The 62,703-nt window shown below is 44.0% G+C and overlaps 1 protein-coding gene across 1 annotated transcript; it reads right to left on the bottom strand.

Annotated features, from left to right (window-relative positions):
• Positions 1 to 3,768: 3,768 nt before the first annotated feature.
• Positions 3,769 to 54,324, bottom strand: LOC306750082 (junction plakoglobin-like; the record flags this gene model as incomplete). Its single annotated transcript, XM_079233473.1, has 16 exons — positions 3,769 to 3,905; positions 7,584 to 7,626; positions 9,073 to 9,194; positions 9,659 to 9,809; positions 10,305 to 10,424; positions 11,197 to 11,349; positions 19,015 to 19,233; positions 25,237 to 25,356; positions 28,003 to 28,106; positions 28,821 to 28,965; positions 29,059 to 29,260; positions 33,127 to 33,365; positions 33,441 to 33,694; positions 45,141 to 45,374; positions 52,349 to 52,502; positions 54,262 to 54,324. 16 exons carry the CDS (start codon positions 54,322 to 54,324, stop codon positions 3,769 to 3,771), a joined length of 2,460 nt encoding a protein of 819 aa, XP_079089599.1.
• Between the last annotated feature and the right edge of the window lie 8,379 nt (positions 54,325 to 62,703).

Below are 62,703 nucleotides of genomic sequence, written 5' to 3'. Positions count from 1 at the left end.
ATCAACATATTTATATGTTCCACCCATCCTCGTACACATGGTCATTTTCCATTACTATATGTGTAAGTACTGTTGTAAATTGACTCTGCAGTGTACTCCATGGTATCCACAACGCTGTGCACAAGCTGATTAGAGAGCTATGGTCCATTTCCACTGGAGATGTGTGAGTCCAACCAGGTATGACTGGAAAATCCCGAAATTCGTAATCCGAAAGTGTTTTGTAGTCCATTTCCTGTGGACATTGAACAAATTACGACTTGGTGAAAGTGAGGCTGGGACATGGTGGGATCTGTAGTCCAGTTCCTCGCCTCCAAATGGCCGGTGCAATCCAAATTGACTTGTAAAACCTGGATGTATTTTTTTTCTCAGTATGTAAAGGTGAAGAATATTTCAATGAGTACACAATACTACCATGCAAAAACCACACATGGACACCCTGGGACATGTGTACTATTCAAATACACAGAGGAGACATCTAAAAGACAGCAGCTGAAGGCCGGGTTACACGGGTAGCGTTTGGTAGCAATGGTGATCAGTAATGCCAATGCAAAATCTATTCTGTTCAATGCTGCATGGAAGAAAACATCTTAGAGTCGTTGATTATTTTGGAGTGAACGTTTCTGTGATGTCAGTAAAACCTTTGGTTAAACTGAGTTATAGTGAAGTTAATGTCAAGGAACTTCTTACGCTCAAATATTGATGCTTCCATTGAGGTATCCACAAAGAATCTCTGGATATCAAAACTAAAATTAACAGCCATTGCATCATTGACATCATACTTTACATCAATGTTGTGACATTGTAGTGAATTCCAATGCTCGCTAACTAATAAATCCTTTACAGATGGAATGATAAAACATTTAATAAGGATCATCAGCTGAGTTTGGTTGAGGCCCTCCTGCTTGCCATACGTCCCAAACTGTTAATGTTAAGCATTCTTGCCTATTTTCATTGCTTCAAAAAGTTACCTGTGTAACAATGCCTCAAACCTTCAGACACCGCACCCCCACAGAAAAACATTATAACAAAGTTACATATTTCATTTACAGCAACAATAAACCTCTTTTTAATAAGCAACCTCTTCCGATAGTTCTTGATTGCCAAATGGGATTTTTCTCCCACCCTTTTGGAAAGGCCTGGATCCCTTTGTGATTAAAAACTCCAATCTCTTTCTTCCTGCATCCATTCCTCCAGTCTCTTTTCCTGTGATTTGCTCATTCTCCCGGGCTTTTTGTTCAGCATTTCTGTCTTAGTATCCTGCAACAAAAAAGGCAAAACAATTCAAAGGGATTAGAAGAAATTGATGACATTTTGAAGTTCGGGGTGAAAGGCAACTCGCTTTGCTGTAGATTTCTAGACGACAATTCACCTTTCATGAACCATATATTTCATGCATCTTCAGTTCTGAGAGACAGCTGAGGAGTCACAGCCCTTTAACCTTAAAAGCCCCAAGGCATTTTTTAGGATTTAGCTCGAAATAGCATACCCAAACTAAAAAGGGTGTATCTCTGCAACCACAAGGGCTATTTGAATATTTCTGGTGTTATAATAAAGGCAACCCTTGTGAGCTTTTGGTCAGATGTGTAAATATTAGTATATATGTTGCTGGCTAAGGGTAAATAAAGAATGAAACACAGAACAAATAGAAGTTCCAGGTCCGCCTATAGAAAACAGCACTTTCAGGATGATTATCTCCTTGAAATGATGCTTCATTAAGCCTGAGGCTCTCCCACATCATAGCACAATATGTGAACAGTCTCTCTGCACTGTTTTCACTTGAAAAAGTGAAGCAGAACAAAGTCAGATTGGGTAAAGTACAGAGAGAATTCAGGCGAGGTTTCCAAAATTTGCATTTCGGCACATTTGCGCATATTTTCGCGCATCTGTGACATTTGAATTTTTTCATGTAGCAAACCTTATATTTCACTTTCATATGACTTATGGTGTTAAATAAACTTGTATCAGTGTGGATTTACTGGGGGAAATGCATTTTTTCAACAAAAATAAATAAAGTTTTTAAAATGTGCTGACTCAGCGATTTATGTTGCTGTGTTCTTTGGTTCGTATCTCGGTGATGCTTTGCAGCAGAGGGATTTGGTGAATAGATTTGGAATCTGTGTGGAATTGTCTTGCTTTTTGCTATTTGTATTTTTCTGATAGCAGCAAGCTACGGGCTGCTAGTTCTGGAAACATGCAGAGTGGGCTGACTCGTGACAAAATTATAACTATTTTATTTTAATAATTATTTTAGTTGGTGTTTGAGTTGTGTTGAAATGGCTGACTAATTATTGTAGCCCAGGTTCTCTTGTTTAATTTGATGTGTAGCATCAATATATTTGTTCATGATTATTGTAATGTTTTACACAGTTTAATTAAAATTAAAAAAAAGGACCCATATAGGTCCATTCGGGGCTCCTCTGCAGGGTAGTTCACACAGAGGGTCACGTCCGGCCACATGGCTGCTACGTGTTCTGTTAGTTAAATGCCTGTGACTCCCCAGCAGGCGGTCAGAGCTAGAGAGGCTTTTCTGAGGAGAGGCTCGACGGCTTAAAGAATGCAGCCTGGACAGAGCGACACAAGAGGAAATAAATGCGATTGCTGCACATTTTCAGAGGATGATATACCTATGACAGGTATTTCTCACAGCAGCATACAATTACCTTATTGCTTTGACCAACACCCATTTAACTCTGCCGTTATGTCGCGGGTCAAATTGACCCATTTCGAAGTTTGAAAATCTAGGAAAAATATTTGAAAGTTTCATACAGAAAATATTTCTGTATGAAACTTCTTCTGCTTGCCTTAATTAGTGCAATCAACGTAAAACAATTAACACACTCTCATACACACACACACACACACACACACACACACACACACCTGTTGACAGCCCCATATATAAAGTTGTACACATTTCAATGAACACTTTGAATGAACAGTATCAGAGCACAAGTTCTCGTGGCCGTACCATCCTGAGAAACCACAGCACTGACAAAGGAAAGAGCTCATGCCATGGAGAACACAGGTTCTACCAAATCAGGCTTGTTATTGGCTATGAGCCTGTACTTTATCTTCCGGTACTTCTGGTATGGATGTCTGTCTGTAGCCCTAAAGTCACAAATGTTACAACAACTAAACATTTGTTCAAAGATTGTTGGACAACCACTTCAGGAGCTGTATGCTTCCACGTATGACAACAGCATGCTGAGGTTGGCAAAAAACATCACCTCAAACACTAATCATGTTTTGTATAGTGAATACAGGTTATTGCCCTCAGGAAGGAGATACGAGGTTCCACTTTTCAAGAAGGTTAGTCCTTTGTCCATCAATCGACTTTGATGCTAAACCGGAGATAGGCGGAGTGGTGGACAATGTGCTCTCGACTATCTGTACCCATGTATGTAAATTTGTTGTGTTTCAATGTGTCATGTCAATGTGTGTAATTCATGTTTTCTGTTTAAACATGCAACGGCTGCTGGGTCGCAAGACAAATTTCAGCACCAGCTGACGAATAAAGTTCATATCATATCATACACATGCAGAGACAAGAAACTGCTATGTGTTCAAATCTAAAAATGTTACCACTTGATTTATTATATTATTATGTGTGAGAAGTACAACATAAATACACCTTATTATTGCTGTCGTTATTGTTATCATCTTTATAATTATTAGTATTATAATTATTATCACTGGTATTATTGGAGGAAAACTCCAACACATCGCTGTGTGTGTGTGTGTGTGTGTGTGTGTGTGTGTGTTTACCTGTTAGAGTGGTTCAGGGTATGCCTGTCTTGGGTCGTAGGTCATATCAGGGATGTAGGCTTCATGGAGGTCAGGGTCTAGCTGCAGGCGGTCCAGAGGCAGATCAGAGTATCCATAGGGGGGGTAAGAGCCATCGAGCTCTGCAGCACAGACACAGGAGCACAGACAGATCAGTCAAATGCATGTTACAGACCACTCCCCACAGCATACTGGTGACATGTGTATGTTCCATGTTTTGTGAAGGAGGTAAGATGTGACAGTTGCCGCAACTAAATCATTCACTCCCTAAAAAAACATATATTGTTGTTTTTTTATGCTGCATTTGTGACACTAGAGGTGTTCTCTGCTGAATCCTCCTCATGGTGCACAGGATGAGACGTCTCCATGTCTACACTCAGCTCCGTGGAGGTGTAGCACGAGAACCCAGGGAGGACTTTATATATATATATATATATATATATATATATATATATATATATATATATATACGTAAATGCATGGGGAGTGTAAGCTGCCATTTTCCTCCTCAAAGTAAACTTGTGTGCCGACTAAAACCTTCTGCACATACATGAACAACAAACTCTGGTTCCGCTTAGTCAAGGCCAAGGAGGACAGAACCCTGTAGAACCAGGTTAGGAGAACCATGACAACGGAGATCAGAGGAGCCAATAGCGTCGGTGTGGAGGGGCCAGCTGGGGATTCATTGTGAAAGATACTGAGTATTTTCTCATTTAATTAAGGTTTTCTGATGCATTTGAGTCTGTAAATGCTTGTCATTATCCATTTAGAGAACCCTAACTTGATGGCAGGTTTAAGGCCCTTCAGCCTTGAGTTCACCTTTCAGAACCGGGAGTTCACCGCCTGGTGAATCCTGGTGATTGCCTGCGTTGTGAAGCATTCTTTAACATACAATGTAGAAAGCATCGGCTGAGGATGAACGAGTGGAGCATGAATGCAGGTTTTCATCAGGTGTAACTCAGACACATTACAGTGATGAATAAATCAGTTCATTTGGCTCCGACAACGACTACATCAAATCTGCCTCCCTGCTGCTGTGTGTGTGTGTGTGTGTGTGTGTGTGTGTGTGTGTGTGTGTGTGTGTGTGTGTGTGTGTGTGTGTGTGATGGTGGTTTAAGCGTCTGAAAAAAATAAATGATACCAGCTTTAAATAGGACCAATATGAGTTTATTCAACGCAATCACACACATACATACACACACACACACACACACACACACACACACACACACACACACACACACACACACACACACACACACACACACACACACACACACACACACACACACACACGGGATGAAGCATGAATTATCGCTGTGGAGATGGAGGGCTTTGCACACAGAGGAATCGAGAGGAGAATATGTTGTGGTGTTTGTTCCTTCACCTCCTGGTTCTTCTTCTCTGTTCTTTTCTCCTTTTTCAGTCGCTGCTCCTTCATTGTCTTCTTCCTCCTCTCCTCCATCCCTCTTCTCTCCTTGCCCCTCACTTCTTCCTGTAGTATGTTAACTACTTTTTTCCGAATCAAGGTTTTGGAGTCAGATTGGATAACTACATTTACCTAAGTATTGATTAAATATGTATCCGACACATTCAGATAAAAGCTGTCGCTGTATCTTTCACAGGCTTCTGTTGGTCCTGGTTCAAAATATGAGATTTGTAAAGTTAAATGATTGAGATTATATGAATAGTAGATGATGAAACAGTAATGACAGATTTTGATTTGTTAATATGCTTTATTTGAGCCTATCCATTAAAATCTGCTTCTATTAGCCCTGATGCCCACATTTATGACGCAGATGTCACTTTGATATTTGCTACTTATTTCACATTGTTATTTCTCAAATTTGTGTTAAGTCTCAGCCGTTAACAGCTCGTTCTAGTCATAAACCTGTAGCACATATTGTGTTTTGTTTCAGGCACTTGAGAATTGATGAAAATGATGAAAAGTCTCTCCAATGCAGTGATTTGGTATCAAAAGCTGGAGATCTCTGCAGGAAGTGACCTTTGGGGCGATTAGGTGTAAACTGCTCAGAAAGCTGTTTATAGTCTGAACTGACATCACCACACATGAAACCAGCTAAGTTAACTCTGCAGCTTCTCGTGTTTTGCTGCTGGATGCTTCTGTCTGGCCGTCCCACGTTTCCCAAGGCTGGTCCTGGTCCTGATCCTGGTCCTGATCCTGGTCCTGGTCCTGGTCCTGGTCCTGATCCTGGTCCTGGTCCTGATTCTGATCCTGGTCCTGATTCTGATCCTGATCCTGGTCCTGATCCTGATCCTGGTCCTGATCCTGGTCCTGGTCCTGGTCCTGATCCTGGTCCTGGTCCTGGTCCTGGTCCTGATCCTGATCCTGGCCAAAGGATCGGACACATCCTCCCAGTAGAGTTCACACCTATACTACGGAAGTGACTTGCTGCAGTCTGAATGGACACTGGTGTCACTGACATTATGACAGAGAGAAGAAAGAAGAAAGAAGAGAGAAGAAAGAAGAAAGAAGAAAGAAGAAAGAAGAGAGAAGAAAGAAGAAAGCCGCAAGGGGAGAAATGGCAATATGAAATGAAAATAGATTTTTTTCTGATATTGATCTCTCTCTTCTTTTCAGTCCTACATCTAACCATACATCCCTCCTGCCTACACACGCACACACACACACACACACACACACACACACACACACACACACACACACACACACACACACACACACACACACTATTTCTGTCTGTGAGATGAAGCCACATCTGCAGTAAATACAGTGGCAAGACAAACACACACACACACACACACACACACACACACACACACACACACACACACACACACACACACACACACACACACACACACACACTATTTCTGTCTGTGAGATGAAGCCACATCTGCAGTAAATACAGTGGGAAGACAAACTCACACACACACACACACACACACACACACACACACACACACACACACACACACACACACACACACACACACACACACACACACACAGCTTCATAGTCAAAGTCTATTCTGTCAACAGCAGGCAGCCTCCCTGCATGATGCCTCATGATGTGTGTGTGTGTTCTGCCCTGATGTTGAGGAGGTAGATAACAGGAATACTAATATCATCTCCCTGTACGTGAGCAGGCGGGGGATTGTTGTTGTGTCGACGTCCAGGTCTATGTTAACGTTGTGTTGTTGTGTGTTGTGTGTTGTTGTGTGTTGCGTGTCTGCTGCTGTGTGGGCCCCTGAGCGTCCTGTCTAATGGGCCTACATGGCTTGTTTGAGGCTCTCATAATATAATTGCGGTTGCTAGTAGCGGTAGCTTGGCTCTCTGCACATGGCAGTTTGTGCAGGAAGTCCAGTGAAGAGTCTCTCTGACCAATCAGTGGTCTGCATTGCTTTAGCTCCTCCTTCTAGTATCGGTACCAACATAATCTTTTGAAAACACACCTATTTTTAGGCCTCTGCTCCAAAATTGCATACCCAAACTAAAAAAGGTGCATCTCTGCAACCTCTAGGGCTATTTGAATACTTTTGGTGTTATAATAAAAGAGTATAATGTGAGCTGATGTGTAAATATCAGTCTATATGTTGCTGGTTATGAGTAAATGAAGAAGTGAATTATACAGTTTGTATAGCAATATCTGCCATAGAGCCCATATGGGCTCCACAGTTTAAGTTATAAGTAAGTCGTGCGACTCGGTTCAGATCACCAACATGTGTCCTGCTTCAGTGTGTATGATCCTAAAAAAACACACGTCGTGGTAAACATGTGTATTTGGGAGTATTTCCATGTAACTCAAAGTACTTACCATCAGCTAGGTATGTGTGCTCCAGAGGAGCTGCAGAGTGAGCCTGAGGAGGAAGAGACAACACAATCAATGCTTCTGGACAACGTGTGGAAACACAGCAACACAGAGAGACACGCACACACACACACACACACACACACACACACACACACACACACACACACACACGCACACACACACACACACCAACCTTGCCAACCAACTCTACTGCCCAAATAGAACATTCTTACAGACATCACTGAACTGTAATTGCTCACAGAGGAAAACACGAGTGGATGAAGAAGTGAACTTAGACAGTTTATAACTTTATAAACTCAGACAAATACATGAACTCCTTATTTAGACCAAACATTAAAGAAGGAAAAATAAACACACTCCATATTACCAATGCTAAATTGATAGTAAATCAAACTTAAGTGAATCATTAATTTACTGTTCAAATACATTTAATTATTATTATATTGAATTAACTTTTTTTTTCAAATGATAAGTTAACCTTTAAGAAATCAGAAAACATTATGGACTAGATATCTGAAACCCTTCTGTAAATAATTGTTTGTAAACTGTATATGAATATTATTTCATGGTTATTTTCAAGGTGCAACCAATGATTACAATCATTTGTTAAATGGTTAACACATGTGTTAATCATCTATAAACATTATTTAGATAGATCATCATTTGTCAATCGTTAATCATTGGTTTCTGGTCCATCTATCTATATAAATCACGCTCCACCTGAGCTCCGCCCCTAGCGCTCACGAGCCAATGATAGCCTGGCCTTCCAACAACACGTTTGATTGTGATGGAGAATAAACAAATCAAATGCAATGTGAGAATTAGGAAATGTTTCAGCGTGTCTAGAAAATGAAATGATCTGAATCCTGCTGAAGGAGTTCTGGGTACTTGAAGAGCCGAGAGATGAATGTGCTGTTAATCAGCTTCAGGATGAGAACGAGTAGAGATAACAGCTAAGAACAAGGTTATTTACACAGGAAGTGAAACAACAGTGACCATAAATACGAGTGTTATATACATATATAAAAGAAGCACCTATGTAGATAGATACAGTATATTGACCCCGGGAGTGTAAGCAAGGTTCTGTAGCGACATGAGAGTGAACCAGAAGAGAAAAAGGTCACTTTTATTCACTCAGTCTGTCGTTTAGGTTGCTGATGGAAGTGGCTGGAGAACATGTCGTGTGTGTGTGTGTGTGTGTGTGTGTGTGTGTGTGTGTGTGTGTGTGTGTGTTTGATGCACAGGTGAAGGTCACCAGAGCAGTTCCCTTGCTCTGAAACTTCTCTTGTTTAAGTAGTCTGTCAACTGCACATGGAGCCGATTATCTGGGAATAGCAGGTTGGAAATAGTTTTTGAGTTAATTAAGAATGTTTTAAATATTAGGTGCACTGGTGTATAATTATTAAAACGCATGTGATTGTGATCTAGGGGTCTCCTCTGGCTGTGTGTGTCGTGCAGCGTCTCTCCTCACCATCTCCCAGGCAGCGGGGTCGTGTTTGAAGAGCGAGTGCGTGAGCTCCACTGACACTCTCTTCCTGTAGTCGGAACTCTTGTCCTCCGAAATCCGGAACAGCACCGCTGCAGCGTAGGTGGCTGCAGACAGGCGACAACACGGCCATTTTGTAAACGGATCAGAAGGAAAAGGCCACGCCCTCATTTCCCCCAGCACATGAATCATGAGAATTTGATCATGAGAATTAACAGAATTTCTTATGGTATGGACTCTCCGCACAGGTCAGATCTGTGTGTGTATGTTCTGAAGAGTAAAGGTAGTGGATAGAGTCCCCATCCTAGCTCAATTAGCTGAATCAGGACCAGCCAATCAGACGACTGACATGGCTTCTTCTTTGACATGTGTCAGCTTCAGCGGAGTTGGAGGTCACATGTCTGCTCAGTCGGTTTCCATTGGACAGGTTAGTGTTGGAGAAAAGACTAACGGTAACATTACCGGAGATATAAACATCCAATAGACCGACACACCTTTGCATAGACCAGCACCCATTGGGCGATAGTTGTTGGGGGCGTGGCCATGCAGCAGGAACGAGGGCGGGACTTACCTATCCCCTCGTTGTTGGAGTGCAGCAGCTCCATCAGCGGCGCCGACGCTCCCTCTGCATCGATGAGCTCTGCAGACTGTTTGTCCAGAGCCAGCTCACACAGGACGCCCGCGGACACGCGCTTCACGTTCTCCACGTACGAGTACAGCAGCTGGACACACACACACACACACACACACACACACACACACACACAAACCTGTGATCTCAGACTCGCCGTGTATTTTTAACACAGGTTATTTACTTACTTTTTGTTAGTTTTCTGTCAAAAAATGTGGTCCTCTTCATATTCTTTACTATATTTCTTTACTAAACATTTTAAACATTGCATAATCTTTGCTCAATAAAACCAACTTATATCATCAGATTTAAATGTATATATTTAAATGTACGGCGTAAAGTGTTTAACTACATTAGGATCATTGCTCAGACATGTCAATGCAAACAATCATCATCTTCTTTATCCATTTTGCTTATTGGTTGTCTTCTAATCATCACAAATATCAGGTGTGGAATCTGCTAAATGTTTTCAAGCAATAGATAACTTCCCACCAATGGGAGCCAAGTTTCCTCCAAATGAGGGACTGCAGGGCCCCGGTGGGTCCCACCGGGGCCTTCAGGTTCCTGCAGCCTGACGAGAGCATACCTGTACAAACAGCGGTATGGTCTGCATGCTGGCAATCTCCCCTCTGTTCATGGGGTCCCGGGCCAGAATGTGCAGCGCTCCCGTGCAGCCCTCCACTATTTCCTCCATCCGAACACCGTCCTGGGGAACGGGGACAGAGAAGCGTCAAAGAAGGAGCCCTTCAAGGACCCGCTGAATGCACGACTATCCGACTGACTACAAGCTCGGCCCGATGGTGCGTTTGGCTAACCGAGCTAACGGCTAACATACAGCAGGCTGGTGCAGTCAGACTAGACGGGGGCAATGTGGTTTGTATTAAATCGCCGCAATCAGCTGTTAAACGAAACAGTAGGCGTAGGTACCAAATCCACGGCCCGCCACTGGTTCATACACATTGTGAACAATGGATCCAGGACTTTAAACCAAATTTCCATGAGCAAACATTTAGTGAAATCTGGGTGTAAACAGTAAATAGTGAGTAAATGTAGTATTTAAACTAACAATGAGAACACAAAGCATACAGTAAACCTTAAATGACTCAAATGAATGAGACAATAGTTTGATTAAAAGAATAAACATTTATATAGATGCCTGTATGTATGCCTGCTGATATTTTGAGCGTCTTTCTTTTAAAAGCGTATTAATTATTTCAAACTCACCGTAAATGAACGCCATGAACACATGAATATAACACATTTACATGACTTTTACTACACTTTTGGGATTTAATTTTTTTCAAGGACTTTTCCAGGCCTGGAAATAACCATTTTAAAATTCCATGACTTTTCCAGTTTTTTCATAACAACCCTGATATATATATATATATATATATATATATATATATATATATATATATATATATATATATATATGTATGTATATGTGTGTGTGTGTGTGTGTGTGTGGTCCACACCTGGTACGTCTGCTGTGCGGAGGAGGCGTGTCTCTGCGTGTCCTGGTGAGCCTTCAGCAGCAGGTTGACCAATCGTGGAATAGCGCCCGCCTCCCTCAGCGGCGCCTGATTGGCCGGGCACAGCGCCAGGTTCCGCATCAGCCCAACCGTAGCCTGCGGCAGAGGACGGAGATCAAAGATCCTTCTCGACGGGATCTATTTGGGTCAGCTTGAAAGGCGACGGCACATGTGCTGCCTCCAAATGACGGGCCGGTCCTTCAGCAGGCTGCACTGCGCTCCAGTCACGTGGAGCCTCACATTAGAGCCACATGCAGGAGTGATGAAGACCTCGCCACCTCTTTTACCTCTCAGTGCTGAGGAGGCAGCTGTAGCATACATATCTGAATGTGTCAAAGTCAGGTGAATAGGGTACGTGGACTTGTGGGCAGGCTGCAACCAAAACATGTGCATCTTATTAGGAGACGGATAATCTTCCCCAGTCAGAAAGGATCCTTCATCTGCCGACTGTGGTCATGCCAAACATCTCTTCCTCTGCCACTGCGTTCAGGTGTACTGCTACCACAGTAACGTGGAGTCTTTACAGAAGACAACACGTCAATGTATTGGTCTATTAGAAAAAGTCTAGTCATGATATCATATCATTTTAAACACTCCCTTATTGCCGCCCTCCTTCTCTCTCTGCCTCTCACCAGCCGTCTGTAAAGCTTCCTTATAGAGTCACATTGTCCATTTCTCCATTACACATCATTAAACTCCAATAGCTCAGTTCATTAATATAATCTGCCCGAGTTGGCAGGGCTGTGAGAGAGAGAGAGTGTGTGTGTGTGTGTGTGTGTGTGTGTGTGTGTGTGTGTGTGTGTGTGTGTGTGTGTGTGTGAGCGAGTGAGAGAGAGACAGGAACAAAATGGAAAGAGCTCATTTCACTCTACCAGGTAATAGAGTGACTAAGAGAGATGGAGTGCAGATGTAAAAGTACGAGTGTGAGTACATGGCTTTGTCAGTTTTTTAAATGAACCACACCAACAGTGAATGTGTCCACTAACAAGTCTTGTTGGTGTATCAAGGCTGACACTTCATCAGCACCATTGATGTGCAAAACCAATCCAGAGCACATGAGAGTTCATGGAGATGAAGGAACACATCTGGATTGACCCCGTGCTGAAATGAGTCCCCCAAAGTGCCCTATTGCCTCATGTTTGAGTAACATTTGATGACATTTGAAATGAAACTAAATATTTGGGTTTTCCAAGATGTGTGTCTTGAGAAGGAACCAGTGAGTCTGTGTCAGAGAGATCAGTAAAGTCATATTGAAACGATAACGGCAGATTGTGCTCCACCGGGCTAACATGCTGACATCAGCAGCTACAGTTCACCAGGTGCATCAAGCATACTAATAAAAGCATGAGGCATATTAATATTTGGTCCTGATGATGACGCCGGAGGAAAGGTTGAAGAATTGAATCCAATTCATCCTCTGGTGATCTTGAATTTCACAGCAATCCACCTGATAGTTGGTAACATTTAAAACCAAAGATGTCAACCCCACACACATCAGAGCAGGATGGCAGAGCAGCACATGCGCTACACTGAACATGCATGCAGGTCAAACGGGCTCACGGCTCTGATCTTGCATTTGTTTTCAGTTAGAAGCGTCACTTGTCCTCAAACAGCGTCTGAGCCCATCTCCTCAGCCCGTCTGATTGTGAGGGCCTTGTAAGGATGACCTTCTACTTAAATAAGATATACCAAACTTCTCAACGCATCAGTGCCTGTAAATGATGTGGTATATTCTGCCAGACTGACCCAGCAGGGGGCAGCAGTGCACAGAGCAGATGAAGTGTGAAAGTTGACATTTCAGCTAAAACATTATGCTTAATTTGAACATCGGAATGCCAAATAATGAGTCATGTTAGACTTAAAGTGAAGAGACTTTTAGTCGAGACACACACACACACACACACACACACACACACACACACACACACACACACACACAGTGAAGCGTTCTAATGCAACTGGAATACATTCAGGCTGTAAGAGCAAATCAGGTTGCGTGCAGATCTGTGTGTGTGTGTGTGTGTGTGTGTGTGTGTGTGTGTGTGTGTGTGTGTGTGTGTGTGTGTGTGTGTGTGTGTTTCCAGAGACTGTGTGGAGGAGTCATCTAGCAGAAAATGATGGGCCAGATTTAGCTGCAAGAACAATTTCACTCTGCACTCAGCTGGCACTGGGAAAGATGACATGCGCTATGAGGAGTGTGAAGAGTGTGAGGAGTGTGAGGTGTGTGAGGAGTGTGAGGTGTGTGAGGAGTGTGAGGTGTGTGAGGAGTGTGAGGTGTGTGAGGAGTGTAGTACCTGGGCCGCGAGATACATGCACAACAAAACCAATGACAACCAAACAAAATTAAGAATAGCGCCTTTATGAGTTATGGTTATCTTTACGTCTGCCGTCTTTTAGTTGTTTGCGACAATAATCCCTGATGTGACTGCAGATCTTTTCACCAACGACTGTAGGGTTGTGTGTAAGTCTGCTACGTAATGGGTAGAAACTTCAGTTTCTCCTTTTCTTATAAACCGTAAAACTGCAATCAGGGCTTTTAATTGCTTCAATCACTGAACTCATGATTGTCACCTGACAGGCAGAGTTTCAAACCTCAACCACCATCACCATGCTATACCAGCTGATCCAAACTATGTGGGAGGAAGGAAACATACCAACAGACTGGGGAGACGACTCACTGCTATCATAATCAAGAAAGAAGACCTCTTGGATCGTCATGATTACCGATGAATTACCAAGCAACGTGTTCAACCGCATCGTCTTGGAGTGGAAGCGGGTTGATAGAACATTGAGGGAAACCAGACAAGTTTCAGGCATCGATCAAATTGCCCTAAAGATCATCGTTGAGCAATAAAACGAATGGATTGATCGTCTTTGTCAATTACATTGATTTTGGAAAGGCTTTTCACAGCACAGACCATGAGTTTCTATGGAAATGCATGACACACTATGGTTTCCAACCAAAATACATCAGCATCATCAAGAACACCTATCGGGGGGATGCGGTACCAAGTACCAAACAACCAACAATACTCAGACCGACATCAAGTGGAGCTTAACAGAAGATCCTAAAGACCTTGACTTTGCTGTTGACATCACACTACCCTCCCATACCCATCAACAGATGCAGGACACGTCTCAGCTGTGAGACTTGGGCTCAAAATAAATGGACCAAAAACAAAAAACAAGCAGCTCAACAGCAACAGCAGGAATCCTATAACCATTGAGAATCAGACACTAGAAGAGGTCAATGCACTTAGCTAAGAAGTGTTATCGCTCTGGATGGAGAAGTCAAGGCAACAACTTGAAAGCAAGAACAGCATTTGTGATTTCCATTCAACACAATCTGGATATCCAAAAATATTTCACTCAACTCCAACGTTAAGGCCACACTACTGTATGGATCCAAAACTCAGAAGACGACCATTAAATCATCGACAAGCTGCAGTCGATCACCAATCACCGTGTAAGACGCCTCCTGGGAAACTGCTGGCCAAACACAATCAACATCAACCTGTGGGAATGCACCCAACTAGAAACAATACAAGTAGAGCTGGAGAGGAGGAAGTGGAGAGGGATCGATCATTCCTTAAGGCAAAGCCAAACAGCAATAACCAAGCATCTAGAGAAGGAGCTCAGAGCAAGTGTTTAAGGAGAAAGGACTTGTGTGGCAACGGCTGAGATGAATGGCTCAAGACAGACAAGCATGGAAAGGTTTCATCAATGGCCTTTGTTCCGCAAGGAAGTCAAAGCCTAAGTAAGGAAGTCAAAGCCTAAGTAAGGAAGTCAAAGCCCTAAGTAAGGAAGTCAAAGCCCTTAGTAAGGAAGTCAAAGCCCTTAGTAAGGAAGTCAAAGCCCTAAGTAAGGAAGTCAAAGCCTAAGTAAGGAAGTCAAAGCCCTTAGTAAGGAAGTCAAAGCCCTGAGTAAGGAAGTCAAAGCCCTAAGTAAGGAAGTCAAAGCCCTAAGTAAGGAAGTCAAAGCCCTGAGTAAGGAAGTCAAAGCCCTTAGTAAGGAAGTCAAAGCCTAAGTAAGGAAGTCAAAGCCCTGAGTAAGGAAGTCAAAGCCTAAGTAAGGAAGTCAAAGCCTAAGTAAGGAAGTCAAAGCCCTTAGTAAGGAAGTCAAAGCCCTAAGTAAGGAAGTCAAAGCCCTGAGTAAGGAAGTTAAAGCCTAAGTAAGGAAGTCAAAGCCTAAGTAAGGAAGTCAAAGCCCTGAGTAAGGAAGTCAAAGCCCTAAGTAAGGAAGTCAAAGCCCTGAGTAAGGAAGTCAAAGCCCTGAGTAAGGAAGTCAAAGCCCTAAGTAAGGAAGTCAAAGCCCTAAGTAAGGAAGTCAAAGCCCTGAGTAAGGAAGTCAAAGCCCTTAGTAAGGAAGTCAAAGCCCTAAGTAAGGAAGTCAAAGCCCTAAGTAAGGAAGTCAAAGCCCTAAGTAAGGAAGTCAAAGCCCTAAGTAAGGAAGTCAAAGCCCTTAGTAAGGAAGTCAAAGCCCTAAGTAAGGAAGTCAAAGCCCTAAGTAAGGAAGTCAAAGCCCTTAGTAAGGAAGTCAAAGCCCTAAGTAAGGAAGTCAAAGCCCTAAGTAAGGAAGTCAAAGCCCTTAGTAAGGAAGTCAAAGCCCTAAGTAAGGAAGTCAAAGCCCTAAGTAAGGAAGTCAAAGCCCTAAGTAAGGAAGTCAAAGCCCTTAGTAAGGAAGTCAAAGCCCTAAGTAAGGAAGTCAAAGCCCTTAGTAAGGAAGTCAAAGCCCTAAGTAAGGAAGTCAAAGCCCTAAGTAAGGAAGTCAAAGCCCTACGTAAGGAAGTCAAAGCCCTAAGCAAGGAAGTCAAAGCCTAAGTAAGGAAGTCAAAGCCCTAAGTAAGGAAGTCAAAGCCCTTAGTAAGGAAGTCAAAGCCCTAAGTAAGGAAGTCAAAGCCCTAAGTAAGGAAGTCAAAGCCCTAAGTAAGGAAGTCAAAGCCTAAGTAAGGAAGTCAATAAGATGGACTGACAATAGTGTCAATTTTATGCAATATTACGTAATTTAATTGTGGAATATTTAACCAATCTAAAGATGTGTACCTATTGTCCTTATTGCCAAAAGTTAGCCAGCATCTATTTGAGACCTGAATACAATTCAGCTGCTCGGCTTTAATTCAAATTTGACTCTATATTAGATTTCGATATTAGATTTTTGGCTGCAGCCGCTGTGGACTTAAAAAATCTGAACACCTCTGTGCGATCTGCTCAGGTGAAGTTTATTCTATGTTTAAGAAGTGACATGAATGTGGTGCAAGTTCACTGCATCAGAATCGGGATGGAAATCGTATAGCAACACCTCTAGTGTGTTGACATGGTGTCTCCCAAGACAGTAATTATATTGACATCTGGAGTAATTATCTATGTGTATTGATCCATCTGTATCAATAATATATTTGTGTAATTTATAATTTCCAGGGGAAATATTGAATCTAGTCAAAGTTTGACTTGGTTCTGTGAATACCAGTGAACATTAGTTTTGTAGAAATCATTGACAAGTATCCTAACTTTCCTTTGATTATAATTATATTTTTTGCAGATACGTTTTCCTGTGTTCTCCCCGATCCCAAAGCACTCGTCTGAGTTTCTTTGTTAGAGTGTGACTGTCAGCTGTGAATCCACTTCCATCATAAACAACACTGAGACTGTCACCAGTAGCGGAGCATTAAGGAGTGTGAAGGGGTTTGAGCTGTTTATGGAGAGTGAAAGGAAGAACCCACATTTACATAAATATGCTTTAAAAGCGTAAACTATAAGATGTTTTGGATAACAGCAAGTCACCAGATAATGGCTCAACATGTAAACCCCAGCATGCTTTTGTTTTTCCAACCACAGGACTCCAACCTGCCACAGCAGAAGCACAGAGCGGTTCTGTGTTATTTTATACACACAACGGGAACCACACTGAATGAGAGTTAAACGCAAGTGCCACATTTTAATGTTTCCCTTCTGGAAATAGGACCACAGAATTGTCTCAGTTCAAGAAATCCTTTTTTAGCAGTGTGTGTGTGTGTGTGTGTGTGTGTGTGTGTGTGTGTGTGTGTGTGTGTGTGTGTGTGTGTGTGTGTGTGTGTCTGCACACCACAGCTTCTTAAAAATGTCCAACATGCTGCCACTGCTTTATGTTGGTCTCTGTTGAGGCTGTGAAGTCATTAGTTGGTGCATTACATGTGGCCACAATCATTTCGTTGTTTACCTCATCCACCAGTATGAAATATAGACAATAACAGCAGATATCAAAAAGCTATTTACCTCACAGTGGCCAGTTTTGATTTACAGAGAGAAGCCAGCAAGTCTCTTTGTTGACTGACGGCCACCGCTGCAGCTGGAATCATTCAGTTACAACGTCAGTAATCATGGACTATGACTGGGAATGAATCTCCTCCTGCGGTAGAAGCAGCAACAGTCATACATGCAGTGCAGCAGGGCCTGTCTGAGCGTGATGACGGGGGTTTGAGGGAATTTACAAAATCGGAAGTGAAATCAATAAGTCATGCTCTCAAACTGAAAGACCATGGCTTTGAATATAGATAGGAAACAAGTGAAATAATAATGTTATAGTCGTGTTTTGTGCTTGTCTCACAAAACAAGCACTTTAAAGATGTCGCTGCGGCCTTCAGCGGTTTAGTACTGAGCACATTGTTGTCTAGTCGACGACCAAAAGCTGTTTTATCAAGTTTCCTTTTAGCAAAATGATCTGAATGCATTTGCTCCCAGTCTATATGTATTGGGCTTTTATTGTGAAAGGTAAGAACTAATGGAATGGATCTTGTCTGTGTGATTATCAATGATTAATAATGAAGCACATCTGATGGCTGATTCATCAAGTTATTACAATGTAAACGTAATAATAGAAGTTTTGTCAAATGTATCAGTTTGTTATCTGAACATAATTTAATACAGTGTATAATTAGTATGTGTAATGATTCTGTTGGCACTCATTTCCTCTAACACTTTGTACATGAATGAACCTCTAGGGGCTCGCAGGATTCAGTTTTGTTCATTTTACTTTCAGTCTCTCTCTCTCTCTCTCTCTCTCTCTCTGCCTTGTCCTCTGTCTCTCTGTCTCTCTCTCTCTCTCTCTGCCTTGTCCTCTGTCTCTCTGTCTCTCTGTCTCTCTCTCTCTCTCTGTCTCTCTGTCTCTCTCTCTCTCTCTGCCTTGTCCTCTGTCTCTCTGTCTCTCTGTCTCTCTCTCTCTCTCTCTCTCTCTCTCTCTCTCTCTCTCTCTGCCTTGTCCTCTGTCTCTCTGTCTCTCAAGGGACCCTGCCGCCCAGCGGGTGTTGTCACAGCCGAAGTGCTTGGAAGTGAAGCATGATGGGAGATGCCTGTATGTGGGCGCGGCTCTGGCTGTGTGTTGTGTATAAGCGTGTGTGTCTTGTCTCTTGTCTCAGTGCAGCAGTATGTACGGTCACCTCCCTTTACTCTGTTCCCCTTCCCTTTCCTTTCTTTGTCTTTCCTTCTCTCCCTGCGTAAACGCAGGTGTTGTTGATAAATTACGGCCCCGTTCCATTTAGGTGGGCCAGAGCCCTGGAGCTGTGGCTGCTGGCTCTCTGGCTGTGACTCTAACTTCAACATGACCCAGTCCGCTTGTGGTTATTATAAACCCTCAGCTCGAACCCGCGCTGTGCAGCACTCAAGCACGATGCCAGACCTCCATGCTCAACGCGGTCCTGGTGCCTGGGTTGATCCGGGCTGATGCCCTGACTGACGGGGTTTGTCTAGAAGAACATGTATAAGAATACAAACCACTGCCTCCATTCACCTTCACTACAGGCCAGTAGTGCGGCTGTCCCAGCAGCTTGACCACAGCCGGGATCCCGTAGTGCAGCCGCACGGCATTCTGGGCCAGCTCGGCGTCCTGGTGGCGCGAGGTGAGGTGACGCAGGGCGCAGACGGCCGGCTCGGCCACGTCCTCCTTTTCCCCGGCGCGCAGCACGGCGTGGATCAGAGCCTCCACGCCGCCAAACTGAGTCACCAGAGTCTGCGGGAGGAGACAAGAGACTGGAGTCACTCATCGGCAATGCAGGCGCCCGGAGGCTGCATTTAAAGACGGAGGAGAGAAAACAGCGATGAATTAACGGCACATGCACAGACTGCGTGTGCGCTAGTGGGTCACGGCTTGAACGCAACGAGAAAACTGTAAACATCAATCAAGTAGATTGCTTTTGGAAAAGGATTTTCCTTTCGGAGCACAAGCTGCAGTTTGTCTGAGATGAAGAGAGCAAGTGAACACAAGAATAAGACGTCACATTGTGACCAGTGTCAGGGACGTGTTTAATATGCAACATGCATAAATATGCATCCATAAATTAGTTTCTAATGTATGATCTTTGGGGACAGATCAGGGCCATGGGAGTGAAACTGGGCGGAGGCTACTTTCACCTCAGCGTTTTGGTTCAGACGAAAGGCCTTTACACATCAGGGCCGTTTTATTCACAACTGGAACTGCTGCTTTTGTCCTTTCACACAACAACACAGAACCGAGACTTTATTACTCCTCACAACCCTACAACGTTCTCACCTTACCTTCAGGTATAATATTCACATTTCACAGTTCTGTGTTGTGTATCGGTAGAGTTAAAGTACTTTACTCTCTGGAGAATGTGTCTGTTAGTGCACGTTGCCTGGCTGGTCTAAGAGCTGTCAGTGCAGACTAAAACTGTAATGTTGGTTTGTGCTGTGAAAGCACAAACCAACATATACACGCACACTCCAGACTGCATATACACTGCATACATGCAGTATACATGTGAGTTTAGCATGATTATAACTAGGGTTGGGTTCCAACACGTCCGGTACCTACCGGACCGAAAAAGAACGCAGATTTCGGTGCTTCCTTCCGGTGCCTGAGCCGATTTAAATACTTTTTTTTTACACTACTCTGTAAAGTTGCACGGTATATAGATACTAAAAAGGTAGCGCGGTGCCCGCACGCTAAAAACGATTATTAAAATAGCGGATCAGAGCTCACTGCTGCTCTGCTCTCTGTCTGCCTGCATGCAGAGCGGGGCTCGAGGGGGCGGGGCTCGAGGGGGCGGGGCTTCCAGCGCTCACACACACAGTGCGCGCACACAGAGATCGCTGGAGACACGAGCACGAGCTTTTGAACGTCCGTCCTCGCCTTGATGGAACAAATCTCTCCAGTTGATATGAATGATGACGTGTAGTCCAGTAAAGCAGCAGTTTTAGGATCCAACAGAGTCTGAGTTCTGTTGCACACGGTCCCATCAGGCCATGATGCTTGTCTGTTCTTTTTTTAAAAACATATTTTTATATTTTGAAGTTAAAAGGTTTGAAGCTGTAGTTTGAAGCGTGTTTTGTATGTACTTATTTATTCACATCTATAGTATACTTTAAACAGTTAATAATATTGTTCAATTTGAAGAAAAAAAATTGCCTTGGCAATAAAAAAGTATCGGTTCAGGCACCGTTTAGCACCGGTATCGTTTTAAAAGTATCGGTTTAGCACCGGTATCGGAAAAAACCCAAACAATACCCATCCCTAATCATAACTACTGGAGGATCTGTATGTCTACATTAACCATATGCTGTATTCTGGGTGCAGGGCTTTTATCTGGCATTTAGAAAGTTAAAAAAATAGTTCTGACCCTCGTGTGCTGTATATTTTAGCACTTCAATCTTTCTTGAGACAAAGTTTCTTTGTCCGTCGTTAATTAAATATGACTCAACATACCTGTCCAAATGGACTGGAGCTTTATCAACATATTTATTCCATCCATCCATCCATTTTCAACCGCTTATTCGGGGTCGGGTCGCGGTGGCAGCAGGTTCAGCAGGCCGACCCAGGCTTCCCTCTCACCCGCAACATTTTCCAGCTCATTCTGGGATCCCGAGGCGTTCCAAGGCAAGCCGGGAGATATAATCCCTCCAGCGTGTCCTCGGTCTTCCCCGGGGTCTCCTACCAGTTGGACGTGCCTGGAAAACCTCTAATGGGAGGCGTCCAGGAGGCATCCTGACTAGATGCCCGAACCACCTCAGCTGACTCCTTTCGACACGAAGGAGCAGCGGCTCGACTCCAAGCTCCCCCATGATGTCCGAGCTCCTTACCCTATCTCTAAGGCTGAGCTCGGCCACCCTGCGGAGGAAGCTCATTTCGGCCGCTTGTATCCGAGATCTCGTTCTTTCGGTCACGACCCAGAGTTCGTGGCCATAGGTGAGGGTTGGAACGTAGACCGACCAGTAAATGGAGAGCTTCGCCTTCCGGCTCAGCTCCTCTTCACCAGGACGGACCGGTACAGCGCCTGTTTTATTGCTGCAGCCGCACCGATCCGCCTGTCGATCTCCCGCTCCACCTTACCCTCACTCGTGAACAAGACCCCGAGATACTTGAACTCCTTCGCTTGGGGTAGGCAGTTTGTCCCCACCTGGAGGGAGCAATCCACCGGTTTCCGGCAGAGCACCATGGCCTCAGATTTGGAGGTGCTAACTCTCATCCCTGCCGCTTCACACTCAGCTGCAAAACGCCCCAGTGAATGCTGGAGGTCACGGTCCGAGGAGGCAAACAGGACCACATCATCCACGAGATCGATTCCGAGACTCCCGAACCGGATCCTCTCCGCCCCCTGGCTGCGCCTAGATATCCTGTCCAAGAAAGTCACGAACAGGACCGGTGATAAAGGGCAGCCCTGGCGGAGGCCAACACCCACCGGAAGCGTGTCTGACTTACTACCGAGGATATGAACACAGCTCCTACTGCAGGCGTACAGAGCCCGGATGGCCCGTGCCAACGGGTCCGGCACCCCATACTCCCGCGGCACCTCCCACAAAAACCCCCAAGGGACCCGGTCGAAAGCTTTCTCCAGGTCTACAAAGCACATGTAGACTGGTTGGGCAAACTCCCAGGACCCCTCCAGTAGTCTTGCAAGGGTAAAGAGCTGATCCACTGTTCCACAGCCGGGACGGAATCCGCACTGCTCGTCTTGAATCTGAGGTTCGACAAGCGGTCGGAGCCTCCTCTCAGCACCCTGGCATAAGCTTTTCCCGGGAGGCTGAGCAGTGTGATACCACGATAGTTCGAGCACACTCTCCGGTCCCCTTTCTTGAAGATGGGAACCACCACCCTGGTCTGCCAGTCCATGGGCACTGTTCCCGACCCCCATGCGACACTGCAAAGGCGTGTCAGCCAAGACAGCCCAACAGTGTCCAGCGCTTTCAGCATCTCAGGGCGGATCTCATCCACCCCCGGCGCCTTGCCACCAAGGAGCTTTTTGACTACCTTAGTGACCTCTGCCAGGGATATAGGTGCATCCACCCCAAGGACTTCAGGCACTGCCCCCTCTCCAGGGGACATGTTGGCCGGGTTTAGGAGTTCCTCAAAGTGCTCTTTCCACCGCCCGACGATGTCCCCAGTCCGGGTCAGCAGTTCCCCTCCCCCGCTAAGAACAGCCTGGGGTAGGCCCTGCTTTCCCTTCCTGAGCCGCCGGATGGTTTGCCAGAACCTCCTTGAGGCCAACCGAAAGTCCTTCTCCATGGCCTCCCCGAACTCCTCCCATGCCCGGGTTTTAGCATCCGCGACAACCACAGCTGCAGCCCTTCTGGCCTGCCGGTACTTGTCAGCTGCTTCAGGAGACCCCTGGGCCAACCAGGCCGAAAGGCCTCCTTCTTACAGCGTGTCACATTTTTGACAATTAGAACATGGCCCAATGCAAACCGGCTGACAATTAGCACAAATTTTGGGTATGTTCCCTAGCCCCCCGTGTCCACCACCGGGTTCTCGGGTTGCCGCCACGACAGGCACCGATGACCTTCTGGCCACAGCTCCTAGCGGCCGCGTCCACAATAGAGGCTTTGAACATGGTCCACTCAGATTCCATGTCCCCAGCCTCCCTCGGGATGTGTGAGAAGCTCTTCCGGAGGTGGGAGTTGAAGACCTCCCGGACAGGATCCTCTGCCAGACGTTCCCAGTTCACCCTCACTACACGTTTGGGCTTGCCAGGTCTCTCTAGCCGACTCCCACGCCATCTGATCCAACTCACCACCAGGTGGTGATCCGTTGACAGCTCTGCTCCTCTCTTCACCCGAGTGTCCAAGACATACGGCCGCAGATCAGATAATACGACTACAAAGTCGATCATTGATCTCCGGCCTAAGGTGTTCTGGTACCAGGTACACTTATGAGCCACCTTATGCTCGAACATGGTGTTCGTTATGGACAAACTGTGGCTAGCACAGAAGTCCAACAACAAAACACCGTTCGGGTTCATATCGGGCAAGCCATTCCTCCCAATCACGCCCCGCCAGGTTTCTCTGTCATTGCCCACGTGAGTGTTGAAGTCTCCCAGGAGAACTATGGAGTCGGCAGGCGGCGCCCTTTCCAGGACCCCTCCCACCGACTCCAAGAAGGCCGGATACTCCGAAATGCTGTTCGGTGCATAGGCACAAACAACAGTCAGAGCCTTACTCCCCGCAACCCGTAAGCGCAGGGAGGCGACCCTCTCGTTCTCCGGGGAAAACTCCAACATAGCGGCGCCCATCCGGGGGCTCGTGAGTATCCCCACTCCCGCCTGGCGCCTCTCACCCAGGGCAACTCCAGAAAAGGACAAAGTCCAACCCTTCTCCAGGAGCTTGGTTCCAGAGCCCATGCTGTGCGTGGAGGTGAGCCCAACTATATCTAGCTGGTACCGCTCCACCTCCTGCACCAGCTCCGGCTCTTTCCCCGCTAGCGAGGTGGCGTTCCACGTCCCTAGAGCTAGTCTATGCTGCAGGCGATCGGCTCGCCCAGGTCTCCCGCCTGGCCCGCCGCCCGGTCTGCATAGCACCCGACCCCGATGCTTCCCCCCGCGGGTGGTGAGTCCACAGGGTTGCTGGTCCATGATCTTTTTTCGGGCTGAGCCCGACCGGCCCCATGGGTGAAAGCCCGGCCACCAGACGCTCGCCGTCGAGCTCCCCTCGCGGGGCTGGCTCCGGGAGGGTGCCCCGGTATCCCTTGTCCGGGCGAAGTAGCGTCATTCCGTGGGCCATAATTCATCAGGGTTTTTTGAACCGCTCTTAGTCTGGGCTCTCCCCCGAGACCTGTTTGCCTTGGGAGACCCTACCAGGAGCTGACGCCCCAGACAACATAGCTCCCAGGATCACTGAGCCACTCAAACTCCTCCACCACGTTAAGGTGGCGATTCAGCGGAGGAGCATATCCATCATAAAATAATTAAGGTTGACAGAAACATCATGTAGAGATTGGGAAGATATTGTTTGACAATAACTACTGATTGATAGTATTTATTATTATTATTATTATTATTATTATTATTATTATTATTATTAATAATAATAATGAGTAAAAGGCAACCGTGGATCTTTCCCTCAGGCCAGGTCACATGAAGGACCTGCAGTTGTGGAAGAGACCTAAAACATACTGAGGTCACAAGAGCAGTGGTGGTTGTTCTTCTACTCTATAATTAATTTGAGATGTATGGACTGAAAATACAACATTGTTATGACACGGATAGCTCAGCTCAAGCAATCTGATTGCTTCATAGCCATGATCAGTGGTCTGAATATGAGGCCGAGAGGGGTCCGCGACTTCATTGAGACATGAGACTGAATTTATAGGGGGTCTCTAAAAAATGTTTTTTAATGATTTGTCACTTGCATTTGTCACTACAATGTCTTCTAAAGGCTTAGTCTACTATGTCCAGCAGTTTCCTTTCTTTAAATTGAAAACACAAAAAAGAATATTGAGTTAACAATTCCCGCCTCGAGTAACACATCTAACCAGTATTTGTTAAGTCTGTGAAAGACTTCAGCATAACACTGGAGCACTAGTGTATATATATATATATATATATATATATATATATATATATATATATATGGAGATATAGTATCTCATACTGATGACGGCACTGTAGGGGAACTGAACATAAGATAAGATTGTGAGATCACAGACGAGTGAGAATCACATGATAGTTGATCATGTGATCAGTTGGTCCCATACAGCAGAAGTATTCCATTGCGCAATGGTTACCTTGTTGCGTGAGTTATTACAGGTGAGGTTGGACAGGATGCCGGTGGCGCATGTCAACATGTTGACGTCGTCTGAGCCCAGCTGGGTGACCAATATCTGCAGCAGACCGTCTAACCCATCCTACAGAGAAGAGAGAAGCCATCACAGGATACCAAAATCAACACAAACAGAAAGTTCCTTGTCGTAAATAAGAGAAGAACAGCTTCATGTAACCAAACTTTTGAGGATTGAGGCATTTCTTCTGATTCCAGTATGTCTTCGAAACCAGAATGTTTTGGATCTCCCTTAAAGGTGTCATTTTGGTACGTATACAACGAGGCAATAAAAGTGACCAACATCACTTCTCTCACATTGTTTCAACACTGAAGTCACAACATGAAAGGAAGGGCCAGGTTGGCATCAAGGATCCTTCCCTGCTGAGCAGCTCAGCCGATCTCTGTCTGCTCTATACTGTCAAACCAGCCAGCTGCTGGATTCTCCTCATAAAACTGGGAGAAGCAGGAGCATAATCTGGGGGAGAAAGTGCGAGAGTGCAGAGCAATCATTGCTACAGTTTCTTTTCCCTGGATGCATGACTGGCATTTGGTCAAACCTCTTTGCTACTGAACAAGTGGAAAAAACAGCTCACTTTTTCACATGGCTTAGAAAATACCTCCAGACATTGCCTGTATATGAGACTCACTCCCTTGCAAACACAAGTACTGCATCATGTTGCTGTATTGCAAATTACCCCCCCAGAAATACCAAGATAAGCACACATCAGTTCTTCCAGAAGCACTTTGTAAAACAGTTCCTTACCACCTGCTTTCTCAAATGCATTCAGCTTCTTCTTAAAAAAGACAAGGATTATACATTCAATTTCGATTACACCTATCACACTGTTGAATGTAAATGTTGGCTTGAGTGTTTAGAGCGCCCTCTCCATAAATTATTCTCAAATAATGAAACAGCCTGTGTGGTTTATTCACCCAGTGCTTCTCCATTCCCGGAGGTTGGTATCTCCTTAGACGAGAGAAGGCCTTTGATCCAGTAGCGTGGGTATACTTGTACCAGAACCAGAATATTTGTAGCCTGCTTAAGCTATTATATTATTCACCTAGAGCATGCATACAAACAAGTATTCTCTGTCCAATTACTAGTGAACATATCCCACTCACCAAGGCTTTCCATCTGCTCTGTTTCAAGCGCAATTGAGCCTCCGTCAATTGCGTTTGAATTCAACCTTGAAAACCAACGCATGGAGAGTGGGCATGGAGCACAGCTGGTGGTCCTGCATTTGTTTTATTCTGAGACCAACTTGAGGCTTTTTCTGTTAATAAACTAAACCTCCAAAAGACCAAAGGCTTTCCCATTAATAACTCAGCGCTACAGATCCAGACCGGAATCTTTGCAGTGAAGATGACTAAACTGGTTTCAGTGTTTTTATGGAAGTCAGTTTTATTTCAGTTCACTAATGTATAACCTCCTTCAGGGGGGAAACAAGGTGCCAAGGGTTAAACGCCTATTATCCAAAGAGGTTGTGAGGGAGGTAGCCTTCCTTATCCGTTACTACTATCCAACATCAACAAGGTGCCAGATTGGTGCCTCATTTTCTTTTCCAGCAATACTATATTCCTCTAAGGCAAAGAAACACTCTCAAGTTACATATTATCCTGTCATGCTCTCCACACAAATACAAATACAAAAAATAATGGTAGTAGTAGTAGTAGGGGAGGGGGAAAAAATCGATTCAGCATAGTATCGAGATATTTTGCGTGCCGATATTGTATCGATACACGGAAGCCAAGTATCGATATTTTATACTTTTATTTAATCCATTATAAACTTTTTGGTCCTCGAAAAATAAAATCAATTGCTTTTTCAGTCCACTAGATGGTACTGTGTTGTTTTGTGGTGAGGTCAGCGGAGGTCCCGGATCAGCGTGATCAGTAGGACGTTGGTAAAAACAAACATGGAGACACCGGAGAAAGAAATTAGAAATGCGCCGTTCGTGTTTAAATCATACGTCTTGACTTCCTGTCACTCGTAGCGCCGCTGCTGCACAGCTGTTGCTCGACACACGGGACAACATGAGCAACAAAGACGGTAAAAAAAAGCATAAATCAAACTGGCTGCTGGTCCTCTAGCAGCGCTGGAATCGGCCGCCATTCAGACGCACTTCCTCGCGTGAAATCCACCGAGCTGTGTGGCTACGGATAATAATATAAACCCAGACACGAGGGCGTTTGTTGTTCCGACGTTTTGGGGATTTCCACAACAAGTATGCAGCAGAAAGAGTGGTTATTTCCATGGTGGAAGGGGGAAATGAAAACTGCACGGAGATAAGTCACCCGCCCCCTCTCCGGCGCGTCCAGCCCTAATGAAGTGTCTATGTCGACTGTAATACAAACTGTTCAGTTTGTCAGGTGCAACATCTATGATATGTTGGTCAGTTTGTCTGCTTGACAATCACATTTTGCTGCAATAAAAATGATTGAAGTCAGATGAACAGACTGAAAACGTTATCTTCTTAGATACAATATGTTGACAACGTTTTCCTTTGGGGACAATTTGCGGTGGAAAAAAGGGAATAAATCGCAATACTCAATAAATCGCAGTATCGTGATAGTATCGACCAAAGTATTGTGATAAAATCAAATCGTGGGACCTCTGGTGATTCCCACCCCTAGGTAGTAGTAGTAGTAGTCATAGAAGTAGTAGTAGTAGTAGTAGTAGTAGTAGTAGTAGAAGTAGTAGTATAGAAGTAGTGGGTGAATAAAGGCGTACCTGTTTGGTTGCAGCATCTGACAGATTGCGGAGCGTCCACAGACAGTTCTGGATCAGACGCTGACTGGAACCTGTAAGATGTTGGCCCAAAGCCTGCATGCCACCTGCACACATATAGAAACAGATGTACACAGACATCTACACTGAGTGTTCTACATTCATGCTCAGTGATGTCAACACATTCTCACTTCCAACAAATATGTCCACTTGCTATGTGTGGCCCTGCGGTTCAAACTATGATGCTCTAGCTTCCCCTCTAGCGTCAGTTTTGGACGTGTCAGTGACGCAGGGTCTCTTTCTGCTTATTACATGATTAATATATTTTCAAAATAAACTTCCAATGTAGATTTACTTCGATTCGATATTTACTTACTCAGCTAAAGTTATTGTTTATGTTCAGGAAACCAAAGTACTTGGTTGTGTATAGGCAACAAAAATACTTGGTTATAAAAGGTTTAAGAAAAGATGGTTTGACTTGACATTATATATTTGTAGTTAGAACAAAACTTTAGGGTAAATAAGTGAACGTGAACTTGTTTTCACACGAGACACAAACAGAGGTCTCCTGGGTGAATGTCATGTTGTTGTTTACCTGTTCTTTCTCGCCACCAATCAGTCATATGCAGACTTTCTCACATGTCATACTACATCAGTTGCTGACTGTCTGGTAACCACATGGATGGGTTTACATTGGACTAAGTCGAATGCCCGCTAAGTCCCATTCAGACACAAAGGGTGCCTCATGCGTTGGTACCCGACTGACCCTGTGGCGGTATTTGACAAGTTAGGATAAGAACAGGTCGGTGACGTAGACATACCAGCCTCTACTATTGCTGGCTTGTTGCTGGGACAGACAGACAGCACTTTGAGAACACGGCTGGTGGTCCACAGCAGCTTCTCATAGTTATAGTTCCTTGTGATGAACACCAGACCCTCTGGGCCCCCATTGGCTAGAATGATCAGCTGAGGAGAAATAAGAAGTAGGAGGTGTCATTATGTAATAATCAAGTGGACACAAAAGGGATCACCTTCCCAATTTCAAGCTCCTCCCCTCACCTTGCTCTCCTGGTTGCCGTAGGACAGCAGCTGCAGACAATCAGTGGTGATGGCCAGGAACTTGGGGTTACTCTTCTTCAGTAGGGGAACAATCCTCTGCAGGCCATCAGCCAGACGCACCGCCATCTTGGCCCCCTCTTGGTGCAGCAGCAGGTTGTGGAGGGTTGTGATGGCATAGAATAAGACTGACTCTACTGGTGAGCTGCATTAGGAAAAGGAGGAAGACTGAGAGGAAAGGATTTAGTGGAGGCTGACCTCCATCAGCCACCAATATCTCATTTACACTAGTTTGTAAGTGAACGAGTAGATAGTGTTGCTTGCTCACAGCACTATCCTCCATGATTGAGGCAATGTGTGAGAGGGAGAGAGAGAGAGTTCTCTATTTGAGTACTTGGAAATGTCAGCACCTGATGAAGCTACCACTTGGGCATTAGTATGGATCAGCAACCTTTAGAGCTTAAAAGCTCACAACCAGCCGCCTCCACAACACCGTCTGCTTTGTGAGTATACCTCTAATTGATCAAATAAAAGAGACATTCCAGTCTTTTAACTCTTTGAACCCTTGGTTCTTTTGCTCAGTTGACACTTCCTTTACTTACAGCCATTTGGCATCGTCACTATAGCAAGACAAATCAAAGACTCTGAGAGAAAGGGGTGTGATTTGATGAATAGGGTTAAGGTTTTAGTCATGCTAGCAGGATGGCTCTAGGGGTTGCAACGGTGTGATTTTCTGTAGGAAATCTGTAGATGATCACTGTGTGGTGGGTCCAGACTGGAATGCCTATTAGAAGCCTCTAGAAGCATCACCATGTTCCCACAATGTGATTCCATTTTCTGATTCTCTGAATCTTCAGCAGTTCTAATTTTGTCGAAAAAGCCTATGCGAATATTACATGGCATAAGTGGAACAATTTATTTTCTGAACAAGGTTATTTTTTAGAACTTTTGGACACTGGACCTATAACCGATAGATAATTGAGAATTATTACATTTTGAAGGAATGCTTCTATTTTAACTGACGCAGCTTTTCGAGCACTTGTTCAGCGGTCCAGAAAACACTCAGCCAATCAAATATGTGTATTCAGTTAAGCATGAATGAGATATGAACAGACCGGAGAGACCAGACGAGAGGACGAACAGTCTGAGACGTTCTCCAGGAAGAGAAATGTGGCAGTGACTCCAGAACCTTCTTACAACGGACGGTTTAAAACCAGTGTGTCTCATAAGTTCAGAGACCGGGACTATTACAGAGAACTTTTGAAAAATGTTAATCTTAAAATACAGTACTTCCTTTTACAAAAAGGAATTTAACTTTATTGCCTTTGCCCTGATGCTTTAAATTCAGTTAATTCAGGTGTGAAGTGATACAATACACAATATCATATTATATTCATCTTCTAAAATGAGAAAGTCTGTGCACAGGGACTTTATTTGTGGTTATTAAAACCACATGTTTCATCTCTATTTCCTTTTTGGTAACATCATTGTTGGAAAGAGAATGAATGTGTTAGGATTATGATCATATTGGGCTAAAGATTTGTGCTTTTTTTTGTGGCGCTTCACACTTTTAATGTAATTATTATTTATTTTTTCATCTTTTTTTTACGTATTGTAATGGTATGAATAGTTTTGATGCAGAATATGAACAGGCGAGTATTGTCTCATCAGCAGTGTGTAAAGGCCTTAAGTCGCAGCAAGCGATTGACATTTCCCTGAGCACAGCTGTACTCTTTCCCCGCATGTAAACCACGCGCAACAGATGCAACAGACACATTTATAAACACATACCTTTTGCTACGTTTACACTGAGCGTCCACACTAGTCTGGAGCTTCAGAGCACTGAGTTTAGAAACTCTACTGAAGCCGCGAAAAAAGGTTGTCGTAGTGTGGTCAGCGGAAACGTAGAACTTTGAAACAATGACGTAGAGTAAACACCCGTGTTCACCACTTAATTGGGTTTTATCAGTCGTGATTGATCATAAGAGAACAAACAACAGCCTGATTACTGATCGACTACCAGGTTAACTCAACATGGAAAACGGATTGCAGGCGTTGCTGACCTTGTTGTCTTTACTAGCAGCTGTTCATTTCAATTATATTCTATAATTGTACTACTGCCTACATGCGCGGGAGGCAAGCTGCTATTTGAACGATCAGCAAGCAGCATGCCCAGGAAATGATTGAGACATGTGTTTACCACATGTATTGACCATAATCTAGTCAACTTTGATGTGTAAGTGCTCATTTTAAAGTAAATTCGATGTGTGTGAGAAAGAGATAAGGAGGAGGTAGGGTCAGGAGTAGATGCTCATATTTCTACCAACTTAGGTATATTTCCAAGATCCTTCTAATGTTATGTTTTAGCAATAGAAAGAACATCCTTGATGCTTTTACCTGCCTCAGTGCCCAGATGCAGCTCCGCTCTGCTGCCAGACAAAGACACACGCTCTTCCTTTAGCCTCCCTGTAGCGCTTACCTATTTAGTTTAGAATCAATTTTAAAATCTCACTCTTGATCTACTCGGCCAGGCCAGAGTACATTAGAGAGCATGTAATAGCATTAAGGGTCATTGAGCCTTTCTGAACTGGCTCCTTAGCTTTGCAACAGTCTTCTAGTCATTCATTGATCTGCTGATCCGGTTTCTGCTTTTAATTCCTGTCTTGATGTGATGGAGACTGCCGTTTAGATGATTGAGAACATCAATTTGAAGGTTTATTGGTGTATGTAGTGTGTTAATCTGTCGTATGGATTGCATTTAGCGGCTGCACGCTGGTCCTGGCGCTCACAGCAAGAGGGGCCCAGGTCTGATCCCTGGAGTTTGCCTGTTCCCCGGCGTCAGCGTGGGCTCTCACATAGGAAATATCTGAAGATAGTACCTATTCCTTGTGTCTAACTAGATTACTGCCCAATATGGGCTGCTCTCTGTGAAGCTTTGTTAGTTCACATTTTTTAATTCAATTTTCTTGAATTTAACTTGTGAATTAAGTACCTAAATCGATTATGAGTGTGACGTATCCTCCTCTGTTGAACCTCAGTGTAGCAGATTAGCTCTGCCTGGGAGTGGAAAGGTCTGACTTTGGTTCTGAAATGAGAGACGATCCTGCTAGCCTCGTCTGCTACAGTTGTCCGTTGGCCTCTGGTTGCCACATCGGAGATGAAAGCTTTCTGAACAACTTTAAATGTTGCCCCACTTTGAGCCTCAGCTACTGTAACTGTTCCTGCAGTTTCATACGTCTGTTTCTTTTCTCACTATGACAATAAACTGCGTCCAAACTCTGTCTTGCATTTCACATTTGTGAACACGTTCACAGCCAGATTGAGAAAGCCTGGATGAAAAGCGGCTTCATAGGACGCCTAGAGTTCAGCCACATGAAAGAAAGCATGAAGATAATGTTTGTAAGAGCCACACGTGTATTATTGGTCAATTAGAATTTCAGGAATGTTAATAATGTAATATTATGAATTATGCTCATGGTGCAGGAACTATTCTATGTAAAATATATTGAAAGATATTTATGTTAATGATTGACACTCCGTCGTCATGACGGCAGCAGGTGCAAAGCAAAGAGCTGCATTAGTCATTGAGCACATAGTTCTCCACCGTGTGACCAGAGGTTACTTATTTGTGTATTTAGTTCACGTTTTCTGTATACAATAAAGACCAAAGGAAAAGAAGTAAACGGTCTCCTGTCATTCGCGGAGGAAAAGGAACTCACTGTCTGCAGCTCTTTAGACGGAGCGCCGTACAATGTCATCTTGCTTTTTGAAGCTGGCTTAACCAAAACGGTGATGTCAGTTAAGTCCCTGAGTGGGACGCATCTTTTCAGTGGAACTTTTATCATCCAATCGTGCGAGGACACATTAACTGTCAAGTCCGTATACACTGAAAAGGGATGTTGCCCGCATTGGAATAGGGATTTGTCAAACAAAGGTCACGTCATCCTCCAGCCACACGGGGCGTCTCTCCTGAGGAGACCAACGAGAAGAGAGGCAGCTGAGACCGGCTGTCTGAGTCCTGTTGGTTGTGCTGCTTCAAAATAATGCACCATACACCGTCGGTGTTCCTACCTTAGCATGCGGACCAGTGCCGGTATCCCTCCAGACTTGAATATGGCCAGCAGCCCCTCCTTCTGGTGCGACAGGCTGTGCAGCACGCTGGCCGCACACCGGGCCGTCTCCATGTCGGCCGCCATCGTCATGGCGCGCACCACGGCTCCCACCATGGCTGGAGATTGCACCAGCACCCGGCGACTGGCCTCCTTGCGGGTCAGCTGGTTCACGATCATGGCGGCCTTGTTCACCACGATCTAGAGAGTAGAGAAAATGTGAAAACGCATGTGTCTGAAAGCTCGTTTCGTGAAGCGTTAATGACGGCAACATACCGGATCGTCATCCCCCAGCAGCTTGGTGAGCTCTGGCACCGCCCTGGTGGCCAGCTCTGCGTCGTCCTGGTAGTTGATCAGGTGGACTATGGCCGTCTTTAGCAGATGGGAGGGTTCGGCCAGACGTTGCACGTTACTCTGCTGTGAAGGGTCTGATTGGACGGGCATGGCCTCCTCGCCCTCCACCAGAGTCTCAGGGAACATGGCGGCTCTGACTCGCTGAGCCCGGGTGAGTGAGAACTGATTCTCTAAATCTGTGAGAGAGAGAGAGAGAGAGAGAGAGAGAGAGAGAGAGAGAGAGAGAGAGAGAGAGAGAGAGAGAGAGAGAGAGAGAGAGAGAGAATGTGAGGATGCCTGTGTGTGTCTGAAAGCAAAAATACGTGACTTGAATAATGCTTAAATGTGTAATAGTATAATAACATATTCTTTGAAACCTAGCGAGCCCCACCAACAGGGAGCTACTGGCTGGAGGCCCAGGTTACAGTCCATGCCAGGTTAGTAGAAGGTGATGGATAAGGATGCATCTTGCATCGTGCTAATGTTAATATGCTAAATTCATTGTTTTAGCATGGTGACATTTGCTAATTAGCAATGAACATAAAGTACAACTGAGGCTGATCTGAATGTATTTCATGTGTCTGGTCATAAACCAAGTATTGACAATTAAAACTTGTGAGGTTACAAAGTAATCCTGTGGGGAACATGAATGTATATACATTCCCATGGTAATCCGTCCAATAGTTCAAGAGATATTTTACTCTGAACCATACATTTGAACCTCAGGGTAGCAAAAAAAGGATCAACAACATTTATAGGATACAATGAAATGTAATGGCAATATAATGTGTGTGGAGATAGTTAAGCCTCGAGATATCGCCAGGCTTCTATTGTCAGTCGCACTTTTTCGGTTTTATTTCAAAAGAGATTTGAGGAACACTCATCACTCACCTGATGAGACTCTGAAATGCCTTTTGGCTCCAAACAGCATTTGAACCTTTTGAAAGCGGAACTTGATGTAGTTTAATTAGGGTGATAAGTATGCATTCATATATTTAAGATTCACTAAATGAAGCTGTGAGATAATTGCCAAGATTAACTGAGCAGAATAGAAGCATCTGCTGTTGAACCTGAGGATGATTTATTTGATACATAACTGGGTGGTAAAATGATATTTCCTGTCGGGCCTCAGGTTCTATCATCATTACAGATATTTTGTAATCATGCCTAAGGAGGAAATAATTGCTAATGATTTTCTCCTCTCAGGGCTGATGACAGTTTGTGGATTCAAACGTATAGTCTAATCCTCAGAGGGTGAAGGAGGAAGTCAAGGACATGGTGTCTGTGGGTAATCTCGCTCTGTTATGTCATATATGAAACATTGAGTGGTTTGGCACTGATTAATGTGTGTCAGGCATTTATGTACTGTATACTCTTCCAGATTGATGGCATTCTCCTCGGTGGCAGCAAATCTGTACGTTTAAAACAGTCTTAGAGCAGCTGTAGCTTCATGACCACACTTTAACTTTAACAGTTGTTGTGGAACATGTAATCTGACTGTCCAAGAGGGGCCATAGGGTTGTTGCTGGTCCAGTGTATTTTAACTCTGTTTGGGATCTAGACAATGCTGCTGGAATTTAGTTAAAACAGATTGAGATGTAGTTTGATTAAAATCTCAGCTATAATAAAAAAAATAAATAAAAAAATAATAAAAACTATGACCTGATTGTTTTGTGATTTGTCTGCTGATACAGGGTATTTTAGTCTTTTTTTCATCGGGGGGAATTTAAACAGCAGCAACACAAATTCTCTGGGCAGATAACATGGCCGCCATTTTAGCATAAAACATTCAACCTCAGGGAGGCGTCCATCAACGTTGCCTACATCTGAGCACCAAGCATCATGATGGGAACACAGTCTGCCTCCCGCCCATCAAGCAATAGTTTGATTCGGGAAGTTAGGATCAAGTCAGGTTTCTGGAACAGCGGCCTCTGGTTTCCCATTTGCCGGATTAGCCAGGAGTCTTATTTCATCCATTTTATCTTCTAGCGACCGGACATTAGCCAGGAGCAGCTAACCTTGGCTAACCTTGGGTCCGAGCTGTTAAGCTCTTATTCGGCTGTCTTCCCTCTGTTTCTGGGGCTCACACCGCTTTCCGTTCGGCCGCTCTGGTCGAGTGGTCTGGATACTGTGTGAGCGGTGATTCCACTGCATAAATCAATCCTCGCACTTTCTTTTCTGCGGTTGAGTGTATTTCTGTTCTAAAAGTAGTGACGTTAATGGGAGCCACCAGCCTCCTATTCCTGCACGTGTCACCATGCCATAGAGGCCTCCTTAGGGCTCATCATGTGATCATCAAACCATCAACCATCAACCTTTAACATTTCTGCTTTGAAAGCTGGATACTGTGTTGCGTAGTCCTCTCTGACAATAGCATGCCTGTGGTTACGTTTCTTGAGTCTGCGTCCTGCCACCTTCTGACCGTTTGCTCATGCCTCTGGTACACACACACACACACACACACACACACACACACACACACACACACACAGCCAAATCGTTCGCCGTATTTATGCCAGACCCTCGAGCCTTTTCCCCGTAAGCAGATCCTGGACTGTTTGTGTTTTGTCTGCGTGGAATAAAGTTTGTGGAAACAATTCACGGATTCTGTCGTATTGCATCTGGGTCCTGAACATCCACCGTTACAATTACATAATGCACGAAGTATGACATTTTCATGGAAAAAGTTCAACTCCCGCATTTTGTAAAACCACCGCAATATTATATAATGTATTACAAGATGATGGCACATTTATTTTATATTCAAGTTGAGTTGTTTTTTCAAGAAGTGTAACATAATGAAGTAAAGTGTTTGACAGCATTTGGGAAATCTAATTCCCCAATATGTCGTGTTCTGACAGCATGAAGCCACAGTGGTGTTGGAACCGATACGGAAAACAATGTGGGAGCGTGATCATTAAGATAATATTCACTCAAAAAGTGGCAACATGAATGTTCTGCACTTGAGGAGCAGAAAATTTAAAAGCTGTGAGATTTCTGACAGCACACTCAAACAAGATGCTTGTCATCAAACTACAAAGTCTAGCGCGGCGCCACGGGACCAGCAGCTTGCATCAGACGAGACAGCAGCAGAGAAACTGATGCCGTGGAATAAGTCTTTCCTCAGGGGGAAACGAGGACTACCCAGGAGGAAGAGGCACACTGAACATCCTCCTCAGTACCTTTCCTCTGCGGGAGAGGAAACGAGTCGAGGCAACGTGCGTTTAACCAACGAGACACTGCTGTCGGGGACTTCATTTGAAGAGAAGTCTATTAAATATGACGTGTGTCACAGCTGTCCATCGTTTGGTTATGCTGTACGGGATGATCTCTGACAGGTGAGCATAACAGAGTTCATAACAACGTATATAATACGACCAATCTAATTCACAACGTGGAATAATGATGAGAGTCTTCGGATGTCACACATTTTAATACATTTAATATTTAATACACATAATAATATAATAGTATATATATACATATCTATATATATATATATATATATATATATATATATATATATATATATATATATATATATATATATATATATATATATCATTGAGCAAAATGTATACAGTACACACTCGTCCATCTATTTCACAACATGAAATACAGAAAATGAGTGCTGAATGCAAGAGAATGTTCTTATTGATATAATAATCTGTTTCCTCTCCCGCTCCTCCACACGCCTCCTCCCTCTCAGAGGTGATTTAAGTGAAGCTCCTTCGTGATGACGGAGGGGAAGTGATGTATGCTGCCTCACCAACACATATGTTGGCTTCAACATAAGAGGCACAGCACAGCCTACTTAGGGATAATCCCAACGGGACCTGTGACAACATTCAGAGCAACCAATGTGTTTTATCTGCAAACCTTTATGGGAATTTGTTGAGTTCTCATGTGAGGAGAAATATTCCTGTTCCTTACAGCTCATTTCCTAATGGTATTACAAACCGCAAAGTATTGCTTTACAAATCAGGTGCTTGTCAAGTTAATGTGCAAGCTTGACATTGAAAGCTTAAAAAACAAAACCGCATTATAACCGACACATTAGTTATTTTCTTTGGATGTCGAGTAATTGACTCGAAGCAGAGTAACGCAATGCAGCACTGACATGGAAATGCTCATTAATTGCATGTAGAAGAGGATAAACATGAGGTGTCTTTATGTTTACCGTTTACTGCCAGTGTGTAGATATGACTGGACTACCATACTTTAAGCACATTAACTATAAGGAGCTTATATTTTCTACGGGCTTAACATATGAGTTACATCCCAGGCAGCCATTGGTTTCAGATCATCTCAGTACACTCTCGAAAAAATAAGGACCACCAAAAGGAAAGCTTTAAAATAATACAACATTATCACATGATAATGCCGATGTGAGCAAGACCCCAGCTAATTCCCACTATGGTTTTCCCAACATGCGTGTTTGCTCTCTGTTGTCCTCTGGGTTTAAGTCCTTGTCACTTGTCTGTTCCACTAGTGCAGTCTCTCATTCAGCATTTCTCTCAGTGTGACTGGAGTCTACTCTCTATATTCTAAATGACTACAAACCACAACACTTTCTAATAGAACTGTCCCGAGTTGTGACGCTTGAATAATGTATTAACATGTAAAAAACTGCTTCTACCTTGAAGTTGCACTAATGTGGCAGGGTGCATAACACAGATATGTTTCTTTGTTTAGGTAATACAAAATGACCATCAGACGTGTTACGGTAAGCGTGTTGTCTCACTTCCAGTGTTCAGCGTGTCTGTTTTTCTGCTCAACTGTGTGACAGTAAACGTCTGCTAGTTCTGCCTAAACACTCATAGCTATCTCTCTTTAGCGACTTCTCACTAAATCCAGCAGCTGCTTACACGTTGTTCAGTTCTGCTAACATTAGCTACCGTACTTTAGCTGAGCAGCCAGTGATGGCTTCCCTCTCTACCTCTATTGCTCTCTCTTTCTCAGTTTGCCACATGTTTAGCCATTCCTCTGCCTCCCTTTAGATATCACACTCCACAGCTGGGAGTGTGATATGTGGAGTTTATTTTCTAGATTGGAGGTGAGGCTTAGTGAGTTAGAAGCACGGCTCCGCACCATGGAAGCTCAGTCGTTAGCTACCTGATTTCTGAGTTATGTCCAACAGATGTGTAACCCAGTGGGAAAGGTGTTGTCACCACTAAAGCCACTAGAGGGCACTAGTGAGGAAGAGGAAGCCAGCGAGACGTCAAGAATCAAGCAGGAAGTAAAATCCTTTACTTCTGGTGGAGCGTTCGTGGTTTTCCGGGTCGGTAAATATGTTCAAAATGATATTTCTATACAAAATGTTCATTAATATGAGTGTATAGAAGTCTGAAAATGTATTGTATGTCGCTAAACGCGTCAATGGGGACTCAAATTGGTCCGATGTTAACAGATTCTACCTACATGTGCTGTATGGGATGAGTGCCTATAGTACACTGTGCACTTGAGCTAACGCAAAGAGAACGCAGTGAGTATGGTGTAATGTACTGCATCATTTCTGTTTATTAATGGACCAACTGGTTCATCGTGTTTAATTTCAGAGTTAACTGTGTGGTATTGTTTGTTGTCTTTTATTTGGTTTTAACAGAAGAGCTACCACTAGAGTTATGTGTGTACTTTATTTATGCATTTGATTTATGCACTTTGAGTTAGTGACCAAGAACGTGTTAAAGTGAGATTTTTGTGTTCACTGTGGAATTTGCCACGTACCAGAAAATCTAACATAAATTGAACATTCCAAATTAATTTAATACTGCTCTATTCTTTTAAGAGTATTGGAGAAATAAAGATCCCTGACTATAGCTCTGTGTATGGCGTCATTCCAAATGTCACCTGCCTACACATGTTACGTGAGGTCACAGTGACCTTGATCTTTGAAAAAGAATCATGAGATGGGATGGACAGAGGGACCGACAGACAACCTGAACATAAGGCCATGGCCGTTGCGTGGAGGAATAAAACGATGTAGTGTTTGGATCTACAGCCCCCAAGTACCAAGTCGTCGTTAAGTGAGTGTAGAATATATATAGTGTTGATATTTGAGGTCTGAAGGTTCTATATATACAGGTAAAAGCCAGTAAATTAGAATATTTTGAAAAACTTGATTTATTTCAGTAATTGCATTCAAAAGGTGTAACTTGTACATTATATTTATTCATTGCACACAGACTGATGCATTCAAATGTTTATTTCATTTAATTTTGATGATTTGAAGTGGCAACGTGGATCCTGTGCCTCTCCTGTCCTCCTCCAGACTCTAGGAGGCACAGGATCCACGTTGCCTGAAGTCTAGTGTAAAGTTTCCACCATCAGTGATGGTTTGGGGTGCCATGTCATCTGCTGGTGTCGGTCCACTCTGTTTCCTGAGATCCAGGGTCAACGCAGCCGTATACCAGCAAGTTTTAGAGCACTTCATGCTTCCTGCTGCTGACCTGCTCTATGGAGATGGAGATTTCAAGTTCCAACAGGACTTGGCGCCTGCAGACAGCGCAAAATCTACCCGTGCCTGGTTTACGGACCATGGTATTTCTGTTCTAAATTGGCCAGCCAACTCCCCTGACCTTAGCCCCATAGCAAATCTGTGGGGTATTGTGAAAAGGAAGATGCAGAATGCCAGACCCAAAAACGCAGAAGAGTTGAAGGCCACTATCAGAGCAACCTGGGCTCTCATAACACCTGAGCAGTGCCAGAAACTCATGGACTCCATGCCACGCCGCATTAACGCAGTAATTGAGGCAAAAGGAGCTCCAACCAAGTATTGAGTATTGTACATGCTCATATTTTTCATTTTCATACTTTTCAGTTGGCCAACATTTCTAAAAATCCCTTTTTTGTATCAGCCTTAAGTAATATTATAATTTTGTGACACACGGAATTTTGGATTTTCATTTGTTGCCACTTCAAATCATCAAAATTAAATGAAATAAACATTTGAATGCATCAGTCTGTGTGCAATGAATAAATATAATGTACAAGTTACACCTTTTGAATGCAATTACTGAAATAAATCAAGTTTTTCAAAATATTCTAATTCACTGGCTTTTACCTGTATATATATATTATTCGATATTGTCACAATACTAACTGAAATACTATCTTCATATGTGTCTTCATATGTGAGGACGACATAAGCTTAAGTTCAGGGCCGCACTCAAACGTCTGCAACAAGTCAGCCTGAACCCTCATGGCCTGCTCAGATGATGAAATGTACTTGGATTCCTATGGCTAAAAATGTGAAAAGTGTAATTTCAATTTTAGACCAAAATTCCCAAGCTGATTGGTTCTGGAAGGCTGAATAGTTAAATAGTATGGCTACTGCAGGTTTTAATAAACATTACAGGAGGGAATGGTGCATTTTTTACAAAGTATTTTCTGCGGCAGATAAATCTCCATTTGGTCCAGCAGAGAGTACTTGGAGCAGCAGGACGATGCAGTGGGATTGAGACTAAATACACTAAAGTGTTGAATATGTACAGTGATATTTGGTCTTGTCAATCCAACAAAGAAAATACCAAGCCATGCACATCTGAGAGTGTGGAGGGACAATGCTGACCTGCTTACGAACAGCACATCAGCAGTAGCCGTGTAGCAGCGTGCACTGAAATATGAATACGGGGGCATTTTAAACTCCTGTAACTCCAGAGTTATTGCTTTCATCAAACCAAACTTTGTGTATGTTGAACTTCCACAAGCTTTTCCTCACCCTTTGGTTCTTTCCTACCTCGTCTATCTTTGCTGTTTACTCCCCATGCTTTTGCTGTAATTGACACAAAGTTAATTTTAGCAGGTGTCCCTTTATGTATAGATATTGTTACATTCAACAAGTTTAATTTATTTCCATGCATAAATCTGATTATCTAAATGTATTTCTTTTAATAATTCTCTCTCTCTACAGTTGACAGATGGTCATGCTGCTGCTATTTTTGGCAGCTTACAGTGAAGTGAAAGACAGCACTAGGATGTGTTGTCCCTTTCCTTTATAAAGCAACGCAGTGCTAGAGCCCAAAGCAACACCGTTAGCTGTCAAGTGCGGTAGAGACATGCAGCAATAGAACTGACCGGAATAGCTTATTATCATTACATCCAGAACAATATCACAATCATGGTGGACCGATTAAAAGACGGGTATTATAATTAATGCTGCAGAACCAGACATTTTTACTTTTGTTATTCCACTCACTTGTCTTCCGTGTCAAAGCCTGGTCCCTCATTACCCATGATGCACTCAACTGTATGCTAGTAACGACTAATGAAGACTTAAGCAGAGATGAGCGGTTATGTAAACTCACTTCTTTCTAATGCCACTCGTTCAGTCTCCAGACCTAAGCAATACTGACTCAGGTGACATCACTTGAGGACATGAATCATACTTCACCCAGCTCTCTCTTCAGAAACTAAAGGCATGCTATCATTTTTTTTACATAACCAACACAGAGAAACAGACTTTGATGTAGAACATTTATGAACTTCCTCTGGAAGTGTACAGGTCTAGTCTTATTACCAGGAACAACATTATTAACCTACAGTACCCAAAGAAGATTTGGTTCAATGAATAATTCAGTCCTTAAGACATCATTGTTCAGCTGTTTTTCATCTCATTTCACTTCACCTGAGTATTTGCGTGCCATGCACATCAATGCAGAATTCAAGAGAATCACATCATACAATATTGAGTCTAACCTTCATGGCAAAGTGTGACCAATAGAGCTGAACAGCATGTATAACAATTAAAACATTAATTACGCGCTTCTTCAGGTGTTTCAGTTTCCATCATATCATTCAAAAGAAAGTCGATAAATACGGACCAGAGATCAACTCTGTTTTACTGTAGTTTCCTGTGACTATGTTGTGATAATAGCTGCATGTTAGAGCCTGTGCTCAAATTCAAGCCTTCAATGTTCACTCTGAATGTGGAAGTACTTTTACTGCTGACACCTTGAGTGAACTGAATGCACAGGCTGGTTATTGGTGGCGCCCCACTATTATTAATATATGTCAATGATCTTCTTGATATAAATAATTGTATTTATGTAAATAATGTAATTGTCATACTTGCTAATAACCCAACACGCTCCTGCCAGACCCCAACATCTGTATTTGTTCTATTGACAACGAATCCTCTGTACCAAACCAACAACGTGTCCAAGCCCGTTGGTTCATACTGATGATGTAGTGCATTTTTAAACACCTTACATGTATAGTTTAATTGGGATTTTTTTATATATTTTTAATTTCCAGTTGGTCACTGTATTGTTCTTGGTCAGTGAGCAGTTTTTTTACACTGTATTTCCTTTCTCCACGGATGCCCCTCGTCTCGCTGCCACCCAGGCCAGTGAGCTGTCTCCGATATGCTTTTTAAACCTCGCCAGACATCTGGCAGCGCGTCGAGCGTCTTGGCAGAAGCCACTAAAGACGATAGCCTCGCTTGCAGGTTTGACTTCCTCAGGGAGACATCTTCTCCCGGCATTCCCCTTCTCAAAGATGGCTTCTTCTATGTTAAGAGAGCTGGTCAGAGAGACACTACCTCCTTAGCTGTTTTTACAAAATATTTCAACTGAGAGCCCAGCGAGCTGCATTAGGCCTGAGGGTGTGAATGGAAGCGAAGCGTAACTACGTGGCGGTGAGAAGGAGAGCATCGGCCTCATCGGGCTCACATGCCGCTGGCTGCCTCCACTTCCCAGAGCATCGCCCTCCGCCCAGCACAGGTGACCGGATTGAGCACAGGGAGCACAGGGAGGGCAATACGCCCCGTGGGGTGGACATTGCACACGTAGCCGGCACTGTTAGAGTGATGTCTGCTCATGAGCCATCCTTCCATCTGAGGTCTCAGCCAGTACATTGTAGCTTTTCACCTGCCGTCCCAAAGCTCTTCCCTCATCCTCCAACACGGTTTTAAGAGAAGTGGTGATGCAACTGAGTATTTGAATGGATGGACAGGACTCTGAGACAGCATTCCTCCCTGTTCCAGGGCGTCGGGAGATGGATTACCCCTCAGCAGAACTGCTACAGAAACAGGCTGTGCCTCTTATCCTCACTCTTTTCGAGATTTCAGAGATTTTGAGATTTCAGACCTGCGTTGGATCTTAGCATTCTAAAACCATCGCATTGCCTGCAAGACGTTCTCAATGTTAACCATCAAACGCTTCGAACTGGTTCAGCTGGGCGATCGGTTCACCACTGTCTACTTAAAGGTGCATACTTTCAGATTGAGGAGGCTTTAAAACACAGGCTGTTCTTGTGTCTTGCCTTCCAAAGGATAGCCTGTAACCTGAATGAAGATATAACTACGTGACACAGACGTGTGTTCGCTACGCCCTGGCTGCTTTGAGAGTAAGACATGAGGGTCTTCCTTTGTCTTTGAGCACTCATCGTCATCAGCCCACTTACAACTCGCCAAGTTGGGATTCATGTTCAACCTGCCACACCAACAAGTGGAGTATCTGGGGGCCATGCCCGACATATGCAGGCAGCGGGCCCCTCTGTTGGATCCCAGATGGATGCCCCTGCTGCCGGCCGTCTGGAACAGCTGCAGTGCTTAACGTTGATGGTGTTGATCGTCACGCAGGTGCCAGGGTTTCCGGTGGTATCGCTGCGGCTCTCTGAGTGTTCTTCACCGGGAAGCAGGAGTGGATGTTTGCCCACCGACGCAGCATCACTGCCCAGGCTGCGCTTAAGCAATGCTCTCGGCTGGATGAAGTGTTGCCCATACGGTCCAGTAGAGGGCTCCGTCTGTGCTTATAGCTCATATCTAGCACCTTTCCACCACTGGTGGAGAAGGTGGAGGCAACTTACTGGGGAAGGAGAGTACCACCTAAGATGGGACAATGGCCCACAGCTTTTACAGCCCACATATTATTGTTTACATTCAGTTGACATATTTTTCTTCACGCCATATATAATATATTTATATTTTGCATATGCATTTGCTTTGAAAGCGCCAGCATCACCGTGTCAAACTGAACTTGAAACCGCCAGCGTCTCAACTAACATCTGGAGCGTTAAGTTTGTCAGGCAACTTGTTTGTCGGGGATTATTTCCTGGAGGAGACTTTTATTTTTCCCCATGGGTGTTAGGTGATTGGTGAGAAGCAGAGTGTAACAGAGTGAATGAAGATATAACAACTTTTCATCATATTTGCTGTGATAGATTATCTCACAGCGTGAAAGTTGGTGCTATTTTGAAAACGGATAAATGTCAGAAAAATGCTTCTTCTGAAGGAGCAAAACAAGTCATTTTACCTGCATTTACTCACAATAAGATAAAGGTGTTAAGTTAGATACTGATCAATATTTCATACACATCTTAAATAAGAAATGTAAGTAAGTTTCCTAGAAAAAAAACAATTTTGTGCTTGAGATAATAAATACATAAAAGTCAAATGAATGTACCGGCAAATGCACTTATATTGTTGACGACTATGCTGTCACAACAGTTATTATTTATCATAGCAAAAACAACATCCATGAAAACAAAAGATGTGCAACAATGCAAGGAGGAAGAATATGATGATAAAACCAAAGGTAAAGGGAGAGAAGGAATGACAGAAATAGATCCAATAAACCCAAAACATGAACGACTGAAATGATTGTTGACATCTGAGTCAGAGGCCCGTATATGAAGTCTCACCTGTGGGGCTCTCCAGGCCCCCGGCTGCCGTGTCTCCTGCCCCCCCAGTGGGGCCAGCAGCAGGTGCAGTGGTAGTACTGGTGGTAGTACTACCAACGTACTTCTTCCGGCCGCTGTACTCGGTGCTGCTCTCGTCGTCCAGGACCGTGGTGGCTCCTGATTGGATGCCAGAGTCTGAGGCGTAGTAGGTCTGCTGCCATTCGGCCACCTTCACCACACTGTCCGCCTCGCTCACTGCAGCAGAGCAGCAACGACACGACAAACCAGTCAATCCACATGACAGACATGATGCAGGTAATGCGTGTTAATAAAAGGTGTAGCACTAATCATAGCAGAAATAATAAAAGACAATGACCACTAATAATAACAGCAGTAGTGGATATAATAGAATGATGATGATAATAAAAGAAGTAAAAGTAACAGTCATAGTAATAGAACTGTGACCTGAAATATGTTTTCTTTCCTTTTGATTATAAATATTATGCTTGAAGCTACCTGGTCAGCTTTTAAATACCCGGCTGAACACTTCCTGTTTCAAGTAGAGTGAAGACTGCGTATGTATTTTTCTAATGTTTGTCATTCAGTAATAATATTAGGGCCGTTGTAGCCATAAAATGCCAGATGTCTCTACAACAGCTATATTTACACAAATGACAACGTGTGAGAAAACTGCTAACGAGGGTAAGAGAAACCAGATGCTGTCTGAGGATCTACTTTCACGAGGAGTGAGGGTAGAGCGGGTGGCGCCGCATCAACACCCTCAGTCGGCCAGCAGAAGGGCCGCCGCATGCTGACGAGAGGAACCCGTCGTCAGCAGCTCCACGTGACACACTGAGCGGCTTCACTTTAGTGGCTGTGTCTATGTGCTGGAGACGTATACAGCAGATCCGTTCCCATTAGAGCGTGGCACCCGCTAGGGATGCCCATTGAGCCCTCTTTTGTTTGCTTTGGCTATTGAGCCTTTAGCTGAGCTCATCAGAACCACACCAGCGATAAGAGGTTTTAATGTCCATGGTACAGTACAAAAAAATTCTCTCTATGCGGATGATGTCCTGCTGCACCTGGTTGAGATAGACACTACCCTCCCGTGTCTACTTGAATGTCTACAACAGTTTGGGCACATATCAGGCTTTGAAGTTAACCTGTCAAAAACCGAGGCCATGCCCATTGGCGCTATGGCAGGCTCTACGCCACCTAGTGGATTCCCTTTTCACTGGTCACTCAAGGAGATAACATACCTTGGAATTAAAATTGGCCCCTCCCTTGAAAAACTGGTTGAACTCAACCTTAAACCAATCACAACACGCATTAAGGAAGACCTAAATAGGTGGGGAACGTTAGAGGGCCTGAAGAGCAAATACTCTCTCCAACAGTCCCATTTCTTCCGCTATCTACAAATAAGACATTATATACCCCAAATCTGACATGCTCCAAACATATGCTTTTTGGAAGAAATCCTCACACAACCCATACCAAAAAGATTCACTTTGTCTATAAAACCTTTGTCCTGAATCTTAATTACTCCACTGACCACATCCGTAAACAGTGGCAGATGGACATGGAATGTCAGATAGAGGAAAATGTCTGGACATCAATTATGTAAAACACACTTAACATTCTGAGCTGTAGCACAGATAAAGAAAGACAATTTAAAATACTACATAGACTGCATTGTACGCCGCTGCTGAGGGGCAGGCTTGGCCTCGGTTCCCTACATGTAGTAAATGTAACTCTGAAGTTGGTACATATAGACACATGTTCTGGAAATGTGCAAAGATACAAACATTTTGGAGAGAAGTGAAGGATGAAGTGGTTTCTTTGATGGGAAATGACCTGGAGCTTCCACCTCCTCAATGTGTTCTGGCAGCTAAAGTGAGCAGTGCAAGGAGCAGCAGCAACGCCAAACTGAGTGGAATACTTCTGTATATAGCACAAAAGACTATTCTTAAATTCTGGATTTCTAAAGATTCCCCTTCTACGGACGACTGGTATGAGGGGATTTTGGAAGTTCTTCCTCTGGAAAAGTTGACCCACACCCTCCATGACAATGTCAAGGGATTTGTTAAGACATGGAAACCGGTCTGAGACATGGTGGATCCTTCCGGACTGGACTTTGCTCAGCCGGTTTAAAAATATTGGCACCGATGCTGACTTAAACTGACCAAGTCTAATAACCAAGATGTACTTATCTCTGACTGGTGATGTGCAAATGTGTTATTATTTGTTGTGGTTGTCTATGTATTTTTATTTTATTTTGCAAATTCATTTTTTCCTTTTTATGTTGTTTTCTATTTCCATCTTTTGTTTGTATTGTATCCTTAAAGTTCTGTCTTGTAAAGTTGTAAAATCCAAATAAATATATATATAAAAAAAAAAGACTTACTGTGCATGGACATCATCTCCACCCTCTGGTTGCACTGCCTTCACGACCTCTGACCTGCAGAGAGAGAGAGAGACACATGAGGCAAACAGGATTGCTTAAAAGATTCCACTAATCCTTTCTGCAGGATTAAGGCTTTAATCGCCATATACGGAAAAGAATGTAAAGGAATCAGTTTGTCTCACATCTTCTGAAATACAGCCACATCCTGCACAGCTCATCAGAGGGTCAGCGTGTGAGCCTTCAGCCACGCCTCTAGTGAGTCCACATTCATGTTAGTTATCTTTTTATTCTTCTCTAAATGGACATTTTGGTCGCTGAATCCCATTTTGGGAACCTAAAACACAGTAGCAGGACATTCCATCCTAGTAAACTCGAGGCCGTGTCTTACAGTGTGTGAGTTGTAGAGAACACACTCTCTGCATTCATTGCTGTTGTGATAACAAATCATTTCTTTCCATAAATCATAAAAAGTGCCTGAGGAGCAGCAGCAAGATACACAAATGTCAATGTTGTGAAGAACATGAATCTCCAGAGAGCACCTTTATCTCTCCCAGAGGCCGCGGCTGGGGAAAGGTCACGGCGTCTCATCCTCCTGCCAAGAGCCCTTCACAGACCCCACTGCCTGCTGGGAATTCACACCGACGCTCCGATTAAGATGAAGTGTTTGTGCTTATGAGGATCATGCACACGAGATATTGCTCCACTCAAGTACAGCACATCCACTCATAACCGGTAAACGGACGGTCTGTTCACTGAAAGTGCTTCACCACTACGAGCACGTCCTGACACACGTTGGGACCAGTGGATGCAGGACTTTACACCAAATGTCCATCACAAACATTTAGTGAAGTCTGGGTGTAAACAGTAAAAAGTGAGTAAATGTAGTATTTAAACTAACAATGAGAATACAAAGCATACAGTAAACCTTAAATGACTCAAATGAATGAGACAATAGTTTGATTAAAAGAATAAACATTTATATAGATGCCTGCTTATATTTTTAGTCTTTCTTTTAAAAGCATATTCATTATTTCAAACTCAGCGCAAATGAACGACATGAACACATGAATATAACACATTTACATGACTTTTACTAAACTTTTGGGATTTTATTTTTTTAAGGACTTTTCCAGGCCTGGAAATAACCGTTTTAAAACTCAAGGACTGTTCCAGGCTTTTCCATGATGTACTTATTTAAGGACACAGTGCCATGGACCCTGCTTCCTTTCATCCACCAACACAAACACAACTTCAGACAGATGTTACATTGCTCTGTGTATGCTGGATATTTAAATTGGGATCTAGTAGAAATGATGTTCTCCAAATCCACTTTCAACCCATGATAGCACCAATATTATGTCAGTAAAAAAATTACGATTACGACGACGTGTGAACAGGAAGTGCATGTTGTGTGGATGTAAAAAGCTCTGTGACATCAGGCCCATCAAGTCAGTCAGTATGTTCCAACATATTGAGGAAAGGCCCAGCATTGCGCCGGTGGGCAGTGTAAAGATGTGTGTGTGTGTGTGTGTGTGTGTGTGTGTGTGTGTGTGTTGACTCGTAGGTGTAATGTGTCTTCATACCCCCCAGTGGATGTCCCTTCTCTAAAAACACCATCCACCCATAACCTCCATAGACTCAGTTACAACATGTTGGCCCGTGGGAGACACCAGCAGCTGCTTCAACAGCATAAACACAGCTGACTGCTGCATTAACAGATACCTCTTTTGTCTGGAGGGTGTTGGTAATCAATAGAAGGATGCAGAAAGCAAGCTGCTCATCAGCAACGATGATGACTTCTGAGATAACCACGATCTACACTTGAGCCCAATCACCTCCACAGACTGTCATTCTAGCTGCTTCCTGAAGACTTCTGAATCCGTTCCCTTTGGACAGCTAGAATCACAGTCCAGGATCAGATCACATCCACGTCGGTCCAAAATCCAGTTCCTTTATTTATCCTACATGTCCATGACATTGTCATGATTAGCAAATTCATTCTTGAGTTAAGGCCAAAACCGAGGTTGTGATGTCACCGTGACCTTTGACCTTTAACCACTAAAATCCTAATCAGCTCAACTTTGTCCCAGATTTGAGGAACTTCCCTCTGCATCTTCATATTTATCAAGCTGCTCGTCAAAAGGCTACACATCCTCTGCTAAACCACCCAAAACACCTGCATCTCTTCAGAGAACCTCTTTATATAAGCACACATCTTTAATGCATGTATCATTATAATAACAATGATATTTAAAACATCAATATACTGTTGATAAATGGCATTGCTTGACAGTTCACTAACAACGAAAAACCAATGATATGACTTTAATTTGGACATTTTCCAGCTGCCATATTGGCTTCAGATGTATATCAAGCCAATATATAAGCTGATGCATATCTTCAAAATATTAAATGTCTGGTCATCTCCCCCTGCTCTCTGCTGGTCTGATCACAATCACATGTGATCCCTGGATCAGCAGATGCCAGCTGGTGTTCCCTGATGCGTCCACTGTGTCCAGCATCACAGGATGAACAGTTGTGTCTGTTGAAGGTGATTGTAGATGTGTGTTAGATATTGCATCCTTCTGCTGTCAATCATTTCTCAAATGGCTTTAATGCCGTTATGTATTTGTTGTGTTTTCTACTGTTTGTTAAATGTATGAGTTGATTTGGTGACAAATGAGTTTCCCCACTGGGGATAAATAAAGCTTTCTAACCAGAGAAGATGTCAAGGACCAAAAGGTGTCAAAAAAAAGGCACAACAGCAACCAACAGCAGCAGTGCAGTCAAACGTGATGTCATATAGAATATGTCTGTTCAGCAGGTGCATATGTTGGCAGATGATGAAGTCTCATCCATGTCTGTCCAACATGTCATTCCTTCATCATTTGATCCTAATAGACATTTGTGTGAAGTTTAATAATTAGCATATTCAATCTTGATGTATGGTTAAAAATGTGTTTTGTGAGGTCACAGTAACCTTGACCTTTTTGCATGAAATTCTCTCCAGGAGTTCCCGTCGGTACGTCGCCTCCATGAGAATGCGACGTACCGACGGACAGGCAACCCTAAAACATGCAACAGCCATGACATCATGTTCGGGCCGAGGCATGAAAAAAAAAATTGATTCAGGAGGAAGTGTCCCAAAGCTTTTTTTTCCTACTTGCATTCACAAAACCGTTAATATTTCTTTAAGCATCTTCCTCTTCACCTCGTTGGAACAGCCAGCCTCCCGTACACTGAACTGCACGGATTTCTGAGCAGGCAGAGGTGTAAATTGCTCTGTGCCTCCATATCTTTGTTGGAGTCCCTGCCTAATTAAAACTGAGCAGACTCTGTAGGATACATGTGGAGTTAAAATGTCATGGAAAGTTTTGTCGCTGGATGTTGGAGCGTTCCCTCATCGGTGTTTAAGCTGCGAAGCAGAGGGAACGAGAGTGGCAGGAGAAAGAGAGAAAGGTGAGCTAATGATGAAGTGAAGGAGTCAATGGGAAGAGCCAGAGAGGCTGACAGGAGGGATGGGAACACACATGTGTGTGTATGTGCATCTGTGTGTTGTTATTACAAATAAGGACCATGGACAGCTCCACATCAGAATGAGGGCCTGCTGTGGACAGTCACTCAATGTTCCTCAATATGAAATGCATCTCCTTATGAAAAGCAGTAGACTTCATGGCTTTGAATAGTTGCTGCTGGTAGGAGTAGATGTTGTAATGATTAGGCTATACAAATGTGAAGCAGGCATAGTGTTGGAGAACAACTGATTTCCTTTTTAATAATGTGTGTTTCATGGTCTGTGTGACGTATGGGTGAACTCTCCCCTACTCTGTGTGGATTATCAGTGTGTTCCTGGCTGAAGAACATTAAACATCATTGTTGTCCTCATGGACATGGCAGAGACACAACTATCTATGGGATGGCTGGGGGAAGGATCACGAGAAGTGCAAGACGTCCCGAGGGCTTCTGTTGATTGTGTGTTTTAAGTAACCGTGGTAACTGTGGAGTAACACTTTTTCAAAAAAAGTTCAACATTGTATCATTTAATCAACATTCACAAAAGCTATTTAGAAAAAGAGCATGTTTTTGCAGTATTTCAAAGACCAGCATTAAATGAGCTTCCTTAAAGAAAGTAAAGTGCTCTTTAGTCTGTTGCTGTTTTTCATGTCTTTGTTCTGGTTCAGTGAGTGTTGGACTTGAACGAGTGCACTGAAGTCAGCCAGGAGTGAATCAAACTGCAGGTCAGTGAGTCTGAGGGAGGATGAATCATGTGCAACGCATTTCACTCTCAACTGGGTTGAAGTCTTCAAAGAGCCCTCCATGACCCTGGCATGAAGAGTACCTGCAGTGATCAGCTGATGGTGAGGCTTCTCGTACAGTCGGCATGTGGGTGAGAATGTTGCCCTCCATCTGGTTTGAAATGCACAAACAGGCCCTGCAGTTTGGTATTTAGTTTATTAAGTGCAGTCACATGAACAGCCGATGTGGGATCATCCATCCAGTCTGCATCTGAGAGCTCTGGGACGTCCTCGCCTTTCTTCTCACGAAACTCTCCAATCTCAGCTCCCAGGTCCCGTTCTCTCATGAGCACTTTGCCCCGTCTGAGCCATCCGATGCCCCTGTTCAGCCTCCTGCTCCTCCAACAGAGCAAAACACTGTCTGTGACTCAATGCTCTTAGCACTGACTTACACGGCACCTCCTGATGTATAATACGATGCCAACATACCAATTTCTGTTTTGGGTTCATTTCACTCACTTTATCCACGTTTTCAACCATCGGCTGTAACACCTGCCAGTCCGTCCCAGCTGGTCAAAGTATGCGTTTACCTCCGTGAACAAATGACTCCCCGTCGTGGTTCCTGTCATTGACTGCATTGCTTTCAAAGTCTTTCGTTCCGTACAAAGATGAGTAACCGGCTGTGTTGGTGACATCACGGCCCTCGTCCAGAGCGCAGGAGGAATTGTCCGCTCTGTTTTGCAGCTGAAGCACAAACACAGGGCATATTAGCGTTGTTACAGATATTGACCACCAATCTTTCACAAACTCCCCATCAGAGAATGGCTTTCTATTTGTGTTTGTGGCATATTACAAAGCTGCTCCATGTGAGAAGTGTCCAGCTAGCATAGCCTCAGCTGTCTGTGCCCGCTCTGCATCAGTCTTGTATTTCTCTTGTTTAGTCTCAAAATGGCGATTCAAACTGTAATCTTTAAACACAACAATCTGTACTCAAACTCGTCACACAGCTGTACCTTTCATTTCGTTATGCCGTGTTCACACCACGGAAGTTTACTCGCACTCGCGCGAGTAGAAAGAGGGTGTTCACACTAAACGCGAATTCGCGGCGCGACCAAAGGGGCGTGGCTTAGCTCTGTTGCTTCCCTCTGTGAGAGACAAGACGAAGCTTTCATTTCCGCTATCGACCATGGAATAAATAACCACTAGTTCTGCTTTATATTTGTTGTGTGAAGTCCCAAACATGTGGGAACATGAAACGCCCTCGTGTTCGGGTTCTTAACATCATCCGTAGCCGCACACAGCTCGGTGAATTTCACCGACTCCTCCAGGAACAGCGTCTCGCGTATCTCCGTAAAACGATACCGATTATGCCATCCACCATGGAAACAACCACCAGTTCTGCTTCATACTTTTTGTGTAAACTCCACATATGTCGGAACATCAAACTCCATGGTGTCTGGGTTCATAATACTATCCGTAGTCCCACAACAGCGTCTCAATGAAGCCGCTGTCAGCGCTGGTTCAGGCGGAGCAGCAGCAGATTCATTCAGAAACGGGGAGACGGCGGTGGTGACGGGCGGAGCTTCTCAACGCTGATTCTCAACGCTGATTGGCTGCCGCAACTTTGCGTCACGCGATTTCTCCGCCAGAGTTGGGAGAATTCAACTCACGCGAATTCGCGCCGCGTCCTTCGCTTTGTTCGCCCCAGGTCAAACGTTCTGTTTGCGCCGCCTCCAACGCGTCTATCTCGCCGCACATTCGCGCCGCAGCGCGTCTGTGGATTGACTTTACATGTAAACTGGTCGCACCGCAAATTCGCGTCGCGTCCGGTGTGAACACGGCATTAGAGAAATACTTGGAAGTCAATGTTTTGTTAAAAACTCTACTTTGGACAAATCTTTCTTTATTTGAATGTGAGCTGACATGTTTGAGGGTTTATAGCTAACTCACGTCTGTCTTCCACGTCGTCTTTACGACATTACATTGAAGGCACAAATAGCAGTCGCCTTCACAATAAAAGCATGATGTACACTTGTTTACCTTTGGTTCCTAGTTTACCATTGACCTCACTCGAGCCGGTCAGGCTGGCCTAAGGGCCAGATGTGGCCCGGGGGCCACACAATGCCGGGGTCTGGTTTGGAGGGATTTGGGCTTTCAGACAGTGATGTGTCTGTGTACACTCATTTCTGTGACTCATTCTCCCGAGGGGAAAACCCGACCATGGAACACAGCTTGTTTTCCGGTATGCTGGGTCTGACTGCAGTGAAGCAGCATTCACCTTTTGAACTGAATTGCGGCGGCCGAACCGCATCTGGTCCATATCCACACCGTGGTATTCTAACAGCTGGGAAGGGAGCAGATAACTCTTCTGCCAGCTCGCAAACTTGTTTTCCGAGTTCCCTGTGGACTCTGATGAGAGGCAGCTAGAAAGATACTGGTGCTCTTAGTTTTCCGGGGTGAAGGGTTAAAGTCTGGGAGAAGGCCAGAGTGGAGGACATCTTGCCGGTGCATCAAACAGGTGCCGCTTGGTCTGCCGGCATTGCAGGTCTCTCAGATCTGCTGCCATTTTTATGATGCCTGCAGATGCTGAAAAAGTGTCTTAGTGGTGGGGAAATAATGAGCAGAAGGAGAAATGCTCCTGCAGACAATCATTTCCTCAACCCAAAAGCAAAAAAGCAGGTCTGAATATTCCCTGTTGATCAGATTTGCCACCGTGGCAGCCGACTAATTAGAGTATCCTAGAAGTAGAGGGTAAATGGTTTCTACCACTTAAAGCTCTTTAACACTACATGCCATCATTCACACACTAATTAGAGTATCCTAGAAGTAGAGGGTAAATGGTCTCTACCACTCAAAGCTCTTTAACACTACATGCCATCATTCACCCATTCACACACTGATGAGAGGGGCTGCCATGCAAGGTGCCCCTGCCCATCAGGACTAACTGTCATTCGTACTCCTTCCTACACTGCAGGAACAGCAGGCGGGGGCCGATCGGGGTTAAGTGTCTCGCACCAGGCAATCCTCTGATTGAAGGACAACCCTCCTTTATCACTGAGCCACTTCATCCTTGCCTCTTTTTGGGGGATCCTCAGTCATTCCCAGGGTTTCCTGGGTTTTCCCAAGGCACCTCAACTGGTCCCTTTTAAAGTAATGGAGCAGCGGTTCTACTCTACGCTTCAGACAAACCTCTAGATCCCTCCCAATGTCCACAAGGATCTCCTATAAAGGAAGCGTAATTGTCCTGTGACCATCCAGAGCTCAGTGGCCATGTCGGGAAGGGAACATTATTACAACTAAACATGTTGCCTTTGCACTAATGAGGTGACCACATCATCTATGCAGAATGTGATGTCACACTCTTGGATTTTGGCCTTTCTATGTTAATATTGCTACTCAAAACAAGACATATGATAGTACTAATATGTAATGCATCTTTTTACAAATCTCTTATCAGCAAGAAACTTGTAAACCCTGCAGGTCCAGCTGGTTTTCAGACACAGTCCCATTGCCTTTGACTGCTGTTTTGTTGTTGTTTTGTTGTTGTTTCTTGGCATTTGCTTTCGATCTCCTGATTCCTGTACCTGTGTGTCCGACCTTCTGCCTGATTTCAGACTTGCCTTTGGATTTGTTTGCCTGGTGGACTGGACTTCCTGCCCAGTGTTCACCCTTCATGCATAACCATGTTCTTCAGTTACAGCTGGAAACTTCAAGATGAGCTCTCTCACTTTCTCTCTTCGCCCACACACAGATAATCACTCATCTGTGTGTTCTTTATTTAGCCCAATCAGGTGCTTCTTTCATCCAACTCCTGATGTGAATGATGTCTCCACCACCTCCAGCATCCGACTGCTTTTCAAATATACTGCAGAGAGGAATGTCTGTTCAAAGTGGATCATTTACGCAGGCCTCGAAATCTTCACTCATTTTTTAGATAAATTTGAGTGATTTAATATAGTCAGGCACTATATATGAATCTGGTTTGAACCTTAACAAGGAATAAGTGAAGTCACCTTGCGTCTCCATGTTTTGGAGATCTCTTAACCCTTTGTGAGCACCTTGTCGTTACTAACAGAGCCGACGAGCCTCGCTAACACAGCCCGAGTTGTTATGGACGAGAAATCTTGTAAACACAAAATGTGTGGAATTAACACTTTGAGATCAAGAGCAAAGCAATGCTGCATCATTGTGTGACACAAAAAGCAACACTGTCTCTGCTCCGCTTCAGTAAACTAGGACTCTGGATCTGAATAACCAGCACTTTGGTAGATTGATGTTTTCATTCAGACAGGGACAATATAGTACTCTTTTCTTCAAGGTCAACATGTGTTCTTCTTCGGTTGTTCCTCTCCTGCGACCCCCCCCCCCCCCCCACACACACACACACACACACACACACACACACACACACACACACACACACACAGCAGAATCCTCAGAAGGAAGCGAAGCAGACAGAGAGAGATGTGACTTGTCACTTGTCATTGACCCTGTCAGCTCCATCGTGACGACCCATTACACCTATTGTTTGTTTGTGTGAGTCATCGCACAGGCCTCAAAGTCAAATGACAGTCTGCCTCTGAAACACACACACAGCCCTGCTGCAGTGTTTCACTGGGCTGTGTGTGTGTGTGTGTGTGTGTGTGTGTGTGTGTGTGTGTGTGTGTGTGTGTGTGTGTGTGTGTGCGTGTGTGTGTGTGTGCGTGTGAGGCGGCTGTCGACATGCTGCAGTGAATCAGACGACATTGTGCTTTGCATGTATACACCTTGAAACACACACAGCAACAATATGATATACTATACGTCTATATTTCTGGCATTTTTGGTTGTCAGACAGAAGAGGGAACAACATACATTTGTGTGTGACACTGTGTAGGTATGTATTGTCAGAGGTGCTGTCCCTGAAGGCATCGTGTGACTGAAGCCGCTCTGCTGCTCATGCAACGTCTCCTGTGGTCAACAGGAACTGGTGACGAAGGTAAAACAACTACAAAGATGCTTTATAACAATATTCCGCACACATCTTTATTCTATTTATTTTATTTTCTGCTGTTGTCTAATGTGTTGTAAGTCACTTCCTCCTGAATGGAGTACATGAACTGTGCACCATAGGTGGAGCAGCTAAAAGTCTGAAATGTCTCAAAAGGTTCCTTGAAATATGGTAAACATGTCCTCAGGATGAACTGTAAGACATTTCAAACTATCAAATTTTCCAAAACTTAAATTCATGACCAAATATCTAGACACGAATAGGATGTAAGGACCTAAAAATAGAAAAATGTGTAAATAGATGCCTGTAGATGACTATAAATGGGACTTATAGACTGGAAAACACAATGGGACCATAGCCTGAAGCCTTTTCTAGTCTAAGTAAAAAGTTGATAACAATATCACAGAAAATTAATATTTCACACATGTTTTTCTAATGAAATGTCTAGGCATTTTTTCATTTTGAGACTGAAAATATCCCTGATATATACACTATATGCCTATTAAAATGGCTTATAGTCTTGCAAACCTATAGGGGTACTATTCATATACACTCACCTAAAGGATTATTAGGAACACCTGTTCAATTTCTCATTAATGCAATTATCTAATCAACCAATCACATGGCAGTTGCTTCAATGCATTTAGGGGTGTGGTCCTGGTCAAGACAATCTCCTGAACTCCAAACTGAATGTCAGAATGGGAAAGAAAGGTGATTTAAGCAATTTTGAGCGTGGCATGGTTGTTGGTGCCAGACGGGCCGGTCTGAGTATTTCACAATCTGCTCAGTTACTGGGATTTTCACGCACAACCATTTCTAGGGTTTACAAAGAATGGTGTGAAAAGGGAAAAACATCCAGTATGCAGCAGTCTTGTGGGCGAAAATGCCTTGTTGATGCTAGAGGTCAGAGGAGAATGGGCCGACTGATTCAAGCTGATAGAAGAGCAACTTTGACTGAAGTAACCACTCGTTACAACCGAGGTATGCAGCAAAGCATTTGTGAGCCACAACACGCACAACCTTGAGGCGGATGGGCTCCAACAGCAGAAGACCCCACCGGGTACCACTCATCTCCACTACAAATAGGAACAAGAGGCTACAATTTGCAAAAGCTCACCAAAATTGGACAGTTGAAGACTGGAAAAATGTTGCCTGGTCTGATGAGTCTCGATTTCTGTTGAGACATTCAGATGGTAGAGTCAGAATTTGGCGTAAACAGAATGAGAACATGGATCCATCATGCCTTGTTACCACTGTGCAGGCTGGTGGTGGTGTAATGGTGTGGGGGATGTTTCCTTGGCACACTTTAGGCCCCTTAGTGCCAATTGGGCATCGTTTAAATGCCACGGCCTACCTGAGCATTGTTTCTGACCATGTCCATCCCTTTATGGCCACCATGTACCCATCCTCTGATGGCTACTTCCAGCAGGATAATGCACCATGTCACAAAGCTCCAATCATTTCTAATTGGTTTCTTGAACATGACAATGAGTTCACTGTACTAAAATGGCCCCCACAGTCACCAGATCTCAACCCAATAGAGCATCTTTGGGATGTGGTGGAACGGGAGCTTCGTGCCCTGGATGTGCATCCCACAAATCTCCATCAACTGCAAGATGCTCTCCTATCAATATGGGCCAACATTTCTAAAGAATGCTTTCAGCACCTTGTTGAATCAATACCACGTAGAATTAAGGCAGTTCTGAAGGCGAAAGGGGGTCAAACACAGTATTAGTATGGTGTTCCTAATAATCCTTTAGGTGAGTGAATACTACCAGTATTGCTGACACAGAGAAAATGAAGTATAAATGCATTGTTATGCTAATTCAATGACAGACTGAAGCTCTATCAGCAGCTGTCTCTTCTCATCAAATTGAAGACTGTTGGAATTATTTGCCCCCGACCCCCTTCCTGCTACTCGTTGTTTAGGGAATTTCATTGGCTGTACATCTGAGCTGTACATTGGCTGTTCATCTGAGCTGTACGACGTGACAGGCTTGAGCCACATAAGAAAATAGAGCCTGAGCTTGAACTTCAACGTAGCTTCTGGTTGGGTAATGTAGTATGTCAGTCAGGACATGAAGCTCATATTGGTTCAAGTGGGGATCCAATAGAAAGCTTAGATTTTCATTTTGATACCAAGTTTGCAGCTGTGCTCTCATGCAAACGTGCTTTTCTGCTAAAAACAAAACGTTATTCTTCCATATCTTCTTTCTGCTGAAAGCAAAACTGCTTTCGTTCGTAGCCTCTTCTGCATCACAACTGATATGAACTTGTTCATCAAACCTAAATGTATTCATCCATTGTCTTGTAGTATACTTAGATACCCGTATAACGGGTTTGTACAGCCTGGTCTTCCACAACTTGTTTCCTCCGGGTTTCATCATGGTTCTCATCAACAGGGAGCTCGACTCCTCCAGGAGAACGGTGTTTGTAGAACCAACAGTGGAACCAACAGGGAACTTATTTTATGTTACTGAACAAACCAAGACGTTCAACTGAATCTAACAAAGTAGTTTTGTTCCCGTTCAGTTAAATTTTTTTAACCACATGTTTAGAACTGCGGAGACGATCCGTTTCTCTTGGAAAGTATTTTAGTTTAACCTGATAAACCCTAGGGTCCCCTAATTAGGGTCCCCTAGGTGTTCTCCAGCTCATATGTCCTTGATATGAATACCAGGCCCTATTGTCCTTGATCTCTAACGAATCCGCAACTCCTTGCCTTTAATTAAAAATAAAAATTATGACTTTACTTATTTTCTGCATAAATATGATCAAAAGTCAAGAGTCTGAGCAAAAAATTACATCTATATCTGCAATAATAATCACAAGAACACAAGCTTTGACATGTTTTGAAGCATTTTCAGTGCAAAAAACATGTTTTTCAGTTCAGGGTTGGTTTGTATGATGTAAGTAATATCTTCAATAATGATAATGAAATGGTAAATGGACTGTACTTGTATAGATCTTTTCTAGTCTTCTAACCACTCAAAGCTCTTCAACACTACATGTCATCATTCACCCATTCACACACTGATGGGAGGAGCTACCATGAAGGTGCCAGGACTAACTAACTTCATACGCCGTAGGCATGTTTCCTATCCACTTATAAACCATGCTGACGGTGGTACTATTGAATCTAATGCATGTTTCACCCGTGACTAAAGAACTGCAGCGTGCCGTATTCAAACTGTCATGGTGACTTGCTAGTTTGGGAGATAAGAATGTGATGATGAGCCAAAAACGGTAGCCTGGCCTGTATTTTGGCTCAACAACCCTCTGGCAGGATGGAGTGTCTTAAGAGGATCAAACCTGTGACAGTTTCAGGTCACGGGGCGGCGTTTCAGCCTCTTTCATTTCCCATCACCAGAGAACATATTCATGCTGAGAGACTTTCCTCATTTGACTGACAGATGAAAACAGTCTTCATCATAAATATGGCGGATATATTAAGGGCAGCGAAATATCAGTGTGATTAAATGTCAGCGGGACATGGGGGTATGAAGCAGAAGGTACAGGAGGGAGGGACGGATCCAGAAAGCCAGACAGAAACGTCACTCAGGAAGACAGAGGAAACAAAAGGAAACACTGACAGAGGAAAATAAATGAGAAAAACATTTTTTGGGAAATGCTGCACATTTATTGTAAATTGCTTGGGATAAGTGTCTGCCAAATGAATGTCATGTAAAGGAGTAAAGAGATGAGGGAATTACTGAAGGGAAACTCAAAGATGGAGGCAGGGAAACAAAGTCAAAGGTACGGAGAAGGAAAGGAGACACATCACCTCCTTCATTCCATCTCCCCGGTGAACCGCCACCATAACACATTGACTCCCGAGTAGACGACCATTCTGTCTACGGAGTCCGATCCGTCTGCCAGTGACGGGAACATGTGGAGATAAATACCAACATGGCTGTTTCACGATCAACGAAAAGGCTTCCATGTATTAATCAGAGCACTCACACATGCAACACTGACATAAATGAGCTGGGGCGGCATACAGAAGCGGATGTTTGTAGCTTTGTCTTCCTCCAGCTGACGGTCCCTCTCTGCATCGCTACAATGTGGGAAATGGGATTAGGACCGAAAAGCAGCAGGATAAGAAACCGTGTCTCTATCGATTTCCACCTCGTTTCAGTCCTACTAAACAACACACAAACAGCGCTGTGCATTATTCTGAAATGACAGCGAAGCGATGTTGTTGTTCTACTTGTGTTCTACGAACACAGAGATGCATACATCAACAGACTGGTTCGCCAGGAGATGCAACGTAAACGACGCAAAGTGAGGACGCCCCGACTGACTTGCAGCTGCAACGATTGTAATGATGTGTGGGCGACTATGGCTAAGTGGTTAGCATGCCTGTCTTTCAAACAGAGGGTTGGTGGTTCATGCCCCGGCTCCGCCAGTCCGTGTCGTTGAGCAAGACACTTAACCCCTAATTGCTCCCCGTTGCTGTGTCTACGGTGTATAGAGCAAAAATGGAAGTCACTTTGGATAAAAGCGTCAGCTGAAATGTGATGGTCAGCAGGATAACGTCCCAGAGCGCAACGCTCCTGGCCTGCGTATATAATCTCATAAACCTTCACACTCATAGTGTCAGTATGAGCTTTAGTAAAAGCCCAACATGGTGCTGTTTGTGCTCTGCTCAGCTCGAGGAACTCCAGCTGAGAGTCTGAGTCATGACCATGAATGAACTACAAGACCTTGAGGGATTAGGACCACTGGGACGCATCACTCACTACAGAGCAAAGCCTCAAGCTACATATTCATTTCACTCAAATAATAGTGCAGTCATCACGCTGAATCATGGAGGGTAAGAAAGGACGGGAGGAAGAGTTACGACGTATAAGACGGGAGGGTTGTACAACGAGAGAAAATGTGAAGTAGGTTGGAAGGAAAGAACGAGGACAAAGGGCAAATGAGGTCAGAGCTCCAGACTGCATATGTGACCAATTTGGGAGTGGGCGAGTAAAAATGTAAGCGGTACCGCTCATGCACGAATTACAGGCTAGCAGCCGGCACTGCGGAGGAGGCGGGGCCTAATGCGGAGGAAGCCTAATGCCGTGTTCACACCAAAACAGTTGCGAAATATTCGCGCGTCCAGATTACATGTTAAGTCAATGCACAGCTGCGTTAAAGCGAATTTTTCGCCGAGCGTCGCGATAGAAGCGAAACGGCGTCGCAACGCCGCTTTTTCGCTGTTTCGCTGGCGTTCAAATATTTCAACTCCAGCGAATAATTCGCATGACGCGGAGTTGCGAAAGCCAATCAGCGTTGAGAAGCTCCGCTCGTCACCGCCGTCCGGTCGTCTATGTTGCATCAGCAAAATGGAGGACCGACGTTCCGACGTTTGTGGTCTTTCCACAACAAGTACAACGCAGCAACAGTTTTTACTCCTTCCATGGTCGAGTAACGGAAATGAAGAAGGAGATTTTCGCGGCGAAAAGGGACTGAAGCCCCGCCCCCTTTCCCCAGCGATGGTTGCGAAAAACAAAAAAACACCAGCGGCGCGATAGAAGCGAAAAAGCGTTGCGAATTTTCGCAACTGTTTTGGTGTGAACACGGCATAAGGCCTCAAAGCGCTGCCGTTTAGGGGGAGAGGGCCCATGAATGTAATTCTGAGGCACAGCTACACTCCTAAGAAAAGCACACACACACACACACAAACATGCACGCACACACACGCACACACACACACACAAACATGCACGCAGGCACACACACACACACGCACACAGACACGCACTAGAAGTCTCGTCTGCAGTGAGCTAATTAGAAGTCTATTAAAACTCTCCATAAACACTGAGAAACTGCCCTGCTTTTACGGATGGTTAATTTGAACTTACCACAAGGTGCATCCTGTTCACTGTGTGTGTGTGTGTGTGTGTGTGTGTGTGTGTGTGTGTGTGTGTGTGTGTGTGTGTGTGTGTACTTGTCAGTGCAGAGGTTGGA

Source organism: Taurulus bubalis (assembly GCF_910589615.1).
Source record: "Taurulus bubalis genome assembly, chromosome: 17".
NCBI classification, from domain to species: domain Eukaryota; kingdom Metazoa; phylum Chordata; class Actinopteri; order Perciformes; family Cottidae; genus Taurulus; species Taurulus bubalis.
Note: the sequence above shows the minus strand (reverse complement) of the source record. Positions and strands in the feature narration are given on the sequence as shown.